This window comes from Halichoerus grypus, chromosome 2, assembly GCF_964656455.1.
Source record: "Halichoerus grypus chromosome 2, mHalGry1.hap1.1, whole genome shotgun sequence".
Lineage (NCBI taxonomy): Eukaryota > Metazoa > Chordata > Mammalia > Carnivora > Phocidae > Halichoerus > Halichoerus grypus.
In genome coordinates, this window is record NC_135713.1 from 94,251,833 (window position 1) to 94,323,921 (window position 72,089).

The 72,089-nt window shown below is 41.3% G+C and overlaps 1 long non-coding RNA gene and 1 pseudogene across 1 annotated transcript; one reads left to right on the forward strand and one right to left on the reverse strand.

Moving 5' to 3' along the window:
• Positions 1–4,814: 4,814 nt before the first annotated feature.
• LOC118524963 (uncharacterized) lies at positions 4,815–54,148 on the forward strand. Its single transcript, XR_013445341.1, has 4 exons — positions 4,815–4,905; positions 5,186–5,300; positions 52,784–52,838; positions 53,958–54,148. It is a non-coding gene; the product is annotated as an uncharacterized LOC118524963 (long non-coding RNA).
• Positions 14,980–15,925, reverse strand: LOC118524960 (large ribosomal subunit protein eL6 pseudogene; annotated as a pseudogene).
• Positions 54,149–72,089: the final 17,941 nt, after the last annotated feature.

A 72,089-nucleotide genomic window follows, 5' to 3' on the forward strand; every position in this document is an offset into this window, starting at 1 on the left:
TACAAGCAAATGTTTATAGCACCTTTATTCATAAGGGACCCAAAGAGAAAACAACCCAAACATCATTAACTGCTGAATGAATTCGGAAATTGTGGTATATCCATTCAATGGAATTCCATGTAGCAATAAACAGGAATGAATTAACGACACACAGCAATATGGATGTATCTCAGAAAAATCATTCTAAATGAAAGAAGCCAGAATACACAAAAGACTATATATACTGAATGATTCCACTTATATGATATTCTAGAAAAGGCAAACTTATAGGGACAGAAAACTGATTCCTATAATGAGGCACAAGGGAAGTTTTCGGGCTAATGGAAATGTTCTATATCTTGATTGTGGTAGTAGCTATACAACTGTGTACTCTTGTCAAAACTCATCAAACTGTATACTTTAAATGGGTAAACTTATTATGTGTAAGTTATACCTTGGTAATTCTGACTTAAAAAAAATATTGTCAGGATGCCTGGGTGGCTCAGTCCGTTCAGCGGCCGGCTCTTAATTTCAGTTCAGGTCATGATCTTGGGGTCCTGGGATCAAACCCCACATCGGGCTCCATGCTCAGAGGGGACACTGCATGAGGATTCTTTCTCTCCCTCTCCCTCTGCCCCTCTCCTCACTCGCATGCACATGTGCGCACACTCTCTAAAATAAATAAATAAATCTTTAGAAAGAAAAAAAAAGAAATTGTCAAGACTAGGCATGGTAGGCTGAGTAATGGCTCCCAAAGATACCTATGTCCTAATCCTTGGAACCCGTAAAAGTTGCTTCATATGGTAAAAAAGATTTTGCAGATGCAATTCAGTTGAGGATCTTGAGATGGGGTTATTGTCCTGGATTATCCTGGTGGGCCAATCGTAAACGTCCTTATAAGAGGGAAACAAAAGGAGATTTGACACAGAAGAGAAGATGCCCGTGTGACAAACAGAGTGCAGCAAAGTCAAAGAAGACCTGGGAGATGGAAGAAGAGGCCACGAGCCAAGGAGTAAGAAGAATATAGCTCTAACAGCCAGAAGAGGCAAGGAACAGATTCTCCCTTAGATTATGACCCTGCCAACACCTCCATTTGAACCCGGTGAAACTGATTCGGACTTCTGACCACAACTATAAGAGAATAAATTTGTTTTGGTCTAAGCCACTAAATCTGTGGTAATTTGCTACAGCACCTATAAGCAACTAATACACTAGCGAACAAGTGACGGCTAGAACACAGATTGCAAGAGTCTTGCTCTCATTTAAGGGGAGACCTGATGGCTTAAATCAGCATCTTTAGATTTCAGTATGGGTAAGAATCATCTGAAATGCTTTTAAAAGTGTAGTGATTCTCGGGCGCCTGGGTGGCTCAGTTGGTTAAGCGACTGCCTTCGGCTCAGGTCATGATCCTGGAGTCCCAGGATCGAGTCCCGCATCGGGCTCCCTGCTTGGCGGGGAGTCTGCTTCTCCCTCTGACCCTCCTCCCTCTCATGCTCTCTGTCTCTCATTCTCTCTCAAATAAATAAATAAAATCTTAAAAAAAAAAAAAATGTAGTGATTCTCAGCCCCCCGTTCCTCCTTACTCTTATCTCCCCACCTGTGCCAACCTGATTTAGTCAAGAGGGCAGAGCCTGGGCAGCTGCATCTGGGTCTACTGCTGATGCCCCAAACTTCAAGAAACCCTGACCTAGACACAGCATTTTCTGTTCCCATAATCGTAATTCAATATGATTACTACTTCTCTTTCTTAGGTGGATCACCTTGTTCCACACGTGACATTTAGCAGGCTCTTAGCAAAGTGTATTTATTTATCTATTTGACAGCTCCAGAAACTCAAACCTCTCCAATGGCCTCTCTGTTTGCTGGGTGAATTCCACATTTGCCATCCTTGCTATAATCCTACTCTCAATCTAATTTTACTAAAAGCCATCGGTATGGGAGCCCATTTTGGCCAAGCATGTCAGTCATTTTGCTCTATAAATCCCATGGCTTCATTTACTCTTTTTGGATTTTAGAAACACCAACTGCAGACAGACTTTCTGAATCATGAAGGGGAGGCCAGGTGAAACAGATCTCAAAATGTAAACATACACACACATATGGAAATTGTGCCTTTTTGGTTTTTTGTACCTATATTCTATCTGTGAAGTCCAGAGCTCATCTAGATAAAATGCTAGCCTCTGGCAAATCCCGCAGACAGCCATGCGCCTCCCTGTTAGGCAGCCCTTGGTCCACCAGATGCCACTCCTCTCTGCCCAACCAAAATTCCATGCTGGTTGGAAGTGGGGGGGGGGGTTCCTATAACCAGGCACCAGGACCAGCCTCCCCCTTGGGGCATGGCAGGGTCAGCTCTCACTGCAGGAAATGGGTATAGACCAACTTGAGGAGGCTTTCATATTAGTGATGAGTTTACCGCACTTGACTTTCAGACTGATATAAGGAGTGTGTTAATGATGTGAAATCAACAGAGCTTGAGACCCCCCCTCTCTTTGCTTCCACTGGATGATAGCTAAGAGAAGCCTGCAAATGTCTAGGCACTAGTGTGAGATTCATTTAACTTGATTAGTGAAGCTGACAGTTTGCCTAGTTTGAAACACATCCAGTGAAAACCCAAGCCCTATCAGATAACAGTTGAAAAGAAACAAAAGTGAGAGAGAGGAGAGAAAGAGGTAATTTTAAGGCCAGAATTACCACTCAGTTCCATCTGTATACAAGCTAATTTATGTTTCCATGAGAATCTGCCAGGCTACTCCAGCAGTTTTAGCAATGTATTTCTCTACCCATGTTTATCAAATATTTAAACATCCCATTTTTATTGAGCCATAATATCCATTGAATATGTAAGCAAAAGAAGAAGGATGAATTTTCTTTTTCACAGCAAGAATACAATGGCAATTCTTTGCTCATGATCTGTTTCCATCTGTACAATAAAGTCACATTTGAATTCTCATATTTGCTGGAAAAAAAAGTAAATCATTCTCTATCTTCCATAAATATGTATTTCCTAAGTCCAGATCAACTGATTGATCTATCACAACATTAATTGATCAGCATAGCATCTGTCTGTCCATTTATTCATCTGAGAGAGAAGCAGATGACATATAATTAGTTTCATAATGGAATAACACTTTCCCTCCAATTAGCATAGCCGTGCATGTGATAGGAAGGTTCTAGTCTCGAAGGCAAGTGAATATTTATTATTTCCTTGTACCAGGGCGAACAAATCAGTTTAGGGACTGAACATCTCTTGTTTAAAATGAGTATCATTGGTCAGAAATAGCCATTTTGAGTGTGGTCCCTATGATACAGTCTGTAAACCACCATTGCAAAAGACTGCAGCTCCAGTAAACTAAACCAGTGCCCAAACCACCTTGCTCATTATGATGGACAGTAATCAGTGAACTAATAAAACGATTGGAGCTGAAATCATATTCTGCATTCACAGCAGCAATGGAATAACGAATAAGCCGTAGAGATGAATATACATATTCATTTTCCCTCTTTACGACACACACAAACCTTGCTCTCTCGCCTTCTAGTTGTAGGAGAGTCAACACAGTGTTTGACGCACTGAAATACAGTGGCAAATCATGTTTGACGAAGGAGGTGACTCCTGCTCTAGTGCGTTCCATTCACTGGGGAGAAGCAGATGGTTTGTGGGGGTCTCTCTCTAAGAAGGCAGAACCATAATTCCAAGTCCAGAGGTCAGGAATTTATTTTCATGGTGTCAAAAGCATATTTTAAAGATGTAATGTGTATTCCGGTATCCCCTGGCTGATGGGGTAGATGTGCTCCTTGTTAACAGAGATAACTGAGGTTTTATGACACGGAGTTTGGGTCAAGAATGAAAAGTTTTGAAGATTTACATTTGTCTTCAGCATTGACCTTTTGGCTTTATTCCTTAATTAAGCAAAGACATGGCAGCCAAAGGGGGTATTATGGGCCCGCTGTATCCCCAGGGCGTTATGAGATACCAGACACAGTTAAGCTATCTCAAGACAACCATGTTCTCTGGAGTTACTTTATTGCTATTATAAAAAATCTTTATTATGGGGAAAAAATATGTATTTTTATGCCAGAAGAAGACGAAGATGACAGTTAGGCTGTTGAATGGTAGTTTCAGTTGAGCTTCGTGCCCACAGAGATTGTAAAACACCCAAGACTAAGGGAGGCCTCCTGATAGAATCTTAAGAAACCTAAAGGGGTATATTAATCTTTGTGAAATTCATAGTTGGAACAGGCTACCATTAACTGGCACTTTCCAGTTATCAAGATATTTTATGAAACTGAAAAAAGTCCTATTACACTTGCTAACAGGGCCAACTTTGAGGGTGTGGCTAATGAAATAATCTCTTTCCAGATCGTCTCAACTGTAAGAACCTTGAGATCCTGAATCCCCAAGGATGCCTGCTGCTTTTCTTATGTGCTGCCTAGCATGGCCCTCGTACAGAAGATTCTGTGTGAGTTTGCTTTTCTTTACTAAGGAAAAGAAAGCCTTTAATTGAGTGGCTGCTCTTTTCAATTCGATTTTTATTGCTTTTAAAGCAAATATGCTGCCCTTTCCCCTCTGAAAAAAATCACCTTTGCTTAAAACTACTCACACCTCTTTCCGTCAATATTGATCAAAATAAGACACCTTATTTAAAAAGTGTTATTCCTTAGACCTTTCATCATGAGCTTCCTTTGCTACCAGGAACAGCTTAGATACTTGCTTATGTACTAGTCTTTGGGTTTATAATTTATGTTTCATTTTCTCTGAATTCCAGAAGGAGTTTGATGTGGTTCTTGCATTTGTGTTCTCTTGGCTCTCACTGATGGGGCTTCTGGGAGCCGACCACCCCCCGCCCCCGGAATTGACCTGTCTCCTATGTATCTGTAGCAAAGGAACAGATGGAATTCTTTCCGTTCTACCCATGGGAGGAAGAGGTAGGTTGGGATCCCTCACCCACACTTTCCGCTTCTGAACAAGGGAAGTGGGTCACCGCTATCGAAGCAGTGAACAGAGGCAGGGAACCTTTTGGATCTTTTGGTTGGCATAAAGAAAGACTGGTTTCTACATAAAGTTTCTACATAAAGAAAGACTGATGCTAGTTTCTTCCTCCTCCGCTCCTCCCCCTCCTCCCCCCTCCTCTCCTTCTTCTCCTTCTCCTTCTTCTTCTTCTTTTTCTTCTTCTAATAGTTACTTTATCCCCACATTGCTCAACAGATTTCTCATGAGGAAGTCTGCCGCTCCAGTTTGCCCAAAGTCGGCCATCTAGGAATGGGCTGCTCCGAGGGGCCCTCAGTGCATCCTCTCTGGGCTGCCCCGCAGGAATCCACAGGTTAGTCTCACTACACACATCAGTGTGCACTTACAGTCTCTCAGCCCTAGGCGATGGCTCACTTTTTAGCAATTTTTTCAGTACAACAGAACTGCATTGCAGGGGTTTGGAATGGTCCTTTGCATTATAAAGAGATTTCACTAGTTGACCCAGCAAGTTATTTGTGCAGAGCCTACTTTGGGTACTCCTCGGTGCGGAGGCAGTAGGGAGGTTCCAGGATGACACACGGTCCTTGCTTCTGTCAGGGATATCATGGTGTTGGGGGAAGAGGAGTCTGTGCCCCTCTGACCCCACAAAAGAGAAAGCTGAGGGTGTCATTTAGTGCTTTGTTTGGGAACTAGAAAGGGAACTTCCAGCTGGACCTAGGAAGAGATGGAGCCAGAGGGGATTTGGGTGGGGGAGGCAAGGAATAGACTCATGAATTAGAGAAATTCTTGTGGCTAATGTATGCTCTGCAGCCTGAGATATTCACATTCCTTATTGAGGAAAACTTTTGCTGGGTATCCATTTCCTAGTGAGAATGTCACTTTCACTTTCAGTTTCATTATATTTTGGACAGAGTCTGTTTCCTGGTATAAGTTTGCTGGCTCCATCCTTAAGAAAGATGCTCAAATTACGTACACCATCATCAAGCCTTCAGTACCTAGCTCCATGTTTCTTCCCAGAAACCAAGTGGCATCCAGGCGGGCTTGTGAGCCGCTCCAAACATGTAGATCTCTCCTTCTGTTGTGAGAGCAGAGTAATCTCAGGAGATTGGTGTCACTGAATATCCTCCCAAGCATAGCTGTCAAGTATATAGATTCAAAAATTCACCATTTCATTTGATCCATTTTCAGAGCTTATTGAGTTACTTGTGTGTTTCTCCTCTTCCAAAATGCTGTGCGCTCTTCCTGCGGTGCTCTTTTATTTGGAAGACCCCAAAGCAGCCCACCCAGGAGTCAGGGGAAAAAGCCTTCCTATATGAACCAGTGTGAGCAATGTCGGAAAAATGTGGTACAAAGCTGACAGAAACGCCAAGTTCTAGTTTTCCTATTTCTGGAGGATTATATCAAACAGGTTTAAAATAATGGAAAATATCTGGTCTCTCCGCATGGGGTAGCAGAAAGGTGACTGCCACCAATGAGACAATGTTATACGGACTTGATGTATTACATAAAACACTTGAAATGTTATGTACATAACAATGTTAGAGTACTTGGCCTTTGGAACAAAATAGACCAAAGCAACTTACAAACTTGGCATCGTGACTCAAGGTTTGAATGGAAATAGCCAAGAAACCATAAGGCAAACACAGAGCCCAACTATTATTTCTCCTTAGTATCACCACCTCTTTCTGATTTTTTTTTTTTAAATGCTGCTGAGAAGATGTAAAAAGTAGATTTTGAGCAAGGCAGGCAATGATTAGCATCTGCAAAGGAGACCTCTGGATACTCAGTCATTCAGTAAGAAGTACCCAAAGACAGAATTTGGATCATTATTAGAAATAACATATTGATGTCACACGCGCGCACACACACACACACACACACACACACCCCATCAAATCTATTTCCCAGTCTTTGGCCTGATTAATGGAAATTCCAAAGAACTTCATTCAGATTGGATTGTTGATGTGGGCATCCCAACTCAAATCCACTGTAGGTGATTTTATTTCCCTGTGATTAAGGCCCATGGTTCAATAGCATTAGAAATGCTGTAGAGAAGCATTTCTCTACAGTAGAGACGAAATTACAATTCCTTGCACTTGGCAAAATGTTTGCTATTGAGGATTCCAAATTCTCCTGGTCATGAGGAGCTCAAGAAAGGGAACGTTTTATTCTTCTTTCCACCAGCAATTTGTTTATCTATAGTTAGCAAGTGCCAAAGGTGGTTATTTGTTTTCTTTTTTGTTGTTGTTCTTGTTTTCTTTTGTTTTTCATAGGTTTTTACCTGTGAGTCCAGAACTTAAAGATGTCTCCATTTTGCATGAAAACGGTGTCAACATCTGACATTATAGCATGATTAGATGACATGAGTCTAACTGGTTTCTGGTCCAGAACATTGGTTTGTCAACCACTATTTTTTGTTGTTCTATAGTTCATTACACACACACACACACACACACAAATGTGGGCAGGCAGTAAAATTATGCTAGAATTGCTGAAGAATTATAAGTAGGGAAAGTGTGTTTAGCTCTTGAATCCAGTACTTGAAATCATAAGGATAAATAATCACCACCAGCAATCTTGTCCCTGATTTTGTTTCAGTCATTAGAATTCTGTTGCGATGTTTACCACTCAGTCTTCCTTAAGAAACTGGGTTACTTCCTCTGTCTGAGCCCCGCCGGGAAGTCAGAAAGCCAATGTTTGAGGTAACGTGGCAATGCATTTTAAGAAGAATCAGCTCCTAAGAAGTGGGGAGAAAATATATTATTGGACTTTGCAGGGCAAACATGCCCCAGCAGGTTGGAGACTGCGAGGAGTGGGGTCCCGCTGGCCGCGGTGGCCCCCTCCTGCCCGCCCCTCGCGCGGGGCGGCCCTTGCACGAGGCCGGCCCGGGTCGCCTCCGCTCCCGGGGGAGCCGGGCCCTCGCGCTCCCTCCAGGATGGGACAGGATATGACAGCCCGGTTTGTGCACCAGCATCCTTAATATTTCCTTCCTTTCAGAAGCAAATAGAGCGTTCCCTTATCTGAATGCTAATTTCCTAGTTAAAAACCCTCCCTTGCTGACAAGGGACTGAAAGAGTTTTAAATCACAGATGTAGAGTATCAAATGCAATAATGCTCTTGCAATAGTGCATTGAAGCCTCAATTAATTAACCCTTGGGCTAAGTAGGCAGGTACATGGCGGTGGCCGCAGGCGGTGGATGGATGAGATTTAAATGTGCATCTCATTTCCCCAGCACGGAGCAGGCCGTTTGGTTCAGAAAGGAGTCATTTTGCACACTCGCCTCATTTACTCGCCGCTTTAATCCTCCTAATTCCACCTGAGATCGGGGGAGAATTGAAAAGGAAGGCGAGGAGCAGGGGCTGCCGGCCGGGCTTTTGTTGCGCGTGGTCCCCCGGGGCCCCGGGGCCTCCAGCGGGTCTCGCCTCGGAGCAGGCGTCGATGGGAAACGTGCACAGCGAGATCAAGGCGGATGGGGCTGCTTTTACATTTTTAGGGGGTGCGGGCAGTTCTGGGAGGAGGACGCCGGACCAAGCCCACCCCGTCCGGGTGCGGAGTCCCCAAGCCAGGCCGCAGCCTCGGCTGGGCGCCCCAGGGCGCGGGGACGGGCGCGGAGGGTGGGGGGCGCGTCTGCGGGCCGAGGCCGCGGGGCCAGAGGCGCGGTGCGCGCGCAGGCGGGGTGGGGGCTCCGATCTGGCCGCGCTTCCGAGTCCCGCCGCCCGGGTTCAAGAACCACATCCCGCCCTCGGCCCGGCGCCGTGTCCCGCGCTGACTAGGTGTAACTCTCCAGCTCATTTCTCTCCACGCGATTTACCATCTGTGAACTCGTCTTTAACCTAATAAAAATCATCTAGCTTTTGACTAACAAGAAAAGGAAACAGTGCTCATTGTGGGGTTTGGGGAAAATGGCTTCACTAATGTGCAGGATGAGAACGGAGTGATTTATAGGCGGTTTTAACTGTAGGCTATGATTAGGGGGCTGGTAGTAAGTGCATTAGATGTCTAAGTGTGGCAATAGAGTAAATAGGCGTTTTATTTATCGCAGTGCCAGGGGCCTCTTAGCGGAAGAGCGCTTCTCCAAATTGAAATATAGCAGAGTTTACACTCCTGATTAGGGCTTCAAGCGCAGAGCCCAAGGCTATCAGCTAAGCAGAAACAACGCTCGCTGACACCTAATTGTCACTGGATTAATGTGCAAACAGGGACAGCGAACAGCAACAACAAATAACCTAGTGTCAGAGTCGTTGGTGGCAGTGTCCACTTGCAGTGACTTGGGGCCAAATTGGAGTTTATATGTCAAAACGGGCTCGGATCAATGTGTCGGGCTCCTCCTGCGAAGGGCTGGATGGAGTCGTGGCAGGTTGTTGATCTATGTGTGTGGGGGGCATATTATGTGCCTGGGAGTGGAGGGGAGCAGGCAGACGGAGGAGGTGCAATGCCTGTCCATTAATTTTTTTTTTCTGCTTTATGCTCCCGAATTCACAGCTATTAAGACAAATTTATGTGAATCGGGTCTTTCTCTCCAGGATCTTGTGACTTTCGCCTGGGTCTCCATATAAAATTTAATAACCCTGTTTGTGAATCAAATCATTCCCACAACAACAGATTCAATCTGGGTTGCCACCTGTCTGGCTTTGGACAGGAGCAACCAAATTGGGCAGCTGGGTTCCAGCTTTTCATGGGGGCTGGTGGTTGGTTGGCTGCCGGTAGCTCAGTTGGCCCTGGAGTCTTCCAGAGCAAGAGCTAGATGTGGCTGAAGGGGAAAAGGAGGACAGCCTTCCATATTCCCTGGACCCCCCTTTCTCATTAAATGACCAACCTGGTGGCAGCCCTATTTTAAAAACACAAGAACTCATAACAGCCCAAAGCAAATGGTGGAATAGGTTACCATCCAGGAAGTTCTTATGCTCACTCATTTTTCTTCTACAATTAGCCATTTAGGGAGGGAAAAAGTCACAAATACATGAATTATGTTCCTAAATGTATTTCTAAAGTTCTTAAGTTTTATTGAGCATGAAAGTTGGTCTTTCCCTGTGTTAAGGACTGAAGAAGCTATAGAACTAGCTAGTAGCTCAATGGTGCAAAGTCTTATGATTTAAACTTGACATTTGCAATTTTTTGCTGTAAAATATTACTTTCTTTATTTCAAGACTTTAGTTGAAAACCTCGTAATTCCTTTTAAGCTCCATTTGATTGTCAATTGCACAACTCTCTCTAAAGCTTAGGGCTTATGATTTTCATACACACATGATTTATGCTTTTTGTGTCACAATATAATGTACTTTGGTACAGCTCCTACTTATTTCCCTTGCATCGCGAAAGCCTTCCCTTTTAGAGGCTGGGATTTTTATAGGGAAGCTATGAAAGAGTTGTGACCTGGCTATAGATCTTGAATTGTCCGAAATTGCCATTTTCGCTGCCATCGCCAGCCTTCTGTGCCACTCCATTTAATATGTTTTCAGAAAACGGTGATCTGGCTATCTGCATATTTGGATAACAGAGTCAAATAAATTTTCACTATTGAAAATTTCAGTAGCTGGCTGCAGAAAGCCCATTCCCTGCCTCAACTGCGGAGAAGGATGGCAAAACATATTCTAGAAGTTGCAGACCCTGAGATTTCTTTGAATCCATTTGCTGTGAGAAAATCATAAAGCTGGATCTGCAATAAGGAAATCGCAATTCCATTTACTAACAATGTGCTGAATGATTTCAATGTATGTTTAATCCAGGCATAGAACTGTAAGTTCATCCAAGCTGCTGCTGACTGGACATGAAATTTAAGTTAATGGTCCTCATTAGAACAACACTACCTAACCAAAATATCGTAAGTAGATATTAAGTTTTCTGAAAAGATTAATAATATATATTATCATGATAAAGATTGGAATTCACCCAGGAAACATTTAGTTCATCCGAATTATTACACTTCGTAGATCTTGTTTTGTGGCTTCCTAGAAGCAGAAGGAAATTTAGAGACCATCAAACCCTCGTTACAGCCCTATTTGCAGATGGGAAAACTGAGGCCCAGAAAGGTTAAATGTCTTGCTCAGTGTCACACACATGCATAACTAAATCTTCCACATATTCCTCATATACATTATTATTCCAATCAAGCCATAGACATTGTAAGCATAGGAGAAAAATTCAAATGTTTTTGTCATACTTGTCAATTTTAGTTATTTTGGCATTTAAACATTACAACTTTTCTGGTATATAAAAACTCATTTTTTTAATTACTAAGAAATAATTGAAAGTTGGCATTATTCTTTGCTAATTTATCTGGAAATTTTGAAACAGAATTAAAAATTTAAAGAAGTTTTCAGTGTTTGAAAGAGTTGCTATATGTCAGTTATTTGAGGCTAAGTTTATATTATTCCTCTGCCAGTTTTCTCCTCCTTTTATTGCCCAGTCTTTCTACTTTGGGACTTTTGGCCTCCTTCAGACTCTACAGGGAGGAAAAAACAAGACTCAAAGGAGTTGATTTTGGGGCGCCTGGGTGGCTCAGTCGGTTGAGCGTCTGCCTTCAGCTCAGGTCATGATCTGGGAGTCCCAGGATCGAGCCCCACATCGGGCTCCCTCCTCGGCGGGGAGTCTGCTTCTCCCTCTCCCCTCACCAAGCTCATGCTTGCTCTCTCTCACTCAAATAAATAAATAAAATCTTTAAAAAATGTTGATTTTATCATTACTTAACAAAATATTTCATGGAGAACCTAGGACAGAGAACTCCAGACAGAATGAAGTTTGTCATACTTCCCCACGGCTCTCCCTGGCTCCTAGTATGATGGGTTACCACCAAGGAATATTTGGTAGGTTTTTAAATAATTCTGTTGAAGACTTACAGATTTATTTATATGTGAATCACTCTTGGAGTTTCAGTGATTGCCTTTGGTGTACAGACTTCAGGATATGTCTGAATTATGAAGCTTCCACCTGATTGGTGTGGCTAGGTTTTAAGAGAGTTGAGTAAACTGACATAAATTATGTCAACCAAGAAAAAATAAGTCACCCAGAATTTTGAGTATGACTCTTTAAATCTAGATCTAATCTGAAATTTCTGGCAAGGTGGTCAGACTCTGGGAAATATGTTCACTTTAAGGAAACTGCTGAAATCTAAGGTTGGCCCACCAATGGGGCTGTAAGCCTTGGAGTCTGATGTATACTGACCCAGTCCACACACCTCCCCCAGTCTGAGTTCTTGAGAATTTCAAAACCAGTCATCATCAAAATAACCAGTGCTAGGTTTATAACTTGGCACAACAAACATGATTTTCATTTCCTAGACTGAAATTATTGTACAGAACTCTGTAAAAGGAAGGAAGAGGGTGAAGCAATTCTGGAATTATCCATGAAGGGGACATCATTTGTTCTTGGTGAACAGCTGGGGAGGCACTGTAATCAAAACCGTCTCAGAGAGAAGGACCAGGTAGTGAAGGGAAAAGAGCCCGGCTGTGTGATGTGTGGGAGGCGTGGGTTTGTATGGTCCAGGCGCTCCGAGCACCTAGTGGGTGACCTTGGGCAAATCACTGTCCACCAGCCACGTAGCAGAGCCTCCTAATTGGCAACTGAGGGTGTAGGCACACAATTTATTAAGGTGGGGTCTGTGAGCCCACAAAGTCAATACCCAGCAGATCCCCACCCCCCAGGGAGCTCTTATGCCCTCGAGTTTAAAACTTGTATGAAGCTTGTACGAAGGACCTACACATTGTCTTGTAAATGTGAGGTTTTTAATCACTTCTGCTGTAGCAGTTTGAACTCTAATATTGCAGTTTGAGGAAAAGACCTGAAGAGACACTGATGACTGATATAAAATACCCCTTTAGACCATGGGAGTACTTCATAGGCATACTCTCTAGATGCAGGTGCTCGGGAGAATGTCAGCAGTCACCACTGTTTGCCTTCCTCTCTCTCTCTCTCTCTCTCTCTCTCTCTGTCTGTCTGCCACAATACTTTTTGGTAATTAACAAAAAATAGTTTGTGGATTAAAAATATTGTAAGATATCTTCTCCCTGATTTTTTCTCCTATTTAAACTACTATGTCATGTCTTTAAGAAATACCATGAGTTTGTGTATATGGTAACATGATTTTTTTTGGACATTTTTACCTTCTGAAATAAAATGAAATTCCCAAATATCCCGAATCAATATGCTTTCAAGATGGTGCAAGGAGCCCAGTTCATAAACATTTTCCTACTCAAACATAATTAAAGGCAGACAGCATACTGTGTTGCAAACACACACAGTGCTCTTTGGCTAGCTCTTTTTAGAAATTACTTTTTTCTACCCCGGTGTCAGAGAGCTAATTTCATTTTCATGTTGTCCGGATTGGAAAATCTAATAGGCGTTTCCTGCATGGGGCCTATAGGCTTTCTCAGACTCAGTGTCAGTTTGTGTTCTTGCATGGTTAAAATGAAAGCAAAAGTATTTGGTAAGCAGTAAGCAACTCTTTCCATCATGTTTGCTATTGCTCTTGGAGGAACAGTATGATGCGTGCTTTCTGTGTACTCTTTGTAAGGTTGGATTTTTTTTTTTTTTTTTTTTACTTAAGGGAAGTTTTTCTAAGAGCACATCTTTTTAATGGTATACTTTCCCCTTCTCAGTGAGGGACTATTGATTGAGTGGACACCGCTTACTGTAGCTGTGCGGAGCCGCCAGGCACCGAGTTTCCTGTGATTGATTTTATACAGCACCTTTTATCCTTGAGAAATCCCAAAGCACTGGACAAAGCCGTGAGCGAGCTCGATGCTGATGTGATGGCGTCCGCAGACACCGCCCGGGGCACGAACCGCGGCAGCTCACCTCGCTTCAGATGCTTGGACTCTCCAGAGAGCCACCGGGCTGGGCCACCCCGGTTCTCTCTGCTCTGCCTAGACTCTCCAGACTGGAAAGGACGTCTAGCCATCTTCTAGAATATTCCTGGGTCACCACGCTGAGCAGCCCTGCATGACTCCAGACAGATGAGATAGGCCCCTGTGGGTAGCTTCCAACTAAGAAGCTCTAAGACTCTCTGATTTCATGAGTACCTCTGGCACCTTGAGTAGGTGCCCAGCGTTATGTCAGGCCTCTGCCCCCCCGGAGAGGGGAAGACGCTTTGGCTAATGTTAGTATAAGGGACGCGCAAAAGCAAACAAAAGACATCTCCAGAAATGCATAACAGGGTCCCCCTCAGAAGGACAGTCCATTTTTGCTCCCTTCTTGAACTCCTAGCCCAGTGCTTAGCAGAGTAACCCTTCAGCAAATGTTTGTTGAGTGAATACATGTACATGCAAAGTATCCCCTCAGTGTCAGCGAAAGCAAATTTCAGTCCAGAGTAATGGCTGTTCACGGCCTGGCACCACTGATCTTAGCAGTGAGCATGCAAAATAAGCCGGACTTGTCCCTGTAGAAACAGCCAAAGTGGGACGAAAATAATGCCCTTTTCTTTTTCTACTCTGGTTCCTGATGCCAAAAGCCAGAGCTGCTTGTTTTACTTGGAGATTGGTGACAAAGAGGAGAGGACCTTAAGCTCAGAGGGAGAACTCTGGTCTGTTTACCTCCAGGAAAATGAATCAGGGGAAGGAGAACTAGGGCAAGTCTGAGGAGAGGATATCGTCATCGCCTTGTATGAGCGGGGAACTGACAAGGAGACTGTCATTGAAGGAACAGAAAGAAAGTCATAATATTCTTCCTAGGAATCTGGGCACTTCTCACCCTCATCTTCAAAGACGTGAGCTTCCTTAGGTGTCCCTAGCAGGGAGCAGGAAGACCGCTGGGGAGGAGGGCGGAGAGAGCCCAGGCTAGTTCTCTGCCCCATGCCCCCTCCCACCGCTGGGGGAGAGGAGAAGCAGTGACAGTTTCAAGGTGATGGTGCAGGAAGAGTTGGCAGGGTGTCCTCTCTGGCTCCAGCGGGACTCAGACCCAGGTGTCTGTTTCATCACACATCTCCTCACCCAGTTAGCGTGTTTAAAAGAGAGAGAGAATGTCTAAGTGAAAATGAGTGTGTGCATCCTCTTCACCTGTGCTTTCTTTTGTTCATATGCATGGGCTTTGGAGTTCATTTTCTTTCTTTTTTTTTTTTTTTTTTGAAATGGATCAGTTATTTAATTACGTTCTTTGTAAGAAATTTAGAACACCAATTGGTGAGGGTAAACTCCATTTGTGAGAGAAAACACAGAGCAGAGGTAGTCCTGAAGCTGAGGAACAGCTTTGATCTTTGGCAGAATTTGCGAGTCCACAGCTTTCTGATCAACCTTGTGCTGCTCTGTAATCTCGTATTTCTCTTTCTCGGTGTCGAAGATCTCACCCTCCTGGTGTCTGGGCTTGCGCAGCGTCTTCTTCTTGAAGTAAGCATCAGTGAGATGTTTAGGGATTTTCACACTGCTGGTATCAATTTTGGTAGAAGTAGCAATGACGAATGTCTGGTGTGTTCTATGCAGAGTTACTCGATTGAGGGACAGAGGTCCGGTCACAAGTAGCAAGCCACTGCTCAGTTGCTTCAGGAAAACTACCCTCTGCCTCTGTGGCGCCCAGTGAGGATGATCAAAATGGTCCCGGGAGTGATACTAGCTCGCAGCTTTCTCACGTGCTGACTGAAAGGTTTTTTGCCGTGGCTCAACTGCTTTCGAGGCACATCTTCAGTAGGGTAATACCTAGGCATTTTGCGAAGTTTAACCACTCGGGTACCACCGTTCTTGTCACCACCAACTGGTTTTGTGACAGTAGAAGAACTTTCTCCTTCTTTTTCTTTTCAACCCTGGATTTAGCTGCCGAATACTTCCTCTTGTACATGGCCTTTCTGGAATACATAGCCAATCGGGAATATCTGCCAATTCCTCTGACAAGTACAGGGTTTCGGCTGCAGTGGGGCTTCCCCTTCTTTGGCGTTTTAGCCTTGGGGTTACCATTCTTAGCCTTGCCACCGGCATCAGCCTTCTTAGCTTCAGGTTTCTTCTCCTTAGTATCCGGCTTCTCAGCTTTTTCGCCCGCCATCTTGCAAGATGGGAAAGAGCGGAGTTCATTTTCAAGCTGACAAATAATTTACTTTTGCCTCACACAATGCTTGACATCTATTATCTCCTTCGCTCTTCGAATGACCTGGGGAGATGGAATGGTATTATTGTGCCCATTTTACAGATGAAGAAGCTGAGGCCCAGAGAGAGGGTAAGTGACTTGCCCAAGGTCACACAGCTAGCAAATGGTACAGCTGGGATTCATACTCAAGTTACTAAATGCCACATCTCACTCTCTGTCCACTATATCTTACTGTCTCCATCTCACACTGAAAAAAAACAAATCCTGCTTAAAAAAAGAAAATTTATTGTTATGACATGCTGGTATTTGAAGGATTAAGTTGTGAATATTTATAGTTGATTTTTGAGCTCACATCACAGAGCTGGATGCTTATTACTATAAGCTATCAACTAAAATGTCCTCCTCCTCTTCCTTGTTTTTCTTCTTCTTCTTCACGGGTCTCTTCTTTGTAGGAACAGAAATAAGCACCTGTGATTTTCACCCATGAGGTTCATGGCTATGTGTATTGACACCACTTGAGGCATGTCTTCCATCAAGACCTCAGTAACAGGGCGCCTGGGTGGCTCAGTCGTTAAGCGTCTGCCTTTGGCTCAGGTCATGGTCCCAGGGTCCTGGGATCGAGCCCCGCATCGGGCTCCCTGCTCCACGGGAAGCCTGCTTCTCCCTCCCCCACTCCCCCTGCTTGTGTTCCCTCTCTCACTGTGTCTCTCTGTGAAATAAATAAATAAAATCTTAAAAAAAAAAAAAAAAGACCTCAGTAACAGTCTCTAAGATGTGAAGGCTGGGCTGGACCAGTGTGTTCCAAGGCCCCTTTCAGCACCAAGAGACTGTGATTCTGTGCTGGTGACTGTCCAGGGGCCTCTCGCTGAAGAATGAGGGCAAGATGGGTGGCGTGAGCAGGAACTTGGTTAAGTTCCACACTGGCTTGCTGGGAACTGATGACCGCAGGCCCTGGGCTCCAAGCCGGGCACAGGGACACACACCAGACTGCGTTCCTGCCCTCAAGCCTGTGGGTCTCGCAGAGGCCCCCAAAGAGGCCCAAAAACGTGCAGTTGTTGTTCACCTGTTTACCTTTTATTGGAGAACTTTAAGGTGTGCTCATATGAGTCATTGAAAGGATATCGACACCTGACTAATCCTTCTTTCTATGCATTGTTTAAAAAGCCCTATTTAAATAGATGGATATTGGAGGAGACATGAACAAAACCATCATGTTGTGTTCTTGGTGGACTGCATAGAAAAGCAATTCCAGACTTAAACAGTTAGGGAATATGCCTTGGAAGTCCAACACAGGGGTGGGGAGGGCCTCGGGCGTTTGGACTGGCGTGAGTGAGCTGAGGGAGAACCTGATTAAGAGAACCAGGGTCCAGCTCAAGGGGGGCTCAGGGAGGATGGATGGCATGGCAGCTTTGTTTAGAAGAAAAGCCGGTCAAAGCCACAGGGAGTCCTTGCAGGCCAAAGGAGAGAAAGTTGTTCCCCGGGAGAGAGTGGCATTTTGGAAAACTGAAAATCGCTTCAGTAATATCGTATGTGAGAATCCTTGTTTCCAAAAAGAAATACAATAAACCTCGCAGTTTGAAGGCTTCTTCAATATTTTACAAATCAGACAATCATCTCCAGCTTTTGGCACAAAGAAAAATCCACATGACAAACCTTACGGAACATTAGCGATATCAAGATAAGCTACATCTGCCGAATACCAATGAAATTATCCCTACCTGCTGCTGGTGTTTTCGACAATGTGAGGCAGAGGGTCCGGTTTTTTCCTGTTAAAAATGGAAATCGGTGTTTGAGTATTCCATGAAGTTCTTCAGGTTCATTAACAAGGTCAAAATCAATGTTATTTTACTGTTTGGAATCATTTTTGGCGGAACAATGAAAAGAAACCATAGTAGAAGTAGTCTTAATATAATCATTTTCTTTTCATTGTTCTTTATGGGAAAATAATTTGGCCCGAAATTTAGTGGTCCCATCAGGGAGGTGATATCTTTAAAAAGGTGGTCTGAAGGACAGGTTTTACTGTACTTTAATAGGCTTATAGATTAATATAAATCTTAATATTCATAATCTTTACCATTTCTTTTCTCAGTATCTGCTCCGTCTATACATCTATTTATAATGTATGTTTCAAACACAAGATATACGTGATTTTTATTGAATATACTGATGGTTCTACAGGGACAGCCACTTGACCTCGTTTAAAAAAAAGGAAGAAAAGAGCCAAGGGGTCAAATTTCTGGATAGTCGGCTGCTGAAAACAGATTTTTGCAGATAATGCAATGGCCTGCCTGAAAGCAGATGTCCTCGCAGATTTGCCACTTGCTAGTATTTGTGACAATAATAAAGAAATAAGGGTACCCCAAGTGGCAGGTGTGAACTGGGGATGATCATGATGAGATGTGGACCGGCCCCCTGAAAGCTTGATTTTTCTAACTAAAACATGGAACATTTTCTACCTATGTATGTCCACCAAAGAAAATCACAATGAAAACTAGACATGAAGTTTATTTATTAGATAAAGAGGAAAACATGTAGATAGGCATTGCTTGACATGAATTATTTTTATGCGGTCATTTAGGGGAAAAACATCTAATTAACTGATGTTAGTTTTGTTTTGACTCTGAGATTTCTGCTTTGCCTGTCAGCTTATTGTGTTATAAACATTGAAAGAATGAGTGAATCTTGTGTGTTCCTGCACGTGTGTAACATTGGTGTGTTACGTAAAAAGCTGTCTATTAGAAAAGCAATACATCCTCATTATAGGAAACTTACAAAATATGGGGGGAAAACACATATTCCCACTACCCAGAGAGAATCGTGTTAACATTTCTCTCCTCTGTATTGTTTTACACAGTTCAGAGCATCCTATAAAATTGAATATGGATTTATTAAATTCCATTGTATTTCTTCACTATTTCCTATTATTGGGTGTTTGGGTGGTTTTAGTTTTATCCTATTACTCTAAATATTAAAGATAAACATGTTTTTACCGATGTCTTTGTTTGCATTTCAGATGATCTCCCTAGAAACTAGTCCCAGAGATAGAATTATTAGAGTAAATGAAGTGAACATTTTTAAGGCCTTTGATGCATATTGCTAAATTACCTTCCACAAAGCTTAGGCCAGTTTATAGTATAAACTTAGTTTAATTAAATTCAATGTCTTTCACCCACATGACTGAAACAAGAGTGCTCTCAGCTTTCCACAGCAGCGCTCTCCTGCGATTTGTCATGGCCTTAGGGTCCACGGTTGCTCCGAGGGAGGTACACGAGGGGTGTAGAGGCGTCTCTGCTGTTTGCAAGGGCTTCTGGGTCATTCACAGAAAGGCTTTTCTTGTTTAAAATTGTGTGGTCCTCAGACATAGTATTTAGTATCTTAAAGATTGATATCTTTAATAAAGGGAAGATAACTTGAATAATTAGCTCTGCATTTTCTTCACCTTTATTTATTGATTGATTTAAAGCAAAGAAACCCTGGAATTTATTATTAGGAAAATGGGACTTAAAGGTATTCATATTTCCTTGCCCACCCAATTCCTAGTTTTCTTGGTTTCAAATATCTTGTCCGCGACACCTCAGTCTTTGAGAAAGCATTTGGTTATGTGCATAGTGTCACATTCCTGCCCCCTTTGTTGGAAGGCCTGTGGCTTTGTGCTTGCTGATGCCTGTGTGTGGAAGCTGGGCTCCCAGAAGACTGAAAACAGTGTCTCCATTTGCAGTCCCCCCATCCCTGCACCTGCGCACAATAGGTTCCCCCAGATTGTCCACTGTGCTTGAAGTTGTTTAAACCTGTGGTAGCGTTTAAACACTTGGTTATGCCAAGGCTCACTATGTTTGGGTATATGTGCATACCCATTTCCTGGAGCAGCTTTGCTTTCTGGCTCTCTGCTACATCCTATTTCAGAAAAGCAAAAAAAGATGTTGCAAACAGATGTCCTATTTTGGGTTCCCTTAGTCAGGCTGAGAATGACTTTTCACAAGGGGAGGGAAAGAATGGAAGTTCTTAAGTCCAAGAGGAACTGCCTTCTCAGAACTTGGTCCACCTTTGACCATGGCCAGTCCTGAATGCTTTTCTTTAAAGGGACGCCCTGAGAAAAGCCAGGAGTCCGAGGACTGGGAAGAGACTCAGTCAGGAAACTCACAACCTTAAATGATGCTTGTCTTTGTCCGGAGACTGACTACATAGTACATTAGTGAACTTTATTTTATATGAAACAGATCCTTTTACTATATTTCAAAGTCGTTTACAACTCTGTATAAAATATAACCTCTTTACTAGGAGATGGTGGAATATAAACAGGAGGAACACAAATATTAATACTATCCTCACCATGCATGCCTTACAAAACACATTTGCTAAGTTTTGTTATATATAAAAATATATTTAGCTACCAATTTTACTGTCATTGTGGAAAATTACACAAGCCAATATATGTAAGTGAATAATTTTACATATAGTTAGTGTCTTTTTTGATTAAGAAAGTCATTTAAAGGACATATTAATTATGCATCTTATGTATCCTATGTGGCTAGAGCAGCTCTGTGAATAGAGACCTGCCAGTTGTTTTGTTAAAATAACAGAATGCAGCTTTGATTAAAGAAAAAATTGGATGCAGCATATCTGGAAGAACTATTTTTACTATTAAAAAGGAGAGGATCAAAGTTATTGCTTTTTTTTTGCAGATATAAGACTTTTGGAGGGAAGAGCTTTAGGCCACACAAATGTGTGGGACACAATGTAGTGAAGGTTGTGTATTTGCTAAAATGCTTCCTGGCTGGGACTCTCCGATTTAATGGCTTATGTGTGTGGGAAAGTACCACTGAAACCAAACAGGAAATAACACACTAAAAGAGAAAAAAAAAATTTTTTTTTCATTATACTTGTAATTAGAAGCACTGCATATCCACATTTAAACTTCTTGGGTTTGTAAAATCTCAAGCAATACCCCCCTACCAACCCACCCACCCCCAATAGATAAAAATCTACATTTGAAGAAAATGTTTTACAATCAAACTAGAGTTTGTCTTTGCCTTTTGGAAACAAAATGGAGTATTATCTGTCCAAGGAAACACTCTCTGGAAGTATTTTCCTGAAGCGTGTTTGACTTTTCAGGGTGTCTGTGGGCAAGTGCATCTGTGTTCACTGCTTTGTGGTCTCCTGCAGGCTGCTGGTGGTGGCTTTGAATGGGGCAGCTTCACAAAATCTGCATGAAAATTGGGAATTGTCAAAGTAATTTGCCATTTACTGACTCACTCCCTATGCCTTTTGTGTTTGGATCAATAAAAACTTAAATCCTTTACCTAGTTTAGTAACAACCTATTCTGAAGCATTACATTCCCCCTAATCTTTGCGAGTTCTGGTTGTACAGTTATCCATTTTCAATGATCTTCATTTTAAAAGGTTAACAAACGAGAAACTAAACCAACCATACAAATAACAGCCCAAAGAACACTTTCCAAAATGTGTTGCCGTAGTGCCATTTCAAATTTAATATTCATGCAGAGGAAAGCTAAAGGCCACCAAACCAGGTGGATAAAATGGTACTGCATTTTATGACTCATTCTTAAATGAAATCTCTTAAATATTGCTAATGAAGCCCGCTCTCCCACACAGCCTTGTCGTGCGCCCTTTCTAGGCTGGTTCAGTTCCATTTCCCTGTCTAGCAATTTGCCCCAGGCCCCTATTAAATGAATTATCACGGCCCCTAAATCATCTCTGCGGGGGTTTCCTCTAATCCCATCAAGACACTTACACTCCCTTTCTTCCCTCCTGGTGACATAATGAATTATTATTTCATGGGGAGCTGTTAAAGAGGCCCCTTTGGAAGAGTGGAATGTGCGCGGGGTGGGGATCTGGGCCGCGAGGAAGCAGGCCGGGTACCAGCGCCCCGGGCGGCTGCCAGGGGCTCAAGGGCGACAGAGCCACGCGGCCACCAACTGCCCTCCCGGCCGCCGGCCCGGGGGCTCGAGGCGGGCTGCTCGCGGGCGGCGTGCGGAGAGCACCGGCGCCCGAGCCGTCCCCCTGCGCCCGCCCGAGGAGGGGCTCCGGGCGCCCAGGAGCGCAGGGCAGAGAGAATATAAATGTTTTCCCTAACTGGAGGAAACACTGCACTCACAAACCACTTGCGGAATAGATTAAGCTAATTTATTAAACACAGTTTGCCTAGTGACTGAGCTGAGCTGAGTAATGATTTACTTTTTTTTTTTCTTTTAAAAAACATTAATAATAGGAAGTCAGGGGCCACAGCGGCCCTAACGGAGGGGCGTCGGCTGCGGAGGGCGCGGGTGGCTGGGTCTGCGGCCAGGCCTGGGCTTAGGACGCGAGCGCGGCCGAGCTCTGGGGCCCGGGCCTCCGCAGGCTGCTGGGGGCCGAGCCTGCGCCCGCGCGGGGGTGGGGGGCGAAGACCCAGAGACCGCGCCCTCCGGGGGAGCGAGCCCGGTGGGGTTCGGGCGCTAGCAGGCCAGCAGGCCGGGCTGGGGGTTTTGGTTTTGTTTTTTTATATCTTGTTCCCGAGGAGGCTCAGACCACTGCACACATACCAGTGCTGGACCTTCCTTTGAGAGCGCGGAACGTTAAACACTTTAAAGGGCAAGTCTTGCAGCAGCGACTGTCAACAGTGGTGCGTGCCAACAACCCTCTTTTCATCATAAATATGTTGTCATATCTCTTTACTATCCCAGTATGAAGGTCTTGGGTAATATAACCTACTCAAACACATCATTTAAAAAAGAAAGAAAGAGAGAAAGAGAGAGAGAGAGAGAGAGAGAGAGAGAAAGAAAGAAAGAAAGAAAGAAAGAAAGAAAGAAAGAAAGAGAAAGAAAGAAAGAAAGAAAGAAAGAGAAAGAAAGAAAGAAAGAAAGAAAGAAAGAAAGAAAGAAAGAAAGAAAGGAACAGATAGGAAGGAAGGGAGGGAGGGAGCCCTAGAAGGGAGAAAGGGAGGGAGAGGGGAAGAAAAACCACGATGACCTAATTGTAAAGGAAAAAAATAACAACAAATAACTTACGTATATTTCTCCAAAATGACAAGTGTAGAATGAAGTAGTCAAATGCTTATACCACTTTATGACAAATCTTGATTTAAAATTGTCCAATTGATTGGTGTTGGCCTTTTTTCGTTATAGTTGACATTCGTGGGGTTTTTTTTTGTAATTGTTGTTTTTAATTTTTTTAAACTTATTTATTTTAATAACCTCTACATCCATGGCGGGGTTCGAACTAACCACCCTGAGATCAAGAGTAGCTTGCTCTTCCAACTGAGCCAGTCAGGCGCCTCCATAGTTGGCTTTTTGAAATAAGGGCTAAATAAGTATATTTGCTCATACGTGCAGAATCATCCCGATTTGGATGTGGACTGACGGAGGTATTTTGAGGAAACTCCAAACCCGCCAGCTGCACTCTTGTCAATAACCTGATTTTCCAAAGTGGTGAATGATGCTTGGTAAAGTGGCAGACAAAACAGTGTACATAGTAGTTGTATCTGTGGAAAACTAAGTGTATGTTAAAACTATGTGAAAACACCTGGTGTTTATACGTAGAGTGGAGTTGAAGATAGTAACCAAAGGCTTTCTCACCGACGTGTGTCTAACGTCCAAGTCTTGAACATCTGAAATCGTTCAGCCAGTGGAGGGCTGAGACAATTCTGTGGGTGGCAATGCATTGTCTTTTGGACAATAGCATTACCCCCTTGAGACACACTGACCTAGAACATTATTAGTCTTTAAATGCCTTGCATTATTATTTCATAGGGAACAGAACATTTTGCATATGCTGCCAGAATGTTTGCAGGTCCCTTGAAACCCGTTCACAACTCTGTATAGAATCCATGTATTCTGGATTATGAACCCTTGGTCTACAGTGGGAATTGAAGAGATGTAGAATCATAGCGTTGGGAAGAACTTTGCCCGGACCCTCGGGGGAAATCCTTTAGTGACAGCCCATCCAAGTTTCTAAAAACTATATCCCGGTTTTGGTTTCATTTGGGTACTCTGTAGGAGACTTGTTGCCTTCCTTGTTCTGAAAGTGGACCTAAAATTACTTTAGCTTTTAGAGCAGCTTTAGGGCATTGTTCACTTCTACTGAAGTTGTGGACAATAAAAGCCCTCAATCTAGTCCCCTTGTTCTTGCTAAGATGTTTCGCCTCTGTACTTTAGCAGTTAATTTTTTGTATCCAACTGTAGGACATTACATTAATATCTGTTAAATGCTTTCTTGTTGGAGCCGATCCTTCTTTCCAGCCTGTCTAGAGTTCTTGGATACCAATTTTGTTTTTGAATCTATAAGCTTTCCCTTCTAATTTTGTGTGATTTGTAAGTCAAAATATCAAAATTAATTATTACAAAAAGAAAAACAGGGAGAGGCCTCTCTTGCCAATGCTGCACCATTAGTAATAACACCATATAAATGTTAGGTTTTTCTAATGTCTGCATTAACAGCTGCATTATCTAAGTGTATATATCACCGTGTATTTAGAGCTGAAGAAAGAAGACAGTGGACTTTAAAATGTGTGTGTCTTCGTTTGTTTTCTTTTTTGTTAGAAAAGTTTGACATTAATTTTAAGAATCCCTTAAAAGATTGGTGTTCCCTACTCTCTATGTGGGAATTTTGTTAATCCTAGAAATAATATTATTCCAAATAAAAATAATTTTTAGAAGAAAGAAATTTCCCACATCTGTACCATTCTAACATAGTTGTTTTCATGTTCCACGTTCTCTTCTGTATCTTCTAGTTTTTGTGCCGGTCTTTACATATTGCACGCTGTTTTCCACATGTGTTTTCTAGTTTCCTATTAGAAATGGGTGTTAGCTTGTGTTTATTCTTAGGTAAAGTGAGTAAAAACAGGCAACAGAGAGTCTTCAACATAGCTTTACCTAAGTGGGCTGACAAGCTAAAACCTTTGCAGGCCTTTGAAAAATAGTATCACTGTAGTAGTGAGGTAGGACTATCAGATTCATTTAGTAGCTCACTTAAAAAAAAAAAAAAATCCTTATACATGTGTTTAAATCACAAGTGGAAAAGGGTGACCAGTTCTTGAGCTGCTGGCTTGGAAGATCCTGAAGTTGTAATTTAGAGCACTTTGGTCTGTAGCTTTGGTTCTGCTGGAAAGCAGGGCGAGGAGGCTGAGAGAGGTGGTAGAGAGGCCATCTTGATTCATCTCTGGTTTTGGAGGGCATTGGGCCAAGTGTGCTGGGGCAGTGGGGGAAATCACCTCCTCATCTGAAGTTCCTTACTTCTCTTTCTCTTCCCATGATGTTACCACCTCTGGACTAGTTGGACCTTTTCTGGGGACCCAGGTGGAGTGTCTACCCTTGGGTATTTGTCCACAGCCTGAGGAAGGCTCAGCTAAAGTTTGATTTACCATTGGTACCTGCTTTTCTGTCCTCTTATGCTGAGTACTATATAGAACATCTTCATTGGAATAATCCTTATCTTTTAGAAAATTGACAGTGATGGTGGCTACCAGTTATTGGGCATCTAGTATATGCCAAACAGTGTATACTTGTATCATTAGGCTTTACAACCATCCTACAAGGTAGGAATCATTATTTCCATTTTAGAGATGAGAAATGCTCAGAGAGGTTAACCAAACACAGGGTGGCCTATTTTCACAGCGCAGGGTTGTTTTACCCTGTAAAAAGTGTCTATTTAAGTGTCTATTTAAGAACATACAAATTTGAGCAATGTAAAATGACATCACAAGATCCCAAGCTTTAGTTCTCATTTAAGAAGACAAGAGAAGGTGAGCAGAGAGATCTGGGGCTTTTCCAAAGCAGGAAGGACAGTGTGACATCTCCCAATGACTTGTCCCTGAACAAAGCACAAGTTGTTCTGGGAACAGAGGGCAGACACTTGAAAACTTAGCAAGAGGGAATGATCCCAAAACAATGAAGCCTAAGAGATCAGTTTGGTGTATTTTTAGGATATAAAATGTTGGACTCAAAATACTTAAATTGTAGTACAGAGTCTATCACCAAACCACTGGGTGACTATAATTCAGTTACTGAAGTAAATTCTTCCAGCCTAGGCTGAATCACTGTTTGCTGAATCAACACATGATGATTCTTTGGAGTAGCTAAGAATTCCTTATAAGCGAGGTATAAGGAAAACCTGATCTCGTTTAGTATATGCAGATGCTTTTCAGCCTTTGAATGGAAACTGGCCAGCCACTTACATTTTCTGACAAGAGAGTGATCCTTGTCAAGCTCAGAGATTATTGGCTTAAAGTACATTCTTTGTAATATCAAGTAGGGTATAGGGACAACCCAGTTCCACAATTGAAGAAATGCTAAGTCTTTAACTGTTCCCTTCTCCTGAAATAAAAATGGTCAGCCAAGGTTGTTGAGGGTGTCCTCATCCTTAAACTGAGTCCCTGCTCTCAGACAGCTCTAAGCTCATGAATACAAGACTAACAAGGGCCACATTGGTGCTGCGGCCCATAGGGATTCCAAGGATCTTCCTGAAAATCAATCCCAGACTTTATAGCATTACTGAATCTTCTCAGTTCCATATAGCCGTGGCTGCTCTCATTGTCCCAGCGTATAATAGCATCAAAACTCCAGGAAAAATCAGGCCCTGATTCAGCTGATGCTCAGAAACACTCTTTAAGGGAATCCGAGGACCCAAAAATTCTGGCGAGTTAGGTCAGTGTACTTAGTTCTGCAATTCACATGAAAGTAAAGACTGTGGGTCTGGTCAGATAATCCAGGACCTTTCAATGTCCTGATGATTTATTACCAGAGCAAATAGAAATATTGCAAACCACAGTATCATTTATCATGTAATTACATATCTTTCTGGGAGATAACGTACGTGAACACAGAAGCGATGTAGAGCTACACTGTCCTTTGCTCTGGGCCTCAGTTTCCTTGCCTGCAGTGGGAGAGGTTTGGGCAGGATGGTCTCTGGATCTTGAAGGTCTCTGGCAGCCCTAACCTTCAGAAGTCTAGACAGATAGGGTCTTACACAGATGCGTAAGCGGCCCTCTTGAGCTATGGTTTCATTGGTACCACCTCCTATCCATGCTGCGTAGATATTTAGCCTCTCCAAGCCTCAATTTCCTCATCTGTAGAAGTAGAGGAGATGACAGTTCTTCTTCTTCTTTTTTTTTTTTTTGGATTTTATTTATTTATTTGACAGAGAGAGACACAGCGAGAGAGGGAACACAAGCAGGGGGAGTGGGAGAGGGAGAAGCAGGCCTCCCACTGAGGAGCAGGGAGCCCGATGTGGGGCTCGAACCCAGGACCCTGGGATCATAACCTGAGCTGAAGGCAGACGCTTAATGACTGAGCCACCCAGGTGCCCCAACAGTTCAACTTCTTAGGGTTATTGCTCTGATTATTAAGGTAACATATGTAGACCTCTGAGAAGGAAATCTCAGAAAGCACCCAACCTATATTAGCTATTACTATTATTATTAGGACATTCCATTGTCATAGTTTATTGTTGTTGTCTCGTGTATTTCCCTATTTGTCTCCTATCTCTCCTTGTTTACTTCCACTTTTATTTTTACCATACAAACTATCTTCAAGGGTTAAACTTTAAAGGAACCAGTAATGAAGGGTCAAATTTGAAGTCCAGGAGTGAGAGATCCTAATAATAATTGTAATCGCTAATATAGGTTGGGTGCTTAATAATCCTAGATCTTGCAAGGATTGTAGACAGTTAGCTCCCCTATTTTTGCCACTCAGTATATGCCTATCTTTTGCCCCTATCAAATTTTCTATATGAATACAAACACATGTGTTAAGAGTGTTAATATTGGAGATGTTTAGAGGCACCTGGGTGGCTCAGTCAGTTGAGCATCAGACTCTTTGTTTCGGCTCAGGTCATGATCTCATGGGTTGTGGGATCTCATGGGTGTAGGACTCCGGGCTCAGCAGGGAGTCTGCTTGAGATTCTCTCTCTCTGCCCCTCCCCCTACTTGTGTGCTCTCTCACACATGCTCTCTCTCTGTAAAATAAATAAATAAATCTTTTAAGAAATATTGTGGAGAAGTTTAGAAACAGGTATTTACTTTGAGTATCTTCATTTTCTTATGTGTTAGATCAAGCGGGATTTGGATTTCCTTAAAGACTGTATCTGGAGGAGGACTACTATTTGGATAACGCTTGTGGAATCTTATTTTCTGTGTGATGTATTAGGAAAACATAATATGTCAAGCTTTTTCTTTTTCAGACATGTTTTCTACTTAGGCTACCAGAGGTTGAATAAGCATTCCTGTGAACAAGCTCTTTAAAACATTTATATTTTCTCGTTCCCACGTACCTAAACTTAATTAATGTCATTTGCTTCAAAATATGCCCATTTCATTTCTAGGCTGCTGAGGCAGAGTCAAGTTCAAGTTGCCGTATGTTGAGGACAAGTCAACAACGCTCTTCCCAGTCCAGAAGGTGTCCTCCTTGGTCCCTGAGCATTTGAGGAGGCCCACTTGCCCCATTTGCTCTGCAAATCCACTTTGCACCAGCTTCTCTTAGAACCAGGTGTCTTTGAAACAGAAAACCAGGGAGACGGTCATGGGTGCCCAATGTTCCTCACTTTTGTCTTTCAGACCAAAATATCAGGTATTTGATGTAATGTATATATGAACCATTCTACTGCATGCATAATAGAAAATTCTAGTTAATAGTCTACAGACCCATTCATAAGATGTGTCGTTAATTATTTCTGATACAAATACAAGAAACAAAGCAGAAAAATAGTCCTGCAGAATGAGAGAATCAAGAAAATTTGGCAACAAAATCTCAGAGGCACTCATTATATCATTCTCTTTCCCTGCTTTGCTGCTTCCGTGACAATGGAGTGTTTTTCACCCTTCTACTTTGAGCCTCATTTACCAAAAATGCCTTGGAACTATGTTTTCTCACGCTTTTTCCTCAGTGCTCCTTTCTTCCTTTTGTTTTAGAGAGGGGCTCTAGTGAACATTGTATTTTGTAGATGAAAATAAAGATAATGAGACTTGGAAATTCAATGTGGTTAATATGGGGGGCACCACTCAGGGCCCGTTTAAGACCAACACACTTATTCCTACAGCTGCTGGAAGTGTTGGTTGCTGAGGGCTCCCAGTCAAATTCCTTTCCAGGAATTTTCCCCTGCTAAAGGGAGTTGCCTTGCCCAAAGTTGCCCAAAAGTTACACTCCCTCCTAGGGTCAGCCTGCATCGGACGACTGGTCGGTGAGGTACAAAGGGAGAAGGGCCCTGCAGGACCACCCAGCCCTGAGCTCCCTGTGGGTCAGCTGAGGCCTCTGTGGTGATGGAGTAGACCCTCCCCTTCTCCTCCCCTCCATTCCTGGTTCCTTTTCTCTCAGTGGGACTCTAAGAGCACCCTCCAGTAAACTTCCTGCCAGAAATCTTCATCTCAGAGCCTCTTTCTTGGGGAGGGGGCCTGACCTACAACACTCAGACTAAAAATATAAGAAAGAATATGATGCAGTTTGGAGTGAGAGTCTTAATGCCCCATATCTATTTTTTCCAAGAATATGACACTCATTGAGTTAAAATAGTTGAAGAACTTCAGGATATCAGTTGCAAAACAGGAAAAGATAGTAAAGGGTATGGAAATGATTGTAATAAATGAGAAATGCATTTTACAACCTTCTTTAAAAAAAAACAAAACCAAAAACACCAACAATATCACTTTAAATATCAGACTTGTGAAAAACATAAAATTTTGCCAAAGAAATATTATTATTTAAAAATTCTGGGACAAAGAGCAGTGGTAGTACCTTTTTTTTGTATTGTTTTTTGGAAAATGAATTGCCTAGTGTAATAGATGCTTAGTGGTCGAGGCAGTCACCTTACCAATGGTCAATGAGGCTGAGGGTGGGGCATAAAGGAGCTTCCAGAGAGAGCATGGAGGTACCAGTGAGGTGGCTCCATGTGAACAGCTCATTCAGAATGTAATTTCTTTTTTTTTTTAAGATTTTATTTTTAAGTAATCTCTATCCCCAACATATGGTGCTCGAACTCACAACCCCAAGATCAAGCGCCTTAAGCTCTACGAGCGACTGAGCCAGCATGGTGCTCCAGGACTGTGTTTTTTTCAATTATTTTTTTTATCTTTTAAAAGTTTTTATTCAAGTTCTAGTCGGTTAACATATAGTTTAATATTGGTTTCAGGAGAATTTGGCGAATCATCACTTACATATAATACCCAGTGCTCATGGCAGCAAGTGCCCTCTTTAATACCCATCATCCATCTAGCCCATCCCCCACCCACCTCCCCTGGAACTGTAATTTTTAAAACCTTTTCTTCAAATGATTTACCTTATAACGACATTCATTGACTGTTTCATTTAACACATAGTTACCACAATGATAATCACAACTGATGTTTATTCAGGCAGAATATATGTAATCAAAATAGGGACTAGCCCTCTTTTTTTTCCTTAAAAACAGAGCTTTACTGAGATTCTTTAAAAATTAATTTATACAAAAAAAATTAATTTATACAAGTTATATCTTAAGATGTTATCAGTACAAATAAAAATCACACAACACAAACGTATATAGAGTAAAAAGTTAAAATCTTTAGAAGACCCTCTTCTATGGTGATATAATTATTCTTGGACATATGCACACATATACGATAGAATGTCTTTCATTTTGCTTTTTCTTGTATTCTTATGTTAATAAGATCATACTATTAGACTGTTTTGTGACTCGCACTTTTTAGTGAACAAGTTTTCATTAATCCTCCTTTTAAAGCTATTTAATTCAAACCACGCTGCACTATTCTCAAGTATTATATTAGAATTAAATTTGATGCTACATTGAACTTAGGTATGTTAGCTATTCTTGGGGATATACTGCTTATCTAAGTGAAATAAATTACTCTTTCTATTACAAATTTTAATTTTTCTCAAGATGCAGAGACTTTCGTTTTTTTCCTTTTCTTTTCAGACTGATTCAGTTGAGTCTGATTCCAAAATTAATTCTTTTAAAAATATCCAAGAAAATTAAATCCAGTTCTATTTCCATTCTCAAAGTGACCTCAATATTTTCTTTTCCTTGGTATTATCCTGCCTTCACCATGGATGTGTGTTTTAAAGGAAAAAAAAAAGGATAGGGGAGAAACTAGTTTCGACCACTCAATTTTTGTTTATATTTGTTCCCAAATCCGAGCGGCCTTTTCCAGCTGCAAAGGTTCTCTCTCCCGCTCTATCACTGGTCTGTAAAGTAAATTGCAAAAAGCTACCAAAGTCTGGCTACATCCTCATAGTGACTGTTTAAACCCATTACTTTCTCTTTTAATCAAATCACTGTTGTGTCAAAATATACGATTCTCGCCATGAATCTCTCTGGCTTGTTACAGGTCACCGGTTGCACCTTGAAAATGTTTGCTCTCCTAAGCGTCTCCTCTCCAGCCTCCAGTTAAATTGCTCCAGACCAAGCCTGATCATTTTTCTATACACATAGAACTCTAATTAATATAAACATAATGGCAAAGAGATCCTGTACTTTACAAAGAGAGGAAGGGAAAATGCCACGTTGGTAGGTATGTTGAGCATCACTTGGATAATGGCAAAATGGGCATGCATGTAGACAGATATAAGCATTCAAATTATATTAAGAAGAAAAAGCAAACCCTAAAAATTTCTTATTCTTGAATTCCTGAAAGATTTCAACCTTTATTCTTTTCTGTTTTAAGAAATATTTTACATAAAGCCGCCAGAGGGCCAGAAAGGGAAATAGTAATTATGCTTAAACAGCCAACACTTCACTAATATAAAATATTTGTACAGACTCTTAAACATGAAGTTAAGTGCCAGAGGCTATTTTCATTGTTTAATGCATTAAGTAAATAAAAATGTATCTAAGATGTGGACACACAATTAGTTTTGAGTTATTTATCCTGGAGTTTGTATGGTTTAGAAAAACTCCATCTTCTTGGCTGCAGCTGTCCTAATGCATTTAACTTCAGCCATCAGCTATGATTAAACACCTGCTGTTGTGGGGAAACAAAGCACACTAATCCAATATGTATTTCTGACATCTTAAATATCACCCAGTCCCCTGACATCAGGCACAGCTTTTCAGCGGGATGGAATTCCAGAGCATATTTTTCTAATTTATGGATGGACAATAAATCAAAATTAAGCCTTGGGCAATGAAATATACATCAGTGTGGAATGAACTGACTGCAAACGAGGACCCTGCACAACCGAGGGAAAGGATATATTAATGGAATCCTAAGCTGCAAACACTGAAGTGAAAATTAAGGAAGTTTATTCTGCATTTTGTCCCTATAAAACCAAAAGGCAAAGACAGAAAATGAAGTTTTCCTTTTTCCATGCACAGTACTGGAGGAGCACATTTAAATTAAAAAAAAAAAAAAAAGTCATTGCTTTTAAATGCTTTCATGTGGGTGAAAAATCTCCATTGCTGTTTTTGTTATTTTCAGTAATTAAGAAGGGTTTGAAGTGCTTAATGTATTTTCGGTTTTGCTCTTCTGGAAGAGTGAACAAAGGCCATTGTTGACAGTCTTCAGTTTCTCCTGGGAAAGGTTGGGAGAAAGAAGGACATTCTTCCCTCCCAGGTGGACGCCATTGGGCTGAGAGCTGTCCAGTGCTGAACGAATCTTCCTTGTACTGACCTCCAACTGTCCCGGCACCTGGAGACAGAGGCAACCTTAGAGTTTCATTCTCATCAGAGATGCTCAGGCACCCCAAGTACAGGGCCACCCCTTGGCCTTGCCCACCTCACTCTGGCCGCTCCCAAATCTGGACCAAGGTCATGTTGGAGCTGCTCGCTTGGCTTATCCTTCTTACCGTTGCCATAGGCCAGCACCAAACATCTTTAACAGAGCCTGCCAGGGTAACCATCATATTTACCAGGGATAAGGTTTTGTGTTTATGTGCATGTCAGGGTTCTTAACTAACATTATCTCTTGAATCCTCACAGCATCTCTGTTAATGGGGATATGTGGCAAATATTTAGATAGAGACAGGGATACAGAACCATAATGAAATTGAGAGCTTTGTCTTGGGCTGCATGACAAATGGTGGACCTGTGGAAAGGGAACTTGCTGACTGGTTTCCAGTTCTAGATCTCACTTAGACAGCAAATTTCCTCTCTCCAGTGAAAAGGAGTTTTTTCAGATTATTCTTCCAAAGGCACTCACACCTTATAGCACAATTATTTCTGTAGATTCATCTGTGACTGGTTTCCTGACTTGTATTTATTTATGAACCACTGTTTCTATAAACTCATGTTACTGAGAATGTTTTAAATTATTAAAATTAATCTTAAAATAAATCATGTAATTTAGGAATTAATGTTTCATGTATCTCAGAAAGAAACCAGTATGTTCTGTGGCCCCCAAACTTATATTTTGAAAATTCTAAATGGAATAATATTTGGGTGATGTTTTAAAACGCATATCCTTTGGGTTAATTACTGGGGCTGAGATACTTGGCTGCTATGAAACTTAAAAATGAAGGGTATGTCTCCTCCACCATTATAGTTTTCCTTTTTGCATCGACTCCTCTTCCTTCTTCAAATCCTCAATACTATTGCTTATAGAAAATATGCCATAAGCCTGCCAGGAGATCTTTTGTACAAAAATATAACAGCATTTTGCAACTTACCTGTTTCTGAGGAAAATCTTTGTTCTTTGAGGAAATAGTTTTAAAAGGCCTCTTTTTCATTTTATGATCACAATATTACATAGTAATGTTGGTGATCATAATAATAATGGCTGGGATGAATTGATGGTCCTGTTCTGGAAGCTTTAGGTAAATCAGCTCAAGCAGTCCTCATAAGCAGCCTGTCGGGTCAGTACTGTTGTCACCCTTCTTGACAGCTGAGGACATGAGCCTAAAGCAATCAGTCTCTCACCAGAGATCACAAAGTGATGGATGAAGGAGAGAAATAAACTCCAGCAGTTTGTCTGAAGAGCCTGCCCTTTCAGTACATCATTATTCTACAAAATGCTCTTACATAAAGGAAAGCTTGGGCCTTTATATATTTTAACTTTTAAACTTCACAGGTTAGCTTAACCTATCTCCTCTAGATGCAGTGTTACTCTATAAATCACTGATGGGAATGACTGGTTGTTCATAGTCACTGTCACATAAATGATTATAAGTAGAATTATAATATTAAAAAATGAATTCATCAAGATCCAGATAGTTCTCTAGCCTCATTTTTACCTCAAGGAGTCTATGTTTAAAAATTCTGTCTACTAGGGAGGGGGGCGCCTGAGTGGCTCAGATGGTTAAGTGTCTGCCTTCAACTCAGGTCATCATGTCAGGGTCCTGGGATGGAGCCCTGTGTCAGCCAACCTGAGCAGCCGGGAGTCTGCTTCTCTCTCCTCACTCTTGCTCTCTCTCTCAAATAAATAAATAAAATCTTTAAAAAAATTCTAGCTACTGGGGTGCCTGGGTGGCTCAGTTAGCTAAGGGTCTGCCTTTGGCTCAGGTCATGATCCCAGGGTCCTGAGATCAAGCCCCACATCAGGTTCCCTGCTCAGTGGGGAACTTGCTTCTCCCTCTCTCTCTGCCCCCACCCCCCCTTGTGAGTGCGTGTTCTCTCTCTCTCAAATAAATAACATCTTTTAAAAAAAATTCTAGCTACTGTATCAGTAAATATGGACAAAGACATAGGGTTGCTGACAAAGGATTGGGGATTTCAACTGTATGAATGAATGCGTTTAAAACAAGTTATTTTGGCCATACTTAGTTAAATAAAGCATACAGGTTAGTTCATGATAGTCTTTTAAACTCTTTTTTTTTTTTCCTTTTTTTTTTTAATTTTTTTATTGTTATGTTAATCCCCATACATTACATCATTAGTTTTAGATATAGTGTTCCATGATTCATTGTTTGTGCATAACACCCAGTGCTCCATGCAGAACGTGCCCTCCTCAATACCCATCACCAGGCTAACCCATCCTCCCAACCCCCTCCCCTCTAGAACCCTCAGTTTGTTTTTCAGAGTCCATTGTCTCTCATGGTTCTTCTCCCCCTCCGATTTCCCCCCCTTCATTCTTCCCCTCCTGCTACATTCTTCTTCTTCTTTTTTTCTTTCTTAACATATATTGCATTATTTGTTTCAGAGGTACAGATCTGAGATTCAACAGTCTTGCACAATTCACAGCGCTTACCAGAACACATACCCTCCCCAGTGTCCATCACCCAGTCACCCCATCCCTCCCACCCCACCCCCCACTCCAGCAACCCTCAGTTTGTTTCCTGAGATTAAGAATTGCTCATATCAGTGAGGTCATATGATACATGTCTTTCTCTGTTTGACTTATCTCGCTCAGCATAATACCCTCCAGTTCCATCCACGTCGTTGCAAATGGCAAGATCTTATTCCTTTTGATGGCTGCATAATATTCCATTGTATATATATACCACATCTTCTTTATCCATTCATCTGTTGATGGACATCTTGGCTCTTTCCACAGTTTGGCTATTGTGGACATTGCTGCTATAAACATTGGGGTGCACATAGCCTTTCGGGTCCCTACTTTTGTATCTTTGGGGTAAATACCCAGTAGTGCAATTGCTGGATCATATGGTAGCTCTATTTTCAACTTTTTGAGGAACCTCCATACTGTTTTCCAGAGTGGCTGCACCAGCTTGCATTCCCACCAACAGTGTAGGAGGGTTCCCCTTTCTCCGCATCCCTGCCAACATCTGTCATTTCCTGACTTGTTAATTTTAGCCATTCTGACTGGTGTGAGGTGGTATCTCATTGAGGTTTTGATTTGGATTTCCCTGATGCCGAGCGATATTGAACACTTTTTCATGTGTCTGTTGGCCATTTGGATGTCTTCTTTGGAAAAATGTCTGTTCATGTCTTCTGCCCATTTCTTGATTGGATTCTTTGTTCTTTTGGTGTTGAGTTTGATGAGTTCTTTATAGATTTTGGATACTAGCCCTTTATCTGATATGTCATTTGCAAATATCTTTTCCCATTCTGTCAGTTGTCTTTTGGTTTTGTTGACTGTTTCCTTTGCTTTGCAAAAGCTTTTTATCTTGATGAAGTCCCAATAGTTCATTTTTGCCCTTGCTTCCCTTGCCTTTGGCCATGTTTCTAGGAAGAAGTTGCTGCGGCTGAGGTCGAAGAGGTTGCTGCCTGTGTTCTCCTTTAGGATTTTCATGGACTCCTGTCTCACATTGAGGTCTTTCAACCATTTGGAGTCTATTTTTGTGTGTGGTGTAAGGAAATGGTCCAGTTTCATTCTTCTGCATGTGGCTGTCCAATTTTCCCAACACCATTTGTTGAAGAGACTGTCTTTTTTCCATTGGACATTCTTTCCTGCTTTGTCAAAGATTAGTTGACCATATAGTTGAGGGTCCATTTCTGGGCTCTCTATTCTGTTCCATTGATCTATGTGTCTGTTTTTGTGCCAGTACCATACTGTCTTGATGATGACAGCTTTGTAGTAGAGCTGGAAGTCCGGAATTGTGATGCCGCCAGCTTTGCTTTTCTTTTTCAACATTCCTCTGGCTATGCGGGGTCTTTTCTGGTTCCATACAAATTTTAGGATTATTTGTTCCATTTCTTTGAAGAAAGTGGATGGTATTTTGATGGGGATTGCATTGAATGTGTAGATGGCTCTAGGTAGGATTGACATCTTCACAATATTTGTTCTTCCAATCCATGAGCATGGAACGTTTTTCCATTTCTTTGTGTCTTCCTCAATTTCTTTCATGAGTATTTTATAGTTTTCTGAGTACAGATCCTTTGCCTCTTTGGTTAGATTTATTCCTAGGTATCTTATGGTTTTGGGTGCAATTGTAAATGGGATCGACTCCTTAATTTCTCTTTCTTCTGACTTGTTGTTGGTGTATAGGAATGCCACTGACTTCTGTGCATTGATTTTATATCCTGCCACTTGACTGAATTCCTGTATGAGTTCTAGCAGTTTTGGGGTGGAGTCTTTGGGATTTTCCACATAAAGTATCATATCATCTGCAAAGAGTGAGAGTTTGACTTCTTCTTTGCCAATTTGGATGCCTTTGATTTCTTTTTGTTGTCTGATTGCTGTGGCTAGGACTTCCAATACTATGTTGAATAGCAATGGTGATAGTGGACATCCCTGCCGTGTTCCTGACCTTAGGGGGAAAGCTCTCAGTTTTTCCCCATTGAGAATGATATTCGCTGTAGGTTTTTCATAGATGGCTTTTATGATATTGAGGTATGTACCCTCTATCCCTATACTCTGAAGAGTTTTGATCAAGAAAGGATGCTGTACTTTGTCAAATGCTTTTTCTGCATCTATTGAGAGGATCATATGATTCTTGTTCTTTCTTTTGTTAATGTATTGTATCACGTTGATTGATTTGCGGATGTTGAACCAACCTTGCAGCCCAGGGATAAATCCCACTTGGTCGTGGTGAATAATCCTTTTAATGTACTGTTGGATCCTATTGGCTAGTATTTTGGTGAGAATTTTTGCATCCATGTTCATCAGGGATATTGGTCTGTAATTCTCCTTTTTGATGGGGTCTTTGTCTGGTTTTGGGATCAAGGTAATGCTGGCCTCATAAAATGAGTTTGGAAGTTTTCCTTCCATTTCTATTTTTTGGAAGAGTTTCAGAAGGATAGGTATTAATTCTTCTTTAAATGTTTGGTAGAATTCCCCTGGGAAGCCATCTGGCCCTGGGCTTTTGTGTTTTGGGAGATTTTTGATGACTGCTTCTATTTCCTTAGTGGTTATAGGTCTGTTCAGGTTTTCTATTTCTTCCTGGTTCAGTTTTGGTAGTTTATATGTCTCTAGGAATGCATCCATTACTTCCAGGTTATCTAATTTGCTGGCATAGAGTTGCTCATAATATGTTCTTATAATTGTTTGTATTTCTTTGGTGTTGGTTGTGATTTCTCCTCTTTCATTCATGATTTTGTTGATTTGGGTCATTTCTCTTTTCTTTTTGATAAGTCTGGCCAGGGGCTTATCAATCTTGTTAATTCTTTCAAAGAACCAGCTCCTAGTTTCGTTGATCTGTTCTACTGTTCTTTTGGTTTCTATTTCATTGATTTCTGCTCTGATCTTTATTATTTCTCTTCTCCTACTGGGTTTAGGCTTTATTTGCTGTTCTTTCTCCAGCTCCTTTAGGTGTAGGGTTAGGTTGTGTACTTGAGACCTTTCTTGTTTCTTGAGAAAGGCTTATATTGCTATATACTTTCCTCTTAGGACTGCCTTTGCTGTATCCCAAAGATTTTGAATAGTTGTGTTTTCATTTTCATTGGTTTCCATGAATTTTTTTAATTCTTCTTTAATTTCCTGGTTGACCCATTCATTCTTCAGTAGGATGCTCTTTAGCCTCCATGTATTTGAGTTCTTTCCGACTTTCCTCTTGTGATTGAGTTCTAGTTTCAAAGCATTGTGGTCTGAAAATAGGCAGGGGATGATCCCTATCTTCTGGTACCGGTTGAGACCTGATTTATGACCTAGGATGTGATCTATTCTGGAGAATGTTCCATGGGCACTAGAGAAGAATGTGTATTCCGTTGCTTTGGGATGGAATGTTCTGAATATGTCTGTGAAGTCCATTTGGTCCAGTGTGTCATTTAAAGTCTTTATTTCCTTGTTGATCTTTTGCTTAGACGATCTGTCCATTTCAGTGAGGGGGGTGTTAAAGTCCCCCACTATTATTGTATTGTTGTCGATGTGTTTCTTTGCTTTTGTTATTAATTGCCTTATATAATTGGCTGCTCCCATGTTAGGGGCATAGATATTTACAATTGTTAGATCTTCTTGTTGGATAGACCCTTTAAGTATGATATAGTGTCCTTTCTCATCTCTTATTACAGTCTTTGGTTTAAAATCTAATTTGTCTGATATAAGGATTGCCACCCCAGCTCTCTTTTGGTGCCCATTAGCATGGTAAATGGTTTTCCACCCCCTCACTTTCAATCTGGGGGTGTCTTTAGGTCTAAAATGAGTCTCTTGCAGACAGCATATCGATGGGTCTTGTTTTTTAATCCAGTCTGATAGCCTGTGTCTTTTGATTGGGGCATTTAGCCCATTTACATTCAGGGTAACTATTGAAAGATAGGAATTCAGTGCCATTGTATTGCCTGTAAAGTGACTGTTACTGTATATTGTTTGTGTTCCTTTCTGGTCTATGTTGCTTTTAGGCTCTCTCTTTGCTTAGAGGACCCCTTTCAATATTTGTTGTAGGGCTGGTTTCGTGTTTGCAAATTCCTTTAGTTTTTGTTTGTTCTGGAAGCTTTTTATCTCTCCTTCAATTTTCAATGACAGCCTAGCTGGATATAGTATTCTTGGCTGCATATTTTTCTCATTTAGTGCTCTGAATATGTCCTGCCAGTCCTTTCTGGCCTGCCAGGTCTCTGTGGATAAGTCTGTTGCCAATCTAATGTTTCTACCATTGTAGGTTACATATCTCTTCTCCCGAGCTGCTTTCAGGATTTTCTCTTTGTCTCTGAGACTCGTAAGTTTTACTATTAGATGTCGGGGTGTTGACCTATTTTTATTGATTTTGAGAGGGGTTCTCTGTGCTTCCTGGATTTTGATGCCTGTTTCCTTCCCCAAATTAGGGAAGTTCTCTGCTATAATTTGCTCAATTATACCTTCTGCCCCTCTCTCTCTTTCTTCTTCTTCTGGGATCCCAATTATTCTAATGTTGTTTCGTCTTATGGTATCGTTTATCTCTCGAATTCTGCCCTCGTGATCCAGTAGTTGTTTATCTCTCTTTTTCTCAGCTTCTTTATTTTCCATCATTTGGTCTTCTATCTCACTGATTCTTTCTTCTGCCTCATTTATCCTAGCAGTTAGCGCCCCCATATTTGATTGCACCTCATTGATAGCCTTTTTGATTTCTACTTGGTTAGATTTTAGTTCTTTTACTTCTCCAGAAAGGGTTTCTCTAATAACTTCCATGTTTTTTTCAAGCCCAGCTAGTATCTTTAAAGTGATGATTCTGAACTCTAGATCTGACATCGTACTAATGTCCGTATTGAGTAGGTCCCTGGCAGTCGGTACTACCTCTTGTTCTTTTTGTTGAGGTGATTTTTTCCGTCTTGTCATTTTGTGCAGAGGAGAATAGATTAATGAGAGAACAAAATGCTAGCAGGGTAACAACGTCCCCAGAAAATATACTCAACAAATCAGAAAAGACCTGAAGCAGTGGGAAAAGAAAGGGAAAGAGAGAAAAAAGAAAAGGAAAGAAAAAAGGAAAAAAGAAAAAGATAAAGATAAAGATAAAAACAAACAAAAGCAGAACAAAACAAAACAAAACAAAAACAGAATGTGATCAAATATGATCAGGCTGGATTATAGATCAGTGCCACACACTAGATTTTGGGTGTATTTTGGTCTGTTAAAAGAAAGTCCCTCCCAAAATTTTAAAGAAAGAAAAACTTATATATGTACAAAAATAAGGGTTGATATGATGAAGGGATGGAATAGGACTGTAAAGATGGAAATTATAAAAAATTTTAAAAAAGGATAAGTTGTTTGAAAAAAGAAAGAAGAGGATTAAAAAAAAAAGGGGGAGAGAATGTGATCAGGCAGGGGAGTAGAAAAAAACCATACACTAGAGATTTAGAGTATATTTTGATCTGTTAGAAGAAACTATCTCAAGATTTTAAAGAGAGAACAACTTATATATATATATATGCCAAAAATACGGGTAACTACTATGAAGGGATAGAATATGACTTTAAAAATGAAACATAAAAATGTTTTTTTTTAAAAAAGGGATTGATAAGATGTTGGTTGAAAAAGGGAAAAAGAAAAATTCAAAAAAAAAGAAAAAAGGAAAAAAGGAAAAAAGACAGTTAAAAAAAATAATTAACTTTGAAAGACTAAAGAATCATGGTAAAAAAGCCATGAAGTCTATGTGCAGTATTCCCCTAGCGCTGGAGTTCTGCCGTTCTCATTGATCGGTAGACTTGGTCTTGGCTGGCTGTTCTCGCTGATCTTCTGGGGGAGGGGCCTGTTGCCGTGGTTCCCAAATCTTTGCCGGAGGCAAAATTGCCCCGCCCTTGCTGGTCCGGGCTAAGTAATCTGCTCGGGTTTGCTCTCCGGAGCTTTTGTTCCCTGCAAGCTTTCCCTACAGCTTTGGAGGCGGAGAGTGAAAATGGCGGCCTCCCAGTCTCCGCCCGGGCGGAGCCGAGAACTCGGGGTCCCGCTCCTCAGTGAGCCCCCAGAGAAAAGCAGTCAATCACTCCCGTCTCCCCGGTCTCCGGCTGCACTCCGTGCTCACCCGGCCTGTGACCGCGCCTTTCTATCTGGCACCCGACCCCGGGTGGAGTCTCCAAACCCAGCAGATCCCCGCGGTGCGCTCCCGCACCTCTCCTCCCAGGGGAAGAAGGTGAGTCTCCCCGGATCTGCCGCTTGTTGGGTCCCTGCTGGAGGAGCAGTGGCCCGACTGTGCCGCGGATCACGGTTTATGGCAACCCCGAGCTAAGAGCCCGCGCCTGGGCTCCATCTCTGCAGCCGGCTTCCCTGCTCCGATACCTGGGAGCTCTGCCGCACTCAGGCACCCCCGGTCTTTCTGTGACCCCGAGGGTCCTGAGACCACACTGTCCCGCGAGGGTTCCACCCCTCACTTCGCCACCAGAGTGACGTCCCTCAGCGGAGCAGACTTCTAAAAGTTCCGATTTTGTGCTCCGCGGCTCTATCACTTGCCAGAAGCGGCCGACAGAGGCCCCTCCCCCGCCGTCTATCCTCCCGAATATCGCCTCGGATTCACTTCTCCGCACGTCCTACCTTCCAGAAAGTGGTCGCTTTTCTGTTCAGAGAGTTGTTGCTCTTCTTTTCTTCGATCTCCTGTTGAGTTTGTAGGTGTTCAGAATGGTTTGATCCCTATCCAGCTGAATTCCTGAGAGGAGACGAAATCCAGGTCTCCTACTCCTCCGCCATCTTGCTCCGCCCCCCCATGATAGTCTTTTAAACTCTTATCAGAAACTTGCCATTACAGCAGAAGAGTTCATTAAGATTTAAAAATATGTATATTGATGAACACATTAATTATTATAGTGGCAACATTAATTATTATATCACATTAATTATTATAGTGGCAACATTTGTAAAAAAAAAATAAAACAAAACAAAATCTTTTATTACTAATTTTTACCAAAAGTATATCCCATATTTTCAAAATTCATAAATTCAACCAATTTTTACTGATGGCCTACCAGGATGTACAGGCATTGTGCTAGGCTCTAAGGATTCAGTGCAAAAAAGATAGATATGATCTCCATTGTGGAGTTTATCTTCTAGATGTGGAGAACCCTGTTCTTGATCATTGTAAAAATATGTTATGAGAAAAGTTGAAGAGCATTAAAAATGAAGAATTGCTCCTGACTTAAAGGTGTTTTTTTTTTAAAGATTTTATTTATTTATTTGTCAGAGAGAGAGAGAGAGAGAGCGCAAGGGAGAGAGAGAGAGCACAAGCAGGGGGAGCGGCAGGCAGAGGGAGAAGCAGGCTCCCTACTGAGAAAGGAGCCCGACGTGGGACTCAGTCCCAGGACGCTGAGATCATGACCTCATCAGAAGGCAGACGCCTAACTGAGCCACCCAGGTGTCCCTAAATAAGAGTTTTCTTTTGATATTAAAATCTGCATAACATTTCCTAGAAATACAGTCTTAAGTTCTTTGATATCGCTTTTTCTAGATGACAGCTTCTTCATTTCCTGTCTGAAGATTCCTAGGTCCTACTCATTTTTTATAGTTTCCTGCTAAGGATTCTTCTGGAGGATGGTTGGTCCATCTGTTACTCTAGATCTGTTTTCCCTTACTCTGTCTCTTAGCTGAGACTCTCATCAAACTCAACACTTAGATTATATTTCCTTTTTATTATTGAGGTGAAGCTGACATAATATAAAATTAACCATTTTAAAGTGAGCAATTCAGTGTCATTTAGTACATTTACAGTGTTGTACAATCACTACCTCTCTCGTTCCAAAACATTTTCATTTCCCCGAAAGAAAACCAACATCCATTAAGCAGTGACTCCCCTTTTCTCATATTCCCAGCCCCTGGTAACCACCAATCTGGTTTCTGTCTCTATGGATTGACCTATTCTGGATATTTCATATAATTGTAATCATAAAATATGTGACCTTTAGTGTCTGGCTTCTTTTATTTAGCATAATGTTATTTAGGTTCTTCCATGGTGTAGCACACATTAGTATTTCATTCCTTTTGTGGCTGAATAATATTCTATTGTATGCATATGCCACAATTTGTTTACCCATTCATCCACTGATGGACACTTGTGTTGTTTCTACCTTTTGGCTATTATGAATACTGCTTTTATGAACATTCAGGTATAAGTATTTGTTTGAGTTATCTGTTTTCAATTCTTTTGGGTCATGTTGTTTTTTAAATAAACTTTTTATTTTGGATAAACTTAGATTTAAAGAAAAGCTACAAAGATAATACAGAGAGTTCCCATCATCCCCTTTCCCCAACAGTAACATCTTACATACTCAAGGTACATTTGCCAAAACTAAGAAACCAACATTAGTACAATATTATTTATAAACTCCAGGCTGTATTTGGATTTCACTAGCTTTTCCACTAATGTCCCTTTTTCATTCCAGGATCCCTTCCAGGATTCCACATTGTGTTAAGTGATCATGTCTCCTTAGTTTCCTCTGGTATATAAGAGTCTCTCAGTCTTCTGTTGTTTTTCAACCTTGAGAGTTTTGAAGGGTACTGGTTAGATATTTTGTAGAATGTCCTTCGGTTTGGGTTTGTCTGATGTTTTTATCATGATTAGACTGGAGTTTGGAGACAGGATGTCATAGAGGAGAAATTTCCCTCACATCATATCAGGAAATACATGCTATCACCATGACTAACACTGGAGATATTAACCTCAATCACTTGGCTGAGGTGGTGTTTGCCAGACCTCTGTAAAGCCACTGTAAAGTCCCTCCCCGACACTTCCCATACTCTATTCTTTGGAAACAAGGCACTAAGTCCAGCCCACACTCCTAGGGAGGAGTATCTATATAAACTATTTGGAATTCTTCTGTAAGGAAATTTGTCTCTCCCATTTACTTATTTATTCAGTCATTTATTTATGCCAATCTGGGTTCATAGATATTTATCTTATAGTTAATATCCTTTTGAGGTCTTGTCACCAATACCTGTAAGAAAAGTGAGAAATGCAGAGTGAGTGCAGTTTAGAGTGCTTTGAAGGCAAGATCTTGGGCTTGATATGGAATATATCATTCACAGAACAAGATGTACAATTCTCACAGCATGGGAGGTTTGAAGATGATATTTACTGAGTAGGGATAGAATACATTTTGGTGTTAGCTTTTTATTGGAGGCTAAATCTAAACTTTTTAGAGGGCTTGTTTGATCAGGGCCTAGGTTTTCCAATTCCTTGTTCCGTGCTCCTATATTATTTATTGCCGTCAAATCTTTGCATGTGGTCATATTTGTAGCTATTAATATACTTGTGAATAAATAAAGTGGTTCCACATAAAATATCCCCACTTGACTTACACTGACATTCTAAAAAAAAAGTACTTGTGTTTTCTGGAGTGTCTCTTACCCAGGATTTAGAACCATGGGGTTTAGATATGGAGATACCTTGACCAGGTAGTACCACTTAGTTCTGCTATTGATGAGGACATGGAGCCCTGTGGCCTTAGAGGCTCTCTCTAGATCATGGATAATCATTGGCAAAGCTACAAGTTACAGATAGACAGACAGCCATGAAAAAAAAACATGAAAGCTTGTCTTGGGTTATGCAATAAGCTAATGGTGGAACCGAGGGAAATAACCATATTGGCTAATACTCTGCCCTGTATCAAAATTATTTTTAGTGTTTGATTAATGTTTATGTTCCTGATTCCTTTTTCTCTGCTATTTTCATTGAAGAATTATACTACCATTATTATTTTCAAAACTTAAGATGCCCAGTATAACATGAAGTTATTCACTGCTGACAAATCAGTATATGCATATACCATACGGTCCTGTAATTCCACTACTGGGTATTTACACAAAGAATACAAAAACACTAATTGAAAAACATATGCACCCCTATGATTATTGCAACATTGTTTACAATAGCCAATATATGGAAGCAACCCAAGTGTCCATTGATTGATGAATGGATAAAGAAGTGGTATACACACACACACACACACACACACACACACACACACACACACACACACACAGTGGAATATTACTCAGCCATAGAAAAGAATGAAATCTTTCCATCTGCAACAACATGGATGGATCTAGAGAGTATACTGTTAAGTGAAATAATTCAGTCAGAGAAAGACAAATATCGTATGATTTCACTCATATGTGGAATTTAAGGAACAAAGAAAAAAAGAGACAAACCATAAAAACAGACTCTTAACTATAGAGAACAAACTGTTGCTTACTAGAGGGGAGGTGGGTGGAGGGAATGGGTGAAATAGGTGAAGGGCATTAAGAGTACATTCATCTTGATAAGCACTGAGTAATGTATAGAATTGTTGAATCGCTATATTGTACACCTAAAACTAATATAACACTGTATGTTAAGTATACTGGAATTTAAAAAAACATTGATGACATAAAGGAAGGAATAGAAATAAGAAAAGAGCAAGACAGCATGAAAATAGAAAAGAAAAATTTGAAAAAATCTAAACTTTTACTAATGAAAAATGTAACTTTTAAAATTATATACTCAATGAACAGGCTATATAGCAGATTAGATAAGCTGAAAAGACATTAGTGAACTGAAAATTTATCTGGAATGCAGCATGAAGAGATAAAAAAATGGATAATATTTTTAAAGACTTAAAGACATGGAGTTTAGAAAAGTAAAAAATGTATGTAATAGGACTTTCCTAAGGAGACAATAAAGCAACTGGGGAAGAGACAATATTTGAGGGGCTAATGGACATAATTTTACAGAATTAATAAAAGAAATAAATCTTGAGATTAAAGATGTACAATACATCTCAAACAGGAGGTGTAAAAAACATGTTTGCATCTAAACACATTGTAATAAAACTGCAAAATACCAAAGGCAAAAAGAAAAGTCTTCAATGCATTCAGAGGACAAAAAGAGAGGTAATCTAAAAAGAAACTACATTTTGACTGTCACCGACTTCTTTACAACAACAATAAGACCCATGAGACAATGAATAATCTTCAAAGTGCCAAGAGAAACTAATTGCCATCAAGAGCTGTGTATACAGTTAAATTATCATAGAAGAGGGAGGGAAAAATGAAAATGTGTTCAAGTGAACACAGATCCTCAGTGAAAGATGAAATTGAATTCAGGAAGAACTGAGAGGAAGGACAGAATGGGAAGCAGAGAAATATCTGAGTGAGTCTAAAAAAGAATTGACATAAAACAACAACAGTAATTTATTGGGGGTATAAAAATATGATGAATCTAAAATATTGGAAATAAGTATATGGAAGGCAGGAGGGGATTGTTCAGAGTCAAAATGTTCTAAGTTCCTTGATTTGTTTAGGAGGCAGAGTAGACATTAATTAACTAGATTCTGTTAACTACGCACGTCAGTTTTTTTAAGAATAACAACTAAAGGGGCACCTGGGTGGCTCAGTTGTTAAGCATTAAGCGTCTTCCTTAGTCTCAGGTCATGATCCCGGGGTCCTGGGATCGAGCCCCGCATCCCAGAACTGGATAGCAGTAATGGAATAAAGATCTCCCTGGACTGTCAGAAGACCAGAATTTTAGTTGCAGAGTAGATTTCTGTGTTTTATTTTGTTTCAATGTGCTTGTTTTTGTTTTCTAATTTTTGGCCTTTCATAAGTCACTTCATCTTCCTGAGACTGTTTTGTCTCTGGGATATACTAACTAGAGTTTTCATGTGCTTTATAATTTGTTTTCTTAACTTAGGTAAAATTCCTATAACACAAAATTTTCAAGTGATCAATTCAGTGGTATTTTGTACTTTAACAATGTTGTGCAACCACCACCTCTGTGTAGACCCAAAACATTTTAATCTCTCCCAAAGAAAACCCACACCCATTAAACAGCTGCTCTCTATTCCCACCCCCCCTCAGCAACTTGCAATCACAAATCTGTTTTTTGTTTGTTTGTTTGTTTATATGGTTTGACCTATTCTGGATATTTATTTATTTTTTTTTTTTTTTTTTTTTTTTAAAGATTTTATTTATTTATTTGAGAGAGAGAATGAGAGAGAGCACATGAGAGGGGGTAGGGTCAGAGGGAGAAGCAGACTCCCTGCCGAGCAGGGAGCCCGATGCGGGACCCGATCCAGGGACTCCAGGATCATGACCTGAGCCGAAGGCAGTCGCTTAACCAACTGAGCCACCCAGGCGCCCTGGATATTTAATATAAATGGAATCATTGCAATATGTGTCCTTTTATGTTTGACTTCTTTCACTTAGCATAATGTTTTCTAGGTCCGTCCACGATGTGGCATGTATCAATACTTCATCCCTTTTTTTTTTTTAAGATTTTATTTATTTATTTGACAGAGAGAGACACAGCGAGAGAGGGAACACAAGCAGGGGGAGTGGGAGAGGGAGAAGCAGGCTTCCCGCCGAGCAGGGAGCCCGATGAGGGGCTCGATCCCAGGACTCCGGGACCATGACCTGAGCCGAAGGCAGACGCTTAACGACTGAGCCACCCAGGCGCCCCAATACTTCATCCCTTTTGACATCGGAATAATATTCCATTGCCTGCATATATCACATTTTGTTTATCTCTTCATCCGTTGATGGTCATTAGGATTATTCCACTGTGAACAGTGCTGCTATGAGCAAGTATTTGAGTACCTGTTTTCCTAATTTATTATTTTTAAATGTACCATCCCATTTGGTTTTCAAATTGGGTTAAAAAGAGTTAAGTATATTACTGACAACAAGCTCAAAGTGGCTTGCTCAAGGTTCGTAGGTAATAAGGTGCCCAGGAACGCAAAGCTTCTGAAGTCTAGGGCCCTGTCCAGTTTTACCACCACAGGCTCAGCTGTCTTGAGAGTTGAAAAGGAGAAGGGGTGTAAAAATAGTCAGTGGGCTGTGAAGCTCTCTGTGTGTAAGTTGGTGCCGGGACTTGATACTCAATATGCCAGTTGATGCTACAAGAACGGTTTCCCACGCAGGAGGTCAGTGCGTGCTGTCTCCCGTCTGACCAGAGAGAGATTTTAGAATTGCAAAAGGTATAACAGAGTGGTTGGACACCAGCAGAGGAGTTTGACAAGGCTGTCACATCTGTTCAATATTTCTACTGAAATAATCATGGGCATTGCTGTTGATGGTTACCATAGTGGTATTAAGGTTGGCAGAAGGAGATGATGTCATCTTGAGCGTGCTGATGACATCCTGGCTGCTGAGTCTGTGGTTTCTGCCCTCAGAAAGCCAGTGCCTTCGACGAGGGATGATTTAGACGCTCATAATGGCAGCTGAAAAGCAGAATATTTTAGTGGCAGTGCAAACTGGGAGTGAATAAGAAAAGCAAGTGAAGGGTTATGCTACCTGTAGTTTATGATAAGTAGTGAGAGCCATGGCCCCTTCTGGCTTGTGACAGAGAAACCTTGTCAGCATTCATGAGGATGAGGTCCGGAGCATAAAATGTCTGCCGGGGAGGCAGTCGGCTTCACATTATCTCACCCAGGTCCTTTCTCAGTTCTCATTTAGTCCTGGCGTCTGATTAGTATGAAATAGCTGTGAGCAGAGCCTCAATTTACAAACTTTTACCAAAAGAAGAGATGAAGATCAACACAGAGATGCGGCTACTGTCAAGCTGAGTTAAACCCAGAGTGATGACGACAATATCTTCGTGAAGGAGAAGAATGACAGCAGGCTGAAAGAAAGCATCATCTGTTTCCAGAATCCCGGAACATTTCCCTCTGAAATAACTCATTCTGTGTGTCTTGATTTCCTGACAAGTAAATCTTGAAGAACAGAACTGGCATTTATCAGGGCAAACACTAGTATGGGGGTCTCTGGAAGGATTTGTGACAGGGTTTGTAAAAACTGTTTTTTGAAGAATTCATTGCTATGTGAGGGTTCTTAGAATCTTCTTTGAAAATCAAAACCAAAATATATCTTTAGACCACATATAATTTTATGATTATGAAAATAACACATACGCATTGTGGAAAACTGACTGAAATATGGAAAAGAGGAAAAAGTCATGCACATTTTTATACTCAAATAATCAGTGAACATTTCACCATTTCTTCTTCCAATATTTAATCTATCTATATTTATTCTTCATATAATTAGGATCCTACTTTATGTTTAATTGGTTTCCTGATTTTCAAAAATTAACTTATCTGCACATATATTTCTGGCTTCTTCTCTGGATCCAAGGGTCATACTAGGGGTTGGGTTTCCTATAGAAGAGCTAAATATTTTCAGTTAGAGCAGAGGAAAATCAAAGTCCAAAATTATCTATCCTTTCTAGGCAGAAAATGACTTAGATTTGAGCAACTCGCTCTTTCAGATGTAGTTCAAAGCCGCTGATTTTCTCTGAATACTCAGCATGGAGGTGAGCCTGTGCCGAATTTTAGATTTCTTTTTGTTTTTCTTTTTAAAAAAGATTTTATTTATTTATTTGACACAGAGAGAGAGAGAGAGTGCATAAGCAGGGGGAGCTGCAGAGGGAGAGGGAGAAGCAGGCTTCCCACTGAGCAGGGAGCCCTACGTGGGCTCCATCCCAGGACCCCAGGATCATGACCTGAGCTGAAGGCAGACACTTAACCAACTGAGCCACCCAGGTGCCCCCAAATTTCAGATTTCTTTGGGAACTTTAATCTGAAAACCTGTTTCTGCTTTGTAAATTTATACGTAAAGTTGCCATGGGAAGACACAACGTGAATATTCTTATAGTATGTGATGGAAACCTAAGGCCCAGGGTGGGTTGGGTTGTGGGGCAAAAAAACAAACTAGCCTTAGGCTATGGTAGATCTACAAGTTACTCTGGAATGCCCTTTCCCTTTCTTTCTGCTTGTCCAGTCCCTACTCTCACTTCCAAGACCAATTTGAACCCCATCTCCTCCTGTAAAGGCTTTTCCAGGCAATCTCCCTTTTTCTCACCTCACATTTTACTGACAATTTAGACCTCACAATCTGGCCCTTTGATCATGGACCGGCTCAAGGTACTTCACAACGCTTAGCGATTCCCATGTGCAGTTAGTAAGCCCTATGGTAGGCTAGAGTTTGCCACACATTCTTCTTCCATCGAGAGCTGGGGTTGATGTCCTCTCCGCTTGAATTAGGTGGGCTCTGCAACTCCAGGACCAAGATGAGGATGGGCCAGTTTCCAAGTCCAGGCTTTAAGAAACTGGCAGCCTCTACCTCCTATCTCTTGGAACCTTGTTCTAAGGAAAGCCAGATACTGTGTAAGAAGTTTGACTTTCCCAAGACTACCTTGTGTGGAAACAGAGTGATGCTTTCAGCCCCCAGCTTCCACCCATTTCAGTGCAAGTGCCAATCATTCCAATGACGGCACCATATTGGACATTCTAGCCCCAGCATATGCCACATGGAGAAGAAGGGAAGTCCCAGACATATGGATGTAGTTGAGCTGTCTCACCCATATTCAGACTTTTTTTCTCTTTTTTCCATGATTTTTTTACATTTATTTTTTCAATTTTAATTCTAATATAGTTAACATATGGTATTATATTGTTTCAGGTGTATAATACAATGATTCAACAATTCTACACATTATTCAGTGCTCATGATTAAGTGTACTCTTAATGCCCTTCACCTATTTCACTCAGTCCCTCTACCCACCTCCCCTCTAGTAAGCAACAGTTTGTTCTCTATAGTTAAGAGTCTGTTTTTTTGGTTTGTCTCTTTTTTTCTTTGTTCCTTAAATTCCACATATGAGTGAAATCATACGATATTTGTCTTTCTCTGACTGAATTATTTCACTTAACAGTATACTCTTAGATCCATCCATGTTGTTGCAGATGGCAAGATTTCATTCTTTTCTATGGCCAAGTAATATTCCACTGTGTGTGTGTGTGTGTGTGTGTGTGTGTGTGTGTGTGTGTGTGTGTGTATACCACTTCTTTATCCATTCATCAATCAATGGACACTTGGGTTGCTTCCATATATTGGCTATTGTAAATAATGTTGCAATAATCATAGGGGTGCATATATGTTTTTCAATTCGTGTTTTTGTATTCTTCGGATAAATACCCAGTAGTGGAATTACAGGACCGTATGGTAGTTCTATTTTTAATTTTTTGAGAAACCTCCATACTATTTTCCATAGTGGCTACAGGAGTTTGCATTCCCACCAACAGTGCACAAGGGTTCCTTATTCCCCACATTCCTGCCAACACTTGTTGTTTCTTGTGTTTTTGATTTTAGCCCTTCTGACAGGTGTGAGGTGATATCTCATCATGGTTTTGATTTGCACTTCCCTGATGATGAATGATGTTGAGCATCTTTTCATGTGTCTGTTGGTCATCTGGATGTCTTATCTGGAGAAATGTCTGTTCGTGTCTTCTGCCCCTTTTTTGTTTAAGATTTTTTATTTTTAAGTAATCTCTACACCCAACGTGGGGCTTGAACTTACAACCCTGAGATCAAGAGTCACACGCTGTACTGACTGAGCCAGCCAGGCACCTCTCTTCTGCCCATTTTTAAATTGGATCATTTGTTTGTGTGTGTGTGTTGAGTTGTATAAGTTCTTTACATATTTTGAATACTAATTCTTTATCAGATATGTCATTTGCAAATATCTTCTCCCATTTGGCAGGTTGCCTTTTAGTTTTGTTGACTGTTTCCTTTGCTGTGCAAAAGCTTTTTTTTTTTTTTTCAGAATTTTTTAAAAATTTTATTTAAATTCAATTAGGCAACATATAGTACACCATTAGTTTTTGGTGTGTGTTCATTAGTTGTATAGAAGCTTTCATTTTGATAGAGTCCCAACAGTTTATTTTTGCTTTTGTTTCCCTTGCCTCAGGAGACATATCTAGAAAAATGTCGCTATGGCCTTGGCCAATGGCAGAGAAATCACTGCCTGTGTTCTCTTCTAGGATTTTTATGGTTTCAGGTCTCACATTTAGGCCCTTAATCCATTTTGAGTTTATTTTTGTGTATGGTATAAAAAAGTGGTCCATTTTCATTCTTTTGCATGTAGCTGTCCCGTTTTCCCAACACCATTTGTTGAAGACACTGTCTTTTTCCCATTGCATAATCTCACCCCCTTGTTGAAGATCAATTGGCCCTATAATTGTGGGTTTATTTCTGGGCTCTTGATTCTGTATATTGATCTGTATGTCTATTTTTGTGCAAGTACCATACTATTTTGATTACTACAGCTTTGTAGTATATCTTGAAATCTGGGTTTGTGACACCTCCAGTTTTGTTCCTTTTCAAGATTGTTTTGGCTGTTTGAGGTCTTTTGTGGTTCCATACCCCATCTTCAGACATTTAAGCCACCCAGCTGAGGTGAGTCCTGACCCATAAAATCATGAGATAGAATAATATTGTCTTTGTATATCACAGGATTTTGTGGTAGTTTATTTTGCAGTAATAGATAACCACAACAGGTTTCTTAGAGTCAGGGGCTGGACCTTTGATCAGTGCTTCTCAAGCTTTGCTGTGCATTTCATATCACCTAAGAATCTTGTTAAAATGCACATTTTGACTCATTAGGTCTGAGATTGTGCCTGAGATTCTGCATTTCTAACAAGCTCCCAGGTGAGGACAATCCTGCTACTCTACCACTCATACTTTGAGTAGAAAAGTGTACTGAGGAGCAAAGTGTACCAGTCAGGGCATATTTGAGGTGCATTTGTACTATTTTTCAAAGGGATTTCATTTCTGGATTGAGTAGTTGAATAACTTAGTAAGTTGAAAAGCATCTGCCATAAGACACTTGGCTTATTGCAGTTTCTCATTGTGGTCTCTGCATTCATATCACCCGCAGAGTCAGAATGGGAAGAGCAAGAATCACCATATTGAACAAGATCTCCAGATGATTTGTAAGCACTTTCAAATTTGAGAACTGGTAAACTACAGAAAGGACTGAATTAAGAGAAGAACTGGGTTTTAGTTCTGACATTGGGCCCTAACTGATGGCAAGCAGAGCACCTCACATTTCTGGGTTTCAATTTCTGCATCTATAACATGGGGGACAGATTGCTGAACTAGAATGTTTTCTCTGTCTGATGTAGTGTGTATCCTACAATTCTTACGCCAGGCTAACTCAGCCTCTCCCTCTCTTGTCCTCTCTGTATGTAGAAGCTTGGAAAGCACACACTTTGCCCCAAAGAGTATGGCTGTCTACAGTATTATCATCTTTTTTTTTTTTTTAAGTAGGCTCCACACCCAGCGCAGAGCCCAACATGGGGCCTGAACTCACAACTGAGTTCAAGACCCTAGCTGAGATCAAGAGCCAGACGCCTAACCGACTGGGCCACCCAGGCGCCCCTACAGAATTGTCACCTCTGCCATTGTCTCTCTGTCGTCACAGAGCAATAGGTGTGATTAGGAAACACAGAATGCGAGAAGTGTCATTTCACTTTAAAATATTTTTAAAGCAAATATTATTGTCAAGGCCGATGCCTACTCAGAATAACGCATATCTGCATTGGATATTGTAATTAAACTTAAATCATTTTTTAAATTATATGTTTTAAATGGCAATTGCGCAGCCTTTAAGGTTTCCTCTTGCCTTGAGCACCATTGGGTAAACGTGTTCATGATTGAATTAGCAGACCTTTGATTTTAAAAGGACTTTTCAGTGATCTTTTATGGTAGATTAAAAAGCAATTTACTAATTTACAGTTCATAGGAATTCCGTGCCCTCTTTGAGTTTTGTAAATCAATTCTGTGCTAATAAATGTGACTATAGCTCCAAATGTTTCATTTTGAGACAGCTGGTATCAGACACAACCCTAAACTCACAATTACATGATCAGTAAAAGTGTATTTTGTGAGCTTCTTCCTTGTGCCCAGCATAAGCCCCCTTAGGAATTCCTTAATTTGTAGCTGTCTACTTAGAGTCTTCAGTTGGGTGAGGGACTTTTACCCACCGGGGCTGGGAAGTAGCACCTTAATTGTTGGTCATCTTTCCTTCAATCTCTTCTCTTTATTTATAGGGAGTAATCACAGTTGCAAGACAATTGGAAGATGGGGTTATTTAACCAGGGCTCTTCCTCCTGGACATGGCTCTCCAGCAACCAAGACGCTGCTGTGTGTTCCAAAGAATACGTCATCATCATCATAGTTAAAACAGGTAGCATGCTACGTGCCAGTTGTTAGCTTATTTATTTGTTTATTTTTTTTTTAATTTTTTTATTGTTATGTTAATCCCCATACATTACATCATTAGTTTTAGATTTAGTATTCCATGATTCATTGTTTGTGCATAACACCCAGTGCTCCATGCAGAACGTGCCCTCCTCAATACCCATCACCAGGCTAACCCATCCTCCCAGCCCCCTCCCCTCTAGAACCCTCAGTTTGTTTTTCAGAGTCCATCGTCTCTCATGGTTCTTCTCCCCCTCCGATTTCCCCCCCTTCATTCTTCCCCTCCTGCTACATTCTTCTTCTTCTTTTTTTCTTTCTTAACATATATTAGTTGTTAGCTTATTTAATCATCGCAGCAACTCTATGAAATTCACACCATTTCTTAAAATATTTTATTTATTTATTTATTTGTCAGAGAGGGAGAGAGAGAGAGAGAGAGAGCACAAGCAGGGGAAGTGGCAGGGAGAGGAAGAAGCAGGCTTCCTGACGAGCAGGGAGCCTGATGCGGGGCTCGATCCCAGGACCCTGGGATCATGACCTGAGCCAAAGGCAGCCACTTAACGACTGAGCCACCCAGGCGCCCCTGATATTCACACCATTAATAACACTCGGATTTTACAGTTCAAGAAATGGAGGCATAGATTAAATAACTTTCCTAAGGTCCCAGAAGTAGTAAATGGAGGAGCTGAGATGAATGCAAGGAGTCTGGTTCCAGACCTCGTGCTTATATACCACACTGTATCTCTTGTGGCCAGTGGACTCTTCCTACATGAACCCTCTCAGTTTTAGCTTGTGATGACTTTTCCAAAAGGAATTATCTGTTATTTGTACTGGAAACAGGTATAAGAAATCAGCAGAAAAAGCTTTTACAACTCAACACACACACAGGAAATATCCAACAACTTGTGTTTCCCCCCCCTTTTTCCTTTCAAATTCAACTGCCAAGTTCATCTCAGCCTTTGACAAGTCAACTCAAATCTGTCTCAAGTGGAACTGAAAGGTTCAAGCCACTGATGGAGAGAGAGCTGAGCATTTTCCTTGGTAGGTTCCTGGGAATGAGAGTGGCTTGTTTTGAGCTGGTGAAAGGCACTTTGCTCTCTGACAGCCTTTCTTTCCTTCTTTCTTTCAAAGATTTTATTTATTTATTTATTTATTTATTTATTTATTTATTTAGAGGGTGCGTGCCTGCGAGGAGCTGGGAGGGGCAGAGGGAGGGACAGAGAGATCCCAAGTAAACTCTGTGCTGAGTGCAGAGCCCGGCATGGGGCTCAATCCCGGGACTCTGAGATCATGACTTGAGCTAAAATCAAGAGTCAAGGGCTCAACTGACCAAGCCACCTAGATGCTCCTCTAACCATCTTTCTGCTAGAGGAAGATGACTAATGAAAAGGTGGTGCTGGTGAATTGCCTCTTTATGGAGGCAGAGCTGGGGCTTGGGCCAAAGACAAGGTTTTTTTCCTGGCTTTCTTGGGGTTTTGCCAATGTTGAGGGAATTTGAATCATGATAGAGAAGTAAGAGAAGGGGCTGGCCTGTAATAGTTCAAAGAAAAGGCATGGGAAGGGTAGTGGAATGAAGGCACACAGCCCAAACATGGACACCAGTACTTCATGTGACGAGTGAACCCAGACGCTATCCAAAATGTTCATTCAGAACCTTTTGCGAAAATGATGATTCTTTTACATTGGAAAAAATATAGAGCCAGATATGCTTACTTAAATATTAATGCTCCCCTGTTCTTGGCCTTCTTGTTCTGCGCATGTTTATTGAAAGAGGAAATGTTTGTTCCAAAATCAGTTGCTTCATAATTGCTGAGGCAGAACTAGCAGAAGGACCTAGAAATTGAGGTTCAGATTTCATAGCCTGTTGTCATCCCTGACATTTCTAGTCCACTTTCTTCTCTGTGTTTACATTTCTCTCTTATCCTTCTCCTACCACGGTATGGCAGATCGGGAGGCAAGTCACCCCTGCCTCTTGTATGATAGTTGAGCAGCCCCCTGGGTTGGGGGAGGCTGGTAAGGAATTGGGCATACAGCCAGAAACTTTAGGTAATGGGAGAGTCCAGCAGGCAGGAGGCCTTCTTCTTAAAGATGTCAGGGCCCCATAGCATGAGAGCTCCACCAACATGTCACCTAAACCCCCAGCACCACCTTTACTGTCACCATCCCTAGGTCCTGGCCATCCCGGGTGCCCAAACCCTGTGGGGAGGTTAGAATTTAGGGTTGGGGAGTTAGAGTCTGGCCTTCTTTGAACTGTTCCTAGACTAAAAAATATTGGCAATAATGTATCACCAGACACAAGACTGGGGGGCGGGGGAGGCAGGGAGATGGCTGCCTTAGAACTGATACAAATAATACTCTTTTCAATTTGCCAGAATCCAAAAAAGGGAGTCAAGACCCGGATTTGCCTCCTTCATCAGTTTTGAGATTATTACTATATTTCTTCCCCATCATCCTTATATCATTGCCAGAGAGAAAAATTGAAATGACTCCTCTTCATCATGTGTATAACTTCTTTCTTTCCCTGTTTCGTTTAAAGGTCGACTCTACTTCTACCCAGACTGTGCATTGCTCTATCCTCTGCCCCTTCTTTCCTTCTCTCCCATTTTGTTATTCCCTCCTCTTTGGCTTCTCCTCCTCCCTGGCCAGTCTATCCCTGCCCTCCCCTCGGCCCTACCACTCCCCAAGCCCCCCTCTCCTTGTCCTCCTTTTAGTCCTTATTTTCACAGATTAACATATTATAAGTATTAACTGGCAACCACCCTGAAAGGAGATGAGGCAGTGAGAGGAAAGGAAATATTACTGCCAAGTTTTAACTCATTCCTGCTGCCAAGTCTGTGGCATTTGCCACGGCTGTGAAATTGCAATAAACAAGGGGCTGCGCTTATATTTCTAACCTTCCCTCTATTGGTGCTGAAGACATGAACTGAATGCTGAACACCAGGCTGTCACCTTCTAAATGTATTACAGATTCTTTGGAGAGAATCGAGGGAAGCTCACATTGGGCTGGGGTGGGTGCACGACTGGGAGCGGAGCCTCTAATAATATAGCTGAAAATACTAATTCCTTTTATTGAAAGAAATTTGTCATCCTAGTAATTCAGTAATGAGCTGGCCTGAAAATGAGGTATAACTTTTCTAAGAATTAACCTGAAGTATATATATCTATATATCTATATCCCTCACATAAGCATATCCCTCACAACTATAGAAGAAAATGTTTTTAAAAAACACCCTTCGGGGGCACCTGGGTGGCTAAGTCGGCTAAGCATCTGCCTTCGGCTCAGGTCATGATCCCGGGGTCCTGGGATCGAGCCCCGCATCGGGCTCCCTGCTCCACGGGGAGTCTGCTTCTCCCTCTCTCTCTGCCCCCCACTCGTGCTTGCTCTGTCTCTCTCCCCAGTGCTCTCTCTCAAATAAATAAATAAAATCTTAAACAAACAAACACCCTTCATTGTTTTAAGAGAGATGAAGAGTTGAGAATGGTGAAGAAGAATGGTTGTCAAGTGAAGATTGAACAGCCTATGGCATCATTCCCACCTGGCCTAGCAGCTGCGAGTTCTCTGTTGCCATTCATAGGTCAACAGTATTCATTAAGCAGGTATTCTTTTCAGAGTCGGAGGGTACTCGGTACTTGAAGGAAAACACTGTGTCTATATGCAAATATTCTATAGCTTCTAGCCAGGTGGCACACAATACATGTAGCATGTGTGGGCTCTTGCTCTGTGCTAATGTCTATACATATTCTCTCACTCCATCCTCAGGCCAACCCTATGAGGAAAAGAAAATAATTACCCCACTCTAGAAACAGGGACATAGGGACGCCTGTGTGGCTCACTTGGTTAGGCGTCTGCCTTCGGCTCAGGTCCTGATCCCAGGGTCCTGGGATCAAGCCCCAAGTTGGGCTCCTTGTGCAGCGGGGAGTCTGCTTCTCTCTCTCCCTCTGCCTGCTGCTCCCCCTGCTTGTGCTCTCTCTCTCTGTGTCAAATAAATAAATAAAATCTTTAAAAAAAGTAGAAACAGGGACATAGAAGCTTAGAGAGGTTAGGTAAAATGCCAAAGTCACAGAAGTGGCCACATATCCAGGTTTTCAATAAATGCCTTTAAATTTTTTAATCTTTCAGTTTTCTTTAAACGTTATAAAGGTAGTCCATGCCTGGGTCCGCAGCGAGCCATCCGGAGTCATCATTAAGGGCTGCTGAGCAGGTGGGCTCTGCTGCCTCGCACACGTGGCTTCCATCTCCAGGTCCACAGCAGAGGCTCGTGTTTGCATTTTTCCAGCCCTCAGGAAGGGGAGTCAGGTGCATTTTTCTTTAAGAACCAGAAGTTGAGCTCTGGCCATGCTTGGAAGCACTCATATCCCATTTACCCAAACTTGGTTCCATGCCACACCTAGCTTCAGGGGAGGCTGGGGAATATGGTTTCTAGCTGAGAATCTGTGAGCCCAGCTAAAACAGTGGTGTGTGTTGTGCTGGGAGCTGTCGGGTGTTCTCGGTTGCTAAAGGAAGGAGAATGTGGGGCGAAGGAGAGGGCAGGCAGTTAGCAGGCAATTAACAGACTATCAGAGTGATAGCCTGAAATTTTGCCCTTAAAATGAAAGAGTTAGAGCTATTCAAATAGTATAAGGAAGGTCTTAGAAGAAGTCTGTAAGGGACTTAGTCAATTTTCAAGCTATATATAAATGTCCATGAAATATTATTCAAGCAGGTCAAGGACCTCTACTTGGGCCTGATTCTAGCACTAACTAGCTGTGTGACCTTGGACATATTGCCAGTAATTAGTTTCTCTCAGCCTATTTTCTCATCGGTGATTTTGTCCTGATATTATCAGCCCCAACTGTTGATAAGGATGAGGATTAAATGTAATATCCATAGACAGATCTTGGCACAGAGTACTTGCTCAAAATTATAGCTCTTTATTACTGTTCAGTCAATACACTTTCCATACTCTTTGATACACAGGAGGAGAGAGGAGACAGAAGTAGGGTTTGGCCAGCGGGGCATTTGTGTGCAGATGAGAGCTAGCCTAAGTAACTGGAGTGGCAGAATAGTTGGGACTTCCAAACAAGCAAAATATATTTATATCCTAAATTAACAGTAACTATTAGTAAGCTCAATCAGAGTTAGCAAGGTATTATATCTTTTCTTGGTATTCTGTTTTTTGTTTTTTTTTAAGATTTTATTTATTTGAGAGAGGGAGAGAGAAAGAGCGTGCGCGAGCAGGGGAGGGGCAGGGGGAGGAGCCGACTCCCGCCTCCAAGTGAGGAGCCTGACTGGAGGCTGGTCCCAGGACCCTGAGATCATGACCTGAGCCAAAGTCAGACCCTTAACCAACTGAGCCACCCAGGCACCCCGGTATTCTGTTTTTATCTGAGAACATCTTTATTTTGTCTTCATTCCTGAAGAATATTTTTGCTGGATATAGAATTGGGGGTCTTTCAGCACTTTAAAGATTTCTCTTGGCTTCTTGTTTCTGACAAGAAGTCAGCCTTAATTCTTACTGTTGTTTCCCAGTGTGTAATGTGTTATTTTTCTCTAGCTGCTTTCAAGATTTTCTCTTTATCTTTTCTCAGAAGTTTGTCTATGATGTACATAGAGTATAATTTTGTTTTTTTTTTTAAATGTATCCATCTTATGGTTTGTTAAGTTTCTTGCATCTGAAAATCTATGTTTTTCACCAGATTTTGGCAATTTTGGTCATTTCTTCAAATATTTTTTTCTGCCCCATTCTCTTTCTCCTCAACTTTTGGGACACTAGTTTCACATGTGCTAAACTTTCTGTTATTGTCCTACAGATCCCTGAGGATCTGTTCATGGTTTGTTTTTTTTCCCTCTCTGTTCTTTAGAATGAATAATTTCTATTGATTGATCTTCAAAATCACTGACACTTTCCTTTGGTCTCCTCTATTCTTCTACTAAGTCCAGCCAATGAATTTTTATTTTAGATATTTTATCTCTCATTTTTAGGCCTTCCATTTGATTCATTTTTTATAGTTTCTATTTCCCTACTGAGACTTTTTTTGAGAGAGAGAGAGAGAACGCACGTGTATGCAAGCTGGGATGGGGATGGGGTAGGAACAGAGGGAGAGGGAAAGAGAATCCTAAGCAGGCTCCACACTGGGCAATGCAGGGCTGATCTCATGATCCTGAGATCATGACCTGAGCTGAAATCAAGAGTCAGATGCTTAACTGACTGAGCCACCCAGGTGCCCCTCTACTGAGATTTCTTATTTGTTCATTCATTAAAAGCGTTTTTACCTTTATGTCCTTACATATAGTTATAACAGCTGTTTTTTAACTCTTTGCTAATTTCAAAATGTAGGTCATCTTTGGATTGATCTTCATTGATTCCATCTTCTCCAAGTCACATTTTCTAATATATTTATACATTAGGACGGTATCCTGGGCATTGAATGATATATATAAAGACCCTGGATTCTGTGATTCTGTTTCGTCCTTCTGAAAGTTATTGGCTTTTGTTTTGTTTTGTTTTTTGTTTTTATTTTTTTATTGTTATGTTAATCCCCATATATTACATCATTAGTTTTAGATGTAGTGTTCCATGATTCATTGTTTCTGCATAACACCCAGTGCTCCATGCAGAACGTGCCCTCTTTAATACCTATCACCAGGCTAACCCATCCTCCCCCCCCTCCCCTCTAGAACCCTCAGTTTGTTTTTCAGAGTCCATCGTCTCTCATGGTTCGTCTACCCCTCTGATTTCCCCCCCTTCATTCTTCCCCTCCTGCTATCTTCTTCTTTTTTTTTTTTTCTTAACATATATTGCATTATTTGTTTCATAGGTACAGATCTGAGATTCAACAGTCTTGCACAATTCACAGTGCTTACCAGAGCACATACCCTCCCCAGTGTCTATCATCCAGTCAGCCCATCCCTCCCACCCCACCCCCCACTCCAGCAACCCTCAGTTTGTTTCCTGAGATTAAGAATTCCTCATATCAGTGATGTTTTGTTTTGTTTTTAATAAAACAGCAGCTAACTTGCTTGGACAGCAACTGAAGTCTCATTTAGCACTTCTAGTCTCACCTGGGCTGCTTGGAGTCTGCCCTATGTGTAAGTAGTTCAGGGATCATCTAGAGATCTGGCAGAGTTCATACACAAAATTTGGAGCTCTCTCTCTCTCTGGCTCTCTCTTTTTTGGGGCATCCGCCACTTCACTTTTAGACTGCTATGGTAGCTCTGAACTCTTTCCTCTTATTCTTCAAGCCGGTAGGACTTCAGATCTTCTGTCCTAGTGTTAACTGTTCTGCTCAGCATGGACTAGGGCCTGTTCTTAGGTAAATAGCTATAAAAAATGAGAAAGTCATCCAGTACCATTCTTTCCTCCAATTGTTGCCTCCATTCCCATGTCTGCTTTTGGTTGCTCTCCAGTGCCTTCAGCTATTTGTTTATTTATATTTTGTACAGTAGTTATAGTTGTTATCCACAGTCCAAAGAAAACAAGAGGGTTGGTCCAATAAGGGCTCCTCTTCCATTATCAGAAGCTAAAGCGCTTGCTACGTTGTAAAGCACAGGAAGATGCAAATAAGTGTGGTGGATTAAAGAGGTTCAGAGACTTTATAACCCTTCTTATCGAGACATGGCATCTATGTTCCTTTCCCTGGAATCTGTGTGGACTCTTCTTTGACAAATGGAATATGATGGAAGCAGCACTGTGTCAGTTTGGGTCAACATTTATTTAAGAGAATTTGTATCTTCTGGTTTCTGTTCTTGGGCATACTCTTTCCTAGAGCCCTCAGTTGCCATGTAAGAAATATGACTGTACTGAGGCTTCCATACTGTGAGCAAGCCCAGACTAACTATATGGAGAGGGTGTGTGGAGAAACAAAGTCAGGTATGTATCTTGAAGGAGAGGAGGGAGGGAGAAAAAGACAGAGACTCAGACAGCCACCAGCTTTCCAGCTCCTAGTCTCCTCAGTTATCCTGGTTGAGGTCTTAGGCGTCATAAAGAAGAGATGAGCCATTCTCATTGTCCTGTCTGAATTCCTTACTGCAAAATCATGACGTATATAATACTAATAATAAATTATTGTTTTGAGCCTCTAAGTTTTAGAGTAGTTTGTTACATAGCAATAGTTAACCAGAATATTAACAAGTTCATATTAGTTTCAATAATGAATAAAATTTTTTTATAGAAAAGGCTCAACTGCCTATATTATATCTAAGACATTAGTGTTCACAGTCAGAGTAAATCTACATGTTAAATCTGCACTACCCTAATTTTCCCCTCTTAGCTGCTTCTGGAATTATAAGCACAGCATCTCAGGAGAAAATAACTAGGCATTAGGGGTTATACTTTGCAAATCAACTTATTTTTATTGTGGCAAAAGCAGCGGTGCCATATTGATAGATGAAGAAACTGAGAAGCAGTTTAACTAAGGATAAGTGGCTGGAGTGGGGTCACCATGGCAGTGCTAGGATTTGAATTGAGTGTTCCCAAATTCACTGCTTAGTTCAGAGAACATATTGATTGATTATTGATTGATTTCTGACAAGTTAGATCAATAAGTGTAGATGAATTCAAAATAGCTACTATTATTCAATTGTGAGTCCTAAAAGGAAAATCAAATAGAAGACTTTGGGTCTCCTTTTTTGCACTGATCCTGTTAACATCAATTAGACTGTGTCCTGCTATGATATTCTAATTTTTAGCACAAGGAGAAAATGAATTGATTTCAGGGTTGATATCTCTTAACATTTAAAAGGAAATACTTCTATTGAAAATATGGGCACCTTAACCATACAATAAATGGCTTGACATTTGTGAGAGCAAAATTGTCAATATAAGCAGAATTTTCATATTGAAAAATAAATCATTAACCTAGATATTTCTAAGTTCAATTTCAAAAAACTTGAATATGTCATTAATATATTTTCCTTCTACTTTCTCTTGATTAAGGCAGGTTCTATCACAAAGGAGTTGACTGCTTTCCCTAGTATCTCTGACTCCCAGATAAACTAATAGTCCCCCTTCTTCCCTCCCTCCTCACTGTTTTAGTACAGAGAAGTAGGAATCTCTCCCATAATGAACAGGATCAGTTTGGAGACACAGGTTCCATCATGTATCTTGATGTAGCAAGTAAACATCAGACCCTTACAGAAGCGTTCTGTGAAAGACTATGTTCTTTCTTTTGAGTGCCTTGACAATAGAAATGAAACCAGGATGGGAATTAATTTATAGGGTCCACTCCCAAATTACCATGTTACCACATCAAATTCTTTGATGTTTCTCCATTAACAGGTAAAATCTCATTCTCCTCCCCTTAAATGTGAGTTGCCTTTAGTCTCTCATTTTTTTTTTTAAAGATTTTATTTATTTATTTGAGAGAGAGAATGAGACAGAGAGAGAGAGCATGAGAAGGGGCAGGGTCAGAGGGAGAAGCAGACTTCCTGCTGAGCAGGGAGCCCGATGTGGGACTCCATCCCGGGACTCCAGGATCATGACCTGAGCCGAAGGCAGTCGCTTAACCAACTGAGCCACCCAGGCGCCCCTAGTCTCTCATTTTAAATGAATAGAATATAACAGAAATGATGCTTTGTGACTTCTGAAGCTAGCTTGGAAAAGACAGCACATGTGGTTCACTCTGCCTGGAATGCTCAGCCCACCCTTACCTCCAAGCCAGTTAGGTAACTCCTACTGACTGAAGAACTAGGATATACAAGGTGAGCGTGTGTGTATGTGTGTGCAGATGTGCATGTTTGAGATTAGATGCAAAACCATTTGGAGCACTGTATTCTACAGGGCCTAATGATCTTTTCAAAGACCTGAATTCGCCAAATTTTCTACTCAAGAATGTACATCATCGAGTAGCCTTTGCTATTTCTTCTCTACTCCAGCCTCATCTTCAGCTTTAGACTCAACTCTTCCTGTGAAGGAGGTGCTAGGGAGGAGTAAGAGATGGGGTCTGTGCAAAACAAACCCAGTGTTAATCTCCCAAAGGATGAATCCCCTTTTAGTCATTGACTTCTTGAATAAAAGAGTCTCTGGCTCCTGCTCTCTGAAATGAACCTGACTGAAGGACATTTCTACTTTCTTTATGTCCCAGAAGCTTTGAAAAATGGTGCATATTAGTTGCCAAAATAGTCCAAAATTCCCTAGTGTGTTTGGAAACTAGAAATTTGGATGGATAAAAGGGAAATAGAAGAAAACTCAACATTTTAATGGCCATAAAGACAGTGTAAGAGCCCTCATTTGGGATGCTTAAGAACAGGGATTGAATATAAATCCAGGGAATTATCCAGGTTCTTTGTGAGGATTGGCAAGGCCACATTTGGAATACTATGCACAATTCAAGTCACCTTATTATAAAAGGATATTATAGAAATGGAGAAGGTACAACAGAGGGCAAGAGAACCACCTGGGGATTTAAGGATCTTAGCTAATCAGAATGGTATTCTTTGGCAAAGGAGAGATTAAGTGGGAACTCATTAAAGTATAGACAATTCTGAAGGGAATAGAGAGGATAATTGTTTCAAGGCTATTTGAGTTAGTGTCAAATACAAGAACAAGGGGTTGGTAACTTAAGCTAAGAAAGTGAATTTAGACAGGCATTTTCTGAATTGAGTGTAAACGATATAAAACAAAGGACGGAGGATGATAAAAATAAGAGACATAGATTTACTAAGCACCATACTGCACAGGAGAGACACAGTATTAAAAAGAGTTTGTTGTTAAAAAAAAAGAGAGACATAGATTTTTCAGAGGAGGAAACATGTAATTTTTCCAATTTGGTTCGTTTGCATTAAATAATGAAGAGTGATTTTTTTTCTTTTCCACTTTGAACAATTATATCAGTAGTGTTAAAATTAAAAAGTGTTAGAGTGGCAATTTATAATTTTAAAGGATCTACAGGGGAAGTTGCTAACTCCAGAGAAAGAACGCACGTTTAGAGCTTCTGGGCTTTTCTCTGCCTCAAAAAGTCATAGGTTTCTGACTTGAACCTGCCACAAGACCACGCTACTGTTCAGTTTTACACTGCCAGTCCTGATGAAATTCTACATTTGTTCAGGCTATCACATATCCAAAACAATGATTTCCAGTGTGATAGATAATATTTTACTTAGGTAAATATTTGGGGGGGAGGGAGGAAATAATTACATAGTACATTAAAAAATATTGACTATAAGTAGTGGTTTGTTTCATCCTGATTTTAAGAATTATATGCAGTTCAGATGACATTTATGAAGCACCAGCTTTGTGCAAGGCACTACAGAAGATTCATGCCTGCATATAAAGTGGCTGATAGGTATTTCCTGATTGGACACCATCCCTACCCTCAGTGAACTTGGGTAACATCATGACAGTGGTACCAACAGTGAGGGAATAAGCATTGTAGTGGGTAACAGAGGAGGAATCCTTTGAGCTGTAGATAACAGGATAGTGATTAAGAGACAGGCTTCGTGGGGTGCCCCGGTGGCTCTATCTGTTGAGCATCTGATTCTTGATTGCAGCTCAGATCATGATCTCAGGGTCCTGAGATTGAGCCCTGTGTTGAGCTCCACCCTGGGCATGGAGCCTGCTTGGGATTCTCCCTCTCCCTCTGCCCCTACCCCTGGCTTGTGCCTCTCTCTGTCTAAAAAAAGAGAGAGAGAGAGATAGGCTTTGGGGTCAGTTTGAAACCCTGCTCTACTGCTGGCTGTGTCATTTTGGGCAATTTACTTCTCTGCCCTTCAGTTTCTTCATTTATAAAACGAAGGTGATAGGACTCCCCTCTTGGAGTTTGAGTGAGGATTGTAGTGAATTGATACACGTAAATTACAGATTACTAGAACATAGTGGGTGCTAAAAAAAGGCAGCTGCATTTATGAGGATAAAGGAACAGAATGGACAAAGACCACAGAATAGGAAGCAGATTTATCTAATGTGTTTAGCAGGTTCATAGGTGGAAGAGGGGTGTTACTTTAATTCTCTAAACTTCTGTTTCTTCATCCGTAGAATGGGGATAATAGTACCTATCTCATAGTGTTGTTGCATGCAATATAAAGTGCTTAGCACAGTGACTTGCAATCAGTAAGTACTCAATAAGCATTAACTGTTTTTGTTATTGTTCCAACCTGCTTCAACAAGAAATGTGAAGCAAGACTGGTGTTGAACTAGCTTCATCCCTCTTTTTCTGTGTTTTGTCAGTCTTTTAAAAGGAAAAGGTAAGTGATTCAGCCAGCAAAATCACGTTTATTCAAGAATAGCATAAAAATTGCTATTTGGGACAAGCAAACTATGGCAAACCATAGGCAAGTCTGGAGAACAAAGGAGACCGTCCTTTTATAGAGGAAAGGGAAATTGGGAGAGCTTGTTTTGAACAAAAGTTCACCGGAGGAAAATGAGAGTTTGAAGTGATGACGACTTCTTATTGGCTGCAGGCGAGGGTAACTTGCTTTTGCTGGACCAAGAAGAAATCTTCCTTCTTCCTGCTGGACTATGCAAACTGCCATGAGTGGCACATGCATTTGAGAGCCCTCCCTTCATGGCTTCCCACCTCCAATTTTGAGTTAGGTTTCCTTAATACATTTTCAAAGTTTTTACAAAATGACTGGAAAATAAACTAGCTTTTTTGCCCACCCCCGTCCCCTTCCCTTACTGCTATTCTTCTTCTTTTTTTTAAAAGATTTTATTTATTTATTTGACAGAGAGAGACACAGCGAGAGAGGGAACACAAGCAGGGGGAGCAGGAGAGGGAGAAGCAGACTTCCCGCGGAGCAGGGAGCCCAATGCAGGGCTCGATCCCAGGACCCTGGGATCATGACCCAAGCCGAAGGCAGACGCTTAACGACCGAGCCACCCAGGCACCCCTGTTATTCTTCTTATATGTTACTGAATAAACGATGAAGTCTTCCTGCAGAGTTTCAGTCTCTCAGTTGTGAAGTATGTTAAAATGAAGTAGCACAGACTCACATGTCACTATATACCCAATAACAATTCATGGGAGGTAAGTTGTTTGTTTTGTTTTGTTCCTATAGATTATAATCTGTAGCATGGATATTCTGGCAGGAGAGCATCCATTATTTCATTAAGAGGTAGAAAAATTTAAAAAAAATAAGAGATAGAAAAATAGGGATATAATTCTATCATTCCTTCTGCATTTGTTAACCATACTCATTCTATGAAGAACTTTGCCTTAACAACTATTGGTGACCTTGAGGTATTATTGGAACAGAAAAGGCAGGATGAATGTTGATTCTTTTATTTACCACTTTCCAGACTATGAGTTGTTTTCTGGCATCATCCAAAGTTATCAGTTATTTTTAATTTTTTTGCACTTATGTATTTTAATATTTTTGATGCATTCTAATACATTATACTTGTTATTCTTTTTGTTGCTCAGATTTCACCTTTAAGAAGCGGGAGCCCCTTTCAGTTGGCTCCTATGTCTTTTGACATGCACTTGATTGCCTTCCAATAGTTTTCTTGCTTTCTGGTATGACACGGGATTTCAGGCTCACCCTGTACAGTCCTGGAATAAATCACATTTCCAAGGAGCGCTGATTCCTTTTAGTAGGAAATTGCATTTAAAAACACAATCTGGGGCCTCCTGGGTGGCTTAGTTGGTTAAGCGTCCAACTCTTGGTCTCAGCTCAGGTTTTATCTCTGGGTCATGAGTTCAAGCCCCGTGGTGGAGCATACTTAAAAAGAAAAGAAAAGAAAAAAAGATTAGTAAAATAAAATAATAATAATAATAACACAATCTGGGCACTAGGTTGCTCGTTGCTACTGGGTTGGCCATTGTTTCTGGCAGATTAGGTTTTATTTATTTATTTATTTATTTTTAAAGATTTTATTTATTTATTTGGCAAAGAAAGATAGCAAGAGAGAGAGCACAAGCAGGGGGAGCACCAGGCAGAGGGATAGGGAGAAGCAGGCTCCCCAATGAGCGAGGAGCCTGAAGCAGGCTCATGCTGGGTTCGATACCAGGACTCTGGGATCATGACCTGAACCAAAGGCAGATGCTTAACCAATGGAGCCACCCAGGCACCCTGCAGACTAGGTTTTAAATACCTTTGGAAAAGCAAAGGCCAAGAACTGGAAGGCTTCAGTAACAAGTTACCCTGATAACTAATTTCATTTGCTCTCCCAGTAAAAATAGTTTTCAAATATCATCAGAATATCTGAACATTAATTTCTTTAAACTGGTGTTAAGAATATAAAACATTGTAAAGAATTAGAAGTTGCCCAAGAGAAGTGAAGAACAAACTAGATTGGGAGGTATAGGGTCATAACTGAGGTGAGAGGCAGGTAAGGGTTCTGGAAAATAGAGGGCAGGAAAGAAGGACCTAGAACTTCTTTTTCAGCTGTGGATATTGTTTTGTTTTGTTTTTAAGATTTATTTATTTATTTTTAGAGAGAGAGCATAAGCAGGAGGGACAGAAGGAGAGGGACAAAGAATCTCAAGCCGACTCCACACTGAGCATGGAGCCTGACTTGGGGCTCTATCTTATGACTCTGAAATCACTACCTGAGCCGAAACCAAGAGCCATGCTTAAGCTGTGGATATTGTTAATCAGGACCAGTCTTACAAAAGCACAGATAATGTGGGTACATGTCTACTTATGGCCTTATTTGGCCCCCAAATACCTCTCTCTTCCACCCAGGATCTCACCTGAACTCAGATTCTACTCTAATGTATAGAGCAGTGTTTCTCAACACTGATCTTTGGCAAAATTTTGAACAATTTACAGCACAATGAAAAAAAAGTAAGGAAAATCATAGGTTTGACACTGTGCTCTCTTAGAAAGCATCCTTCAAACTTCATTCTGAAAATATGTGTTTCCTATTTGGGGGAGGTTTTTTGCTGTTGTTAAATGCTCCTTCTCACATGAAGTTATGGTGATGATAGATGGCAATCTTTGATGTTTTTATTAACTTGGCAAATCTTTGTGTCACAAATCTATCTTTTGAAATATGAATGGTCTGTGAAATTTAAAATCGTGGGACCCATCAGGGCCATTATGTGAAATGGTACTGCCACCAGGGAAAGAAAGGGAGTACAGTTGTTGGAGAAGATAAAGGAAAGTTTCTCCTTGGGTTTGAGAGGACAAAATCCATGTTGGTGTGTGGAAAGTGAGGGTGAAAACAGGGTCGTGGGGTTGAGAGGGGTTAAGTCTTGGTTGAACAAGAGCCAGCAAAGGGTCCTACACAGAAAAGCAGACCCAGGAGGGGGTTGAATAGGAGTCTAGCTGAGGAGGGAAGGTTGGGGACAATTGACAACTTTGGGTGTCTCCCCACTTACCCCCCTGTTCAATTCAGCTGAAAAGCATTTACTGGGAAACCAAAGGCCTGAGAGACTTAAGCACTAGGGATTCAAAACGAATGTCACACAGTTCCTGCGCTTGAGAAAGTCACAGAGCTGCTATGAGAGTCTGTGATTAAGCCAGGGAACGCCAGGGTGGTTAGGACAGGGCAGGACCTTCTTCCGCTCACCCTACATTTCTGCAGCCCATTCTCCACCCGTCTTCCTTTCATCCACCCCACCGGCCCCACCCCAGAGAGAGAAGAGTTCTATTAATTTGGGCGTGAAATTGGTAAAAAGACAAAACAAAACAATTAAAACAGTTTTACTGTCCTCCATGTTGTCTGAGATGGGAGCCGGTTAGGCACTGGGATTACATAACCGTGGTCCGTACCCTTCTGGGGCGCACAGATGGCTGGTGGAATGGACACGTGGAAGACAAACACAAGGCTGAGAGAGATGTGCAGAGATGTACAACGGGATCACTGCAGGATGAGGGAGAGAGGGCTGCGCGCTGAGCCAGTCGGCTTGGAACACGGAAAATCTGCCTCAGAGAAGGCCAGGCTCTCTTCACCGCCTCAAGCCTTTCATCTTGCCACCCGCCCCACTTCAGCAGAGAACCCCATCTCCGTCGAAAAAGCGGCCCCCTTCTCCTCGCGAAACTACGCACTGCGGGGATCCTCGCCCACCTTCCGGCCCTTCCCGGCATTCTCCGGGAGGCAGGAGGCGGGCGGCTCCTGGCCCTGCACATGCGCTCTGCAGCGCTTACCACCTCCCGTCTCAGCGTCGCGGACGCCCACGCTCCTTCGGGAAGGAGCGGCTGGCCCTCCCGGAGAGGACACGCTGGTGCAAACCCACAGCCCTGGGGTCTTCCAGTGCTTCCCGGTGGGTGGCAGCAGGTAGGGACTGGGGCCGCCCCCACCCCCCACCCCGCAGCCAGCCACTCTCTTGCCGGAGCAGGACAATTCCATTTCTGAGGTAAGCGTTGGCACCGTGTTCCAGAGGTCCAGGGGGATTCAGCTCTGGTTGACACCGGGCACCTTTTCTTGCTGCTTGCCCTTTTCCTGTACCTTTCCCCACTGCCCTACCACAATGCCCCCTTCTCCTCATGGAAACACTTGTCCATGAATCCTTATTTCAGGCGCTGTTTCTGGGGAACCCAAACTGAGATGCCGCCCTGGAGCTCGTGTTTGTCTTGCCAAAGCCACTGAACACCTCCCTGTTTCTAGCTCCAGTGGGCACCTTTCAGCCCTTGTTTTACCTCATCAATGGCAGAAGTGGCCGCTGATGACCACCTTCTCCTTCATGAAACACTCTGATACCGTGTACTCCTGGTGTGCCTCATAACTCCTGCCGTGCCTTTCCAGTCTCTTTTATGGACTTCCTTTTCTTCTTCTTTTTACCTTTTTTGTAAATCATCTTTATTGAGCTGTAATTCACATACCAGACAATTCACCCATTTAAAAAGGGACCATTCAGTGGTTTTTAGTATATTCATTGAGTTGTTCAGCCATTACCATAATCAATTTTATGACCTTCTTGTCACTCCAAACAGAAACCTGGTATCCATTAACAGTCACTCCTTATTTTTTGTCCCTCTAAGCCCAAAGCAAGTACTAATACAGTCTCTGTCTCTGTGGATTGGCCTATTCTGGGCATTTCATATAAATGAAATTGTACACAGTGTGGTGATTCATGACTGGCTTTTTTCACTTAACATGTTTTCAAGGTTTATTCATGTTGTAGTATGTGTCAGTACTTCATTCCTTTTTATGGCTGAATAATAATCCATTGTATGGACATACCACATTTTATTTATCCATCTACCAGTTGATGGACTTTAAGCTGTTTCCACTTTATGGCTATTATGAATAATGCTGTTATGAACATTTATGTACAAGTTTTTGCATGGACATGTTTTCATTTCTCTAGGGTATATATCTCACAGTGGACTAACTGGGTCATACGGTAGCTATGTTTAACATTTTGAGGAACTACCAGACTGTTTTCTACAGGGGCTGCACCATTTTGCATTCCTACCAGCCATGTATGGGAGTTCACACTTCTTCATATCCTCACCAACACTTGTTACTATCTTTTTTATTCTAGCCATGCTAGTGTGTATATAGTGGTATCTCATTGTAGTTTTGATGTATTTCTCTAATGGATAAGGATGAACATTTTCTATGTGATTCATGGCCATTTGGATATCCTCTTTGGAGAAATGTCCTTTGTCCATTGTCTTGTTTTGTAAATGTTGGTATTGCTCTGGGTTCATTCAGTGTAGATCCTTTTTCTCTTCTGCCTATGCACATACATACTAATGCCCATTCTTATTTATTCCCTATTCACTTATTCAATCATGTTTTCATTCAACAAGCATTTGTTAAGTTCTTAAAATGTACCAAGCGCTGTGCTTAGTGTTGAAGCCAAACAGCTGTGAATAAACACATTAGGTCCTTGCTAATGAGAAACTTGCATTCTTATGGGGAATGAATACATTAAATAAAGAAGCAAATAAGTAAGATAATGTAAGATAGTGGAAGAGCCATTACATCACTATGCTAGAGTGGTAAAAAGAGTACTGGTGGTTGGGTGAGGGGGGGTGGGCATCATTTAAGACTGGGTGATTGGGGAGCGCCTGTCTTAGGAGATGATATTTGAGCTGAGACCTACATGTAACAAAAAAGCAAACCATGAGGAAAATAAAAGTGAGCATCTCAGGCAGAGGGAAGGAAGTA